Here is a 63,330-nt window from a genome sequence, read left to right on the forward strand (position 1 = left end):
CGTTAGTGTAGTGCGACCTCTGCACAGTGTTCAGCTAAAGCTACCTGTAGAAGGTTGGTGGTGTCCTCATACTACAGGCAGGCAGTTGATTTTGCTAGCTGCAGTATCAGTATATATATATCCTAGCTTAGTGCAGCTACAGGCCATTAGTATGTCTGGAAGGCCAACAAGGAGAGGCAGACAGTCACAAGCCAATAAAAGAGGGAAAGCAGGCTCTGTGTCTAGAGGCAACAGTGCTGGTCGTGGAGATGGTGCATCCTCATCAGCACGTGGTTGTGGGACACGCTTGGCCTTTTTTTCGGCAGCTGGCCGCGTTGAGCCGCAACACGCAGAAGACTTGGTCGAGTGGATGACCAAGCTGTCCTCATCCTCCACATCCTCTCTCACCCATGCTCAGGGTACTTTGTCTGGCAAAGCAGCTGCCAATGTGGCCTCTTCCCTCGGCTCAATGGCATCAGTGACTCCTTCCCTAGCCCCACCATGTCCTCCTGAGGAGTCCCTCGAACTGTTTGACCACAGTGTTGGGTACATGCTCCAGGAGGATGCCCAGCGTTTAGAAGGCTCTGATGATGATATTGAGCTAGATGAAGGCAGTAACGTGAGCATGGACAGAGGGGGTGCCCAAGAAGGACAGCAATCTGGCAGTCATGCTCCCCCTGCTGCAGCATACTACCAGGTTTGCTCCAGTGATGAGGAGAGAGGGGATGATGAGGTCACTGACTCCACGTGGGTGCCTGATAGGAGAGAGGAGGAGGCACATCACCAACGAGGCAGGATGCCCTCCAGGGGCCAGCCTAAGGGCAGCACACTGACTGCATCACACCGCAAAGCTCCGCATGTGCAGGGCGCTGCTGTCTCTGCACAGTATTCTAAAAGTTCTTTGGTGTTCGCCTTTTTTGAGATGAGTGCATCAGATCGCACCACTGCTATTTGCAACATATGTCTCAAGCATATCTCGCGTGGCCAAAACATCTCCCGCTTGGGCACCACATGCTTGACCAGACATATGTTGACCTGCCATGCAGTTCGTTGGCAAGCGTATCTAATAGACCCACACCAAAGAACAAAGAGGACCTCTCCTTGCTCCTCATCAGCTGAGATCTCCAACCCCACTATACCTTCAGTCCTCTCTGAGACCTGCACTGAGAGGAATGAAGGTGTAGAATTAGGTGTGTCACAGCCAAGTACTTGTGGGCAATCTGCTTTCGGTACACCGACGTCAGATTGTGCCAGGCAAATTTCCCTGCCCCAGCTGCTGCACCGCCGAAAGAAGTTCGCTCCCAGCCATCCCCATGCCCAGCGGTTGAATGCTAGCTTGGCAAAATTGCTAGCACTTCAACTGCTACCTTTTCAGTTGGTAGACTCTGCCCCCTTCCGTGAGTTTGTGGAATGTGCGGTTCCTCAGTGGCAGGTACCCAAACGCCACTTTTTCTCATGGAAGGCAATTCCGGCTCTCTACCGGCATGTGGAAGGCAATGTCTTGGCCTCGCTGGACAGGGCGGTCAGCGGTAAGGTGCATATTACCACTGACTCATGGTCCAGCAGGCATGGACAGGGACGTTACCTAAGTTTCACGGCGCATTGGGTGACTCTGCTGGCAGCTGGGAAGGATGCAGGACAAGGTGCAGTAGTGTTGGAGGTTGTTCCGCCACCACGCCTCCAAAATGCCACTACTAATGATTGTGAAACACCTCTCTCCTCCACCCCCTCCTCTTCTTCTTCCTCCATGGCCTCTTCCTGTGCTTTGTCCTCGGAACCAGCGGTGCTCCGTAGGCATTCAAGGGGCTACGCAAGTACGCAGGCCAAAAGATGCCATGCGGTGCTTGAGCTGGTGTGCTTGGGGGACAGGAGCCACACTGGGGCAGAGGTTCTGTCAGCTCTGCAGGGGCAGGGTCAGAGGTGGTTGACGCCACGCCAACTTAAGGCAGGAATGGTGGTTTGCGACAATGGCGCCAACCTCCTCTCTGCCCTCCGACAGGGACAACTGACCCATGTGCCATGTTTGGGTCACGTCCTTAACTTGGTGGTGCAGCGGTTCTTGGGCAGGTACCCGGGCTTACAGGATGTCCCCAGGCAGGCCAGGAAAGTCTGCGTGCATTTCTGCCGGTCATATAATGCCAGTGCTCGGCTGGCACACCTCCAAAAGGAATTTAACCTGCCCAAGAACTGCCTAATCTGTGACATGCCCACCAGGTGGAACTCAACGTTGGCCATGTTGCAGCGGCTGCACGCAGAGGGCCATCAATGAGTACCTGTGCGACTATGGCACCAGGACAGGGTCAGGGGAGCTTGTTTTTTTTCCCCACGCCATGATGGGCCATGATCAGGGATGCATGCACTGTCCTGTCACCATTTGAGGAGGCCATAAGGATGGTGAGCAGTGACAGTGCATGCATCAGTGACACTGTCCCCCTTATCCACCTGTTGGAGCACACGCTGCGTGGAATAAGGGACAGGGCACTTGAGGCAGAACAGAGGCAGGAAGAGGAGGACTTCCAAAGCTCTCAAGGCCCCCTTTATTCAGACAGGGTTCCTGCGTGCCCGCCGATCACACAGCAGAAGGACGAGGAGGAGGATTGTGTCAGTATGGAGGTGGAGCCTGGCACTCAGCATCAGCAGCAGTCTTTAAGGGATCAGTCCCAAGAAACACATGGACTTGTACGTGGCTAGGAGGAGGTGGCTGCTGACCATGTCGTCCTTAGTGACCCAGTGGACTCCGGACCGAATGCCTCAGCAAACCTACGCTGCATGGCCTCCCTGATCCTGCAAAGCCTGCGTAAGGATCCTCGTATTCTTGGTATCAAGGAGAAGGACCAATACTGGCTGGCAACCCTTCTTGATCCACGTTACAAGGGTAAGGTTGCGGACCTTATCTTGCCGTCGCAGAGGGAGCAGAGGAGGCCTTGCAGAAAGGTCTGTGCAACGCGTTCCCAGAGACTGGGAGGTTACAAACTCCTGTTTCTGGACAACGTGTTGCTGAGGCTTCGGTCAGTCAAAGAAGGAGCGGTGGAGAAGGTGGCCGTCTGACCGATGCGTTCAGACAATTTTTTAGTCCTCAGCCCCAAGGTATGATCGGTTCTAGCAACCATTGCCAGCGTCTGTTTTACATGGTGCAGGAATACCTAGGGGCAAGATCTGACTTGGACACCTTTCCCACCGAAAATCCTCTGGGTTACTGGGTCTTGAGGATGGATCACTGACGGGAGCTTGCACAGTATGCAATTGAGCTACTGGCCTGTCCTGCATCCAGCGTTCTTTCGGAACGCACATTCAGTGCTGCTGGAGGCTTTGTAACCAATCACAGGGTGCGTCTGGCCACCGACTCGGTCGATCGACCGACCTTCATAAAAATGAATCAGTCTTGGATCACCACCAGCTACCAAGCACCTGATGCTGATGTAACCAAATAATTTTTTTTTAAATGTCAGATCCCTTCAAAGACTGCCTATGCTGATGCTGAGTGACTATCCTGTTATGCTGAGTAATTATCCTCTTCCTCCTCAATGATCATGCTGATAGCTTGTAAGAACATTTTTGGTTCTGGGCGCCGCCACCAGTGCCTAAGGCCTAATTTTTAAGCCTCTGTTTAACAGGGGCATATAATTACAATTTTTGATGCAATTCTTTGCAGCAGGGCTAGTTCCTGCGCTCCAACTAGAGTATCTGTGAGGGGTTGCAGTGTTGTGGCACCAGCACCAGTGACTAAGGCCCAATTTTTCAGCCCCTGTTTAACAGGGGTGTGTAATTACAATTTTTGATGCAATACTTTGCAGCATTGCTCATTCCTGCATTCCAACTAGAGTATCTGTGAGGGGTTGCAGTGTTGTGGCACCAGCACCAGTGCCTAAGGCCCAATTTTTCAGCCCCTGTTTAACAGGGGTGTGTAATTACAATTTTTGATGCAATACTTTGCAGCAGGGCTCGTTCCTGCGTTCTAACTAGAGTATCTGTGAGGGGTTGCAGTGTTGTGGCAACAGCACCAGTGCCTAAGGCCCAATTTTTCAGCCCCTGTTTAACAGGGGCGTGTAATTACAATTTTTGATGCAATACTTTGCAGCAGGGCTCCTTCCTGCGTTCCAACTAGAGTATCTGTGAGGGGTTGCAGTGTTGTGGCAACAGCACCAGTGCCTAAGGCCCAATTTTTCAGCCCCTGTTTAACAGGCGTGTAATTACAATTTTTGATGAAATACTTTGCAGCAGGGCTCGTTCCTGCGTTCCAATTAGAGTATCTGTGAGGGGTTGCAGTGTTGTGCCACCAGCACCACCACCAAAGGCCCAATTTTTCAGCCCCTGTTCAACAGGGGCATGTAATTACAATTCTTGATATAATATTTGACAGCAGGGCCCGTTCCAGCGCCCACCAAGAGTAACTGTGAGGACTTAGTGTTGTGCCACCAGCACCACCACCACCAAAGGCCCAATTTTTCTGGCCCTGTTCAACAGGGGCATGTAATTACAATTCTTAATTGAAAATTTCACAGCAGGGCCCGTTTCTGCGCCCACCAAGACTAACTGTGAGGACTTAGTGTTGTGGCACCAGCACCACCACCACCACCAAAGGCCCAATTTTTCAGCCCCTGTTCAACAGGGGCATGTAATTACAATTCTTGATATAATATTTCACAGCAGGGCCCGTTCCAGCGCCCACCAAGACTAACTGTGAGGACTTACAGTGTTGTGGCACCAGCACCACCATCACCAAAAGCCCAATTTTTCTGGCCCTGTTCAACAGGGGCATGCAATTACAATTCTTGATCGAATATTTCACAGCAGGGCCCGTTCCAGCATCCACCAAGACTAACTGTGAGGACTTACAGTGTTGTGGCACCAGCACCACCATCACCAAAAGCCCAATTTTTCTGGCCCTGTCCAACAGGGGCATGTAATTACAATTCTTGATCTAATATTTCACAGCAGGGCCCTGTGAGGGCTTTCAGTGTTGAGGCCACAACAACACCTAAGGCCCAAATTTCTGCTGAGTATATAGGGCAGGCCCCTACTTTCAAACATCCAAATTACAAAGGTGTTGGATTGTTTTCATTTAGCCTGCAAAGTTCTGTCAAACCCCAGAGGCACCCCTGGGTCCTAAATGGATGTTTTTCTTCCTTCAGCCTTTTTTTTTTCATCTGGGGTTGTGGTAAATCCTTTGTCCCCTCCTTTGTAGGATTACCTCTTAGACATCTTTCCCCCTTCAGTCTGGCTGACTTCATAGGATTGTACCCTTGAGTTGTCTACTGGTTTTAGGGGTCACTTCTCAATCATGGATTGTTATGCTGTGACGATTTTCACATTATCTGGATATATTGTTTAGTAAGACTGTTTGTTTTTTTTTTTTTTTACTAGATCAAGGTTTCTCAACCAGGGTTCCTCCAGAGGTTGCTTGGGGTTTCTTGAGCAATTTCTGCCTCAGATAAGTTCTCATTGACATCATTGAGCTTTTTGGCTATCTGTAAGGGGGCAATTCTTCCCAATGACCACAGGTGTAAGGAGCATTCTTTCCAATGACTATCACACTAATGTATCATGAGTTATACTGAGTTTTCCCCAAAATAAGCCTGGGCCTTATATTCATTTTGGCAACAAAAGACCCAGTAGGGCTTATTTTCAGGGTAGGGCTTGTCATGTGCTGTCCTCTCTACCCATCTCCCTCCCTGTCAGGAATCCCCAGTGGCCAGTTGAACCAAGTTAAAAGTGCCTGTAAAATCCTAAAATGCACTGCATTACAACACTAGACAATGTAAACTGTGCATGTCCCTACAATCCACCTGTGACAAACACCATACCCTCCTACAGCGCCACTCTGCACTTCCGTGACCCACCTGATTGGTCTTCCTCGGTCCGAGCACTGCACAGGGGAGGGTGGTCCGAGATCCCCCACTGACAGCTGGGAGAAGAGGAAAGCAGTGGGGATCAGTTGAGCGCCGCTCGGTGCTTCCATGGTATGCCTGATCGGTCTTCCCCGCTCTGAGCACTGCAGAGGGAGGCTGAGATCCCCCCTGACAGCTGGCAGAATAGGAGGAGAGCAGCGGGGGATCAGCTGAGCACCGAGCAGCGCCGCAACAAAGGTATTCACCACAAACAGATCACAGAAACATACACAGTCTAGACCACACATAACTGTAATACAGTGCATTTTAGGAATTCACAACCCTTCCAAACTAGGGCTTATTTTCGGGGTAGGGCTTATATTGCAGCCCTCCCCAAAAATCACAGTAGGGCTTATTTTCGGGGTAGGTCTTTTTTTCAGGGAAACACAGTAGATATAGTAATTATTAGCAGGGGTTCCCTGAGACTGCAAAGTTATTTCAAGGGTTCCTCTTTGTTGAAAAGGTTGAGAAAAGGTGGACTAGACAGTCTTTTCTCTGGACTTGGTTTTGTCTGAGGCCCAGTGTTTTTTTTTTTCTTTTCTGTTGGCCACACCATGTGGTAAGTCTGTTGGTTCAGGTTCAGTGTTCCTTTGGGTGGGGTTAGTGCTCTCTGGTGGTGATCTTCTCTGTCTTGGTCTTGTGCACCAGGTTAATCATCTGTGGCCTTCCCTCTGTCGTCAACAGCACCAACCCCCCCTCCCCCGTCTTTCAGAGGGCTACGTTTCATCTGGTCCAATTCCTTGGTTCTTCAGGCGGTCCTGAGTTGCAGACTAGTCCCACTACCATAGCTCCCAACTCTCCCTGATTTGGAGAGACTGTCCCTTATTTGGAACAAAGTCCCTCTTTCCTCCTCATTTGTCCCTCATTTTGGTTCAAACTATATAATTGTATATAAAATGCACTTTTTATCCTTCACAAAGTGTTTCCTATTGCTAAACCTTTCATCCAATTTCTACATTTCTGCATTTGTAGTGTTTCAAAGCCCAGTATAAAGGATTAGTAGTGGTAAAAAAAAAAGCACTTGCGGGTTTACCTAATCATTTATTTTTGTACAATTCTCCTTTAAGGGGGTGTGGTAGGGGGTGTGTCCTATGCCTGCATACTTTTGCTAATAGGTGTCCCTCGATCCCATCCCAAGTTGGGAGGTATGCCACTACCCCTGTGGGCCTGTCAATGGTTGTTACAGACAAGAATTTTGTACGTGTAGTAAGATCTCTCTTGGAAGATTGGAAGTACATTGAGGAACATAGGTCCTACCCCTCTGTTTTTGCTCTTGCCCTTGGTAGTACTTTTCCAATAAATCCTGCAGTCTGGATTGTATGGTCATCTCGCTTTGAGCATCATCAAAGGCCAAGTTTAAACATCTTCATAAGTCCTCAATAAATATAAGAAGGTCCTCTTTCATATCTTTCCTTTCTACCAAAGGGGGAGCATCATCCTTCCACTTCCCTTGCAACAATGTTCTGTTTACATTTTTGTCCCTTGCCTCTTGTTCCTTTCATAACCTGGCTGTGTTTAGATCACTTTAAATATAACAAGCCTTTCAGCCCTGTAAGGTGGAAATGATCGCCACTACTCCGGCAAGCCCAGGTGAATAAACGGTAAAGAGAGGTCTCAGCCTACATGTCTCCACCAAACCACACTTGCTGATGCATTTCACCCCAAGGCTTCGTCATAGGGCTAAATGCATCAGCACATGTGGTCTGGTGGAGACATGTAGGCTGAGGTCATTTATTCACCTGGGCTGGTAGGGAGTAGCGGTGATCCTTTCCTCTTTACATTTACTAACCACCACACTGATATTAGGACAAGCTTGCACCCCATGTTCTGGGACACAGGGATATGCTTTCACTTCTACTTTGAGCGGTGCCAAAAGCAATTAAATAGAGCCTCTACCATGACAGAGCTAGGGATGCTCTAAGAAGACCACTGTTATTTGCCAGATTTACCAGGAGATCTGTGGGACCGACTTTAATAATGATAAGATCTGTCCTCTCATGTGCTTAGTACTGGGAGGTGCTTCTGAAAGAATGTCATCAGTATTCTGCATCTGCAGACAATCGGAAGCATTTCTTTCATTTTCTTTCTATCCTCTCCCAGTCATTCCACAGACTGTATGGCGGAACACTGTAACACAGATGTAGCAGTAGAGAACCGATCTGAGTAAGAAATGTGTGCACACTAGGCTATAACAAAAATGGCAGGATGTAGTACGATTGTGTCATCGATCATCATCTTAGTCCAAGAAGCAGATACTTCACCTGCATGAGGCCTGTCTGAAGATGTCAAGAAATGAAGTATTTCTGGGGAATATTTCAATCTCTTTGTGGTAATACATGCCTGTAAATATTACACTTTAGATAGCACATGAACATAACATTAAGGCATGGACTTTACATGGGCATAGTTAAAGCAGTTGTAAACTGCTGCAGTGGGAAAAAAAAAACTTTCCCCTGTAAGGCAATGGCAAAATTTGCTAGTTTGCATCACATACTAGCACATTATGAGGCACTCGCCTTAGAACGAAGCCCTCCAGTGGTGCGCTCACAGGGCCTCCATCGTCCCCTGGTCTTCCTTTCGGGTTCGCGGACTCTGGCTTTTTTGAGTGGCCAGAGCCATGATGACGTCACTCCCATGCATGCGCACAGGAACACTCGGTTCCGGCACAGTGCTCTGAAGGTCCAGCACGGTATGCTTGACCTTTAGAGCACATGCGCCAGTGATGTCACCGACTGCATCCAGTGTTTTTACTCAATTTAGGAGATTTAATTTCTTACAGGTAAGCCTGTCTTACCTATAGGTAAAAATCACAAAGTGGATTTTAAGCATAAACCTGTGTGAGGGCCGTGTTTGTGAGGTGTTCCATTCATGTCAATTGGGAAGTAGCGGCTGCACAGACAAAACTAATGCCCTCAATCTGAGATCTGTGTGGTTGCATGTCCCTAAACTCACACTGCATTTGGGGGCACGCACCAGCATCCACACAGATGTCAAATGGGGACTGGCTGTGTTAGTGAATGAATGGGCTGCCTGCACATGGATGCTTGGATCACCTGTACATCCAGTGCAGGCAAACAGCCCCCCCCCCCCCCCACCACCACCACCACCAGTGTATGCTTAAAGGCTAAGTTCACCTTTGTTCACTTTCTTTTTTTTTCAAAATTCCAGCTCCTCTATGTACCAATATAGCATTAATGTACTTATTTTGCAAAAATAAATTGCTTTCGATTAATTCTACACCGGATCTCACCCATTCCACCCTCACTACCCACTCCTTCATCTTTGGGGCTTCCTGGGTTCTCCATAGTCTTGGGATCAAGCTTTTAGCTGCATTTAGGAGATATGGGACTAAGGTGGGAGACCGCTTTTCTCGTGTTGTGAAATAAACATTCCCAGGTGTCCTTCTGAATCCGCTCTCCCGTTATTTGATAGATTGCTCCTATAATTCCCTCCCAATAGGGTTGTATTTTTATGCATTCCCACCAAAGATGCGCAAAGGTCCCTGGGATGTCGCAGCCTCTCCAACAAGTTGGAGGGCTCTCTGCCCCATACCCATGCGCTCTTTGGGGGGTCACCACCTTGCCAATAATTTATAGCACATTTCCATTGTCCTACCATCCCTTGAGGAGAAGCAAGCTATTCTTAAGATTTTTTTCCTGTGTTCCTCATCTCTAAGGAGTCCTATTTCCTCTTCCCATTTCCCCAGATAAGGTGGGTGTTCATGTTCTTCTTCCTTAATCAGAATTTTGTATATTTTAGATGTGCTTTGATTTAAGCTTAAGGGGGGCAGAATAATTTCTCAATTAACCTCATGTGTCCTTTTCCCCGCAGTGGTTGTGGTAGTGATTGTGTAAAATGCTGTAATTGTATATACCTCCATTTATCTAATGGTTTATTTCCCCATTCATGTGTAATTTCTGCACACATGTACAATCTATTTCTTTTCATCACATCTTGCAATTGTTCCTCTTTTTTTGCCCATCTGGTAAAATATATGTGTTCTTCTTTCCCTGGCTTAAAGTAATTTGTACCTAATATACACATTAATGGTGAATTATAATCCCAATGGTATAATCTACCTAATCCATCCCATATCTTAAAAGTGTTTCTAGTTAGTGGATTTGTGCTAGAACCTAAATCTCGGTGTTGTGATAGTATCCAAACCATCTTCCCTATATCTGCTTTACTTTGTGATATCTCTATGTTTACCCAATTTTTCCCTTCTTTATTGTGAATCCAATCTGCGATCCGGGAGATAGAGATCGCCTTGTAATATTTTTTAAAGTCCGGTGCTGCTAATCCCCCCATCTTTTTTTCTTTTGCCAGTGTTGCATATGCGATCCTAGGACATTTATGTGCCCGTATATATTTTAGTGCCATTGATTTTAAAATAATCTTGAGAAAGTGTTATTGGGATCATTTGAAAAATGTATATCAGCTTTAGTAATATATTCATCTTTAATGCATTTATTCTCCCTATCCACGAAAGGGGTTTATGTCTCAAGATGTTCAGTTGTTCCTTAATCTTATTAAGCATTGGAATATAATTAGCATATACATTATAACAGTCCCCAGAGATGCAGTCAGCTTTATTCCCAAGTAACCCAGTTCCTCCTTGCACCATACAAAGGGGAATTTAGGTTGGATTGCCTGCTGTTCCTCCCTCTGTGTAGTTATATTCAAAATCTTTAACATGTTTATGTTAAAATTTGTCAGTTTTCCATATCGATTCAACTCCTCTAATAATAATTATTGGGGTTGTTGTCCTGGGATTAGAGGTATATAAAAAAGCAAATCGTTCGCATAAGCGGCTACTCTATACTCCCTTTCCCCTACTCTCACCCCTTTAATGTCCGGGTTTTTGCGGATAGCGGCTAATAGAGGTTCCAATGCTATTACAAACAGCATTGGGGAGAGGGGGTACCCCTGCCTTGTCCCATTAAATAATTCAAGGGGAGGAGACAGGTTCCCATTTATTATAATTTTAGCCGTTGGGTGGTGTAGAAGGCCGATATCCATCGCATCATCCTCTCACCCACACCCAGATATCTCAATGTTCCAAGCAGAAAACCCCAGTCCACCCTGTCAAAAGCATTTTCGGCATTTATTGACAGTAGTGCAACTGGGGTCTCCCTCCCTCTTACTTCATGTATCAAGAACAGACTTTAGGCAGTTGTCCCACCCCTCTCTCCCTGTCCCAAACCCTACCTGATCATTATGGATCCAGCTTGGTAACAACGGTTTTAATCTTTCTGCTATTATTTTGGCAAAGATGTTAATATCTGTGTTTAACAAAGATATTGGCCTATAACTCGCTGGGGATGCTGGGTCCTTCCCTTTTTTTAAGATAAGGGTTATGTGGGCCAATAATGACTCCTACCCGGAGGGTCTCTCCTTCTGCCAATGAATTCAGGTTATCGCATAGCTTAGGAACCAAAAGCTTTAGAAAATTTTTATAATACAAAATAGAGTACCCGTCGGGGGCCCGGGCTCTTTCCCAGAGCCATATTCTTTATTGCTCTTCCCACCTCTTCTTGCATAATAGGAGCTTCAAGTTGTTCCAGCTCCTTCTTAGATAGCATGGGAAGGTCTAGGCCCCGCAGGTATTCCTGAGCTTCAATCTCTCGTTTCCCTTTATTTTGCCCTCTCTGGCTCACATTATACAAAGAACTGTAATTTGAGTGAAATATATTCGCTATTTCAGCGGATGAATACACCATCTCTCTCTTATCGTTTTTATTTTAGGGATAAAGAACACATTTTTTTTTCCTTTAATATTCTAGCCAACCATTTCCAAGATTTATTTCCCCATTGATACCTTTCCTTATTTACTGAATGGAAAGCACGCTTGATCTCTCGTTCTAACAATTCCTCTAACCCCTCCCTTTTTCCTGTTAATTCTTGCCTCTCTGAGATACCTTTGGGTCTCGTCATTTGTTCTAATTCCTGTATCTCTCTATATAAGAGGGTCATCTTCTTTCCCCTCTCTTTCTTTTTCCCTGCTCTTATCCCTATTAATATTCCCCTTATAAAAGCCTTATGTGATTCTCACAGAATTGATCTGGGGACTTCTAGTGTATCATTAAGAGCAAAAAAGGCCTCCAGCTCCTGCTCAATCTTCTTAATTATTTCAGGGTCCCAAATAAGGGAATTGTTTAACTTCCCGTTCTTTCCTACCAGGAGATCGCCTGATATTTCAGAGCAGCCTATCCCACACCCACATAACTGTCCCTGAGCCACCCCCATCAAATCATTCTTTGCAGCTATTAAATTTTGTACCACCACCCCCTCCCTTTAGAATGTAAGCTCTATGAGCAGGGCCCTCCTGTACCTTTTGTATTGAACTGTACTGTAATTGTGTTGTCCCCCTTATACATTGTAAAGCGCTGCATAAACTGTTGGCGCTATATAAATCTAGTATAATAATAATAATATTTCTAATCAAATCACTACTGGGGCATGGTCAGAAAGAGTGATTGCTTTAATGTCAGCACCTTTAAGAAATGGTACCAATTGGTGTTCTATTAGCACATAGTCGATCCTGTAAAATGACCCAAGAACTGGGGAGTAAAAAGTGTAATCCTGTCTCCCTGGGTGTCTAATCCTCCATGCATCTACAGGCTGGAGATCCAGTAGCAGTTTTTTTATTACTTTTTGTCTTTGAGCTGTATAACGAGAAAAACTCCCTGAAGTATCTACCCGTGGGTCTATGCTCAGATTTAAATTACCTGCTATTATAAGTTTACCCTCTTTGAAATCCCCAAGTTTTTTCAGTATTTTCCTTAAAAATGTATCTGGGTCCTTATTTGGGGAATAAATATTTGCGAAGGTACATTCCATGTTGAACAATTTCCCTTATATAAAAAGGAACCTTCCCTCTGGGTCTGCCAGACGCTCCCTTACTGCAAATACCATAGTTTTATCAAAGCCTATGGCCACACCCCGTGAGTGACTGGATGTTGAGTCTCCATAGAACCACGTAGGGAACAAATGTGAGGATAACCTACACCCTGAGGCATGTGAAATGTGCGTTTCCCCGGAAACAAACCACATTCGCCCCTAAAAAATGCAACTCTTTATTTACTTTATATCTTTTTTTGTGGGGTGTTTAGTCCCCTCTCATTATAAGTAACTAAATTTATCAAAGTCATGGTTCAGCACAGGGAGCGTCTATTTGACCGTAAGGGGTAAAAAAAAGGAAGAGACAAAGAACACACAGGGAGAGAGAGAGGAGGAGAGGGAGAGGAAGAGGAGAGAGAGCGGGAAAAAAAAACCCCCCAAACCCCCACCCCCCAATTCCCATCCCCCCTCCCTCTGGAACAGTAAGCCTTCTGTTCAATATATGGGCCCGGCGAACACCATCCAGATGTCGCCTCATCTCCATATCTTCCAGGGGGCCGTTACTTCTGACACCCCCAGATCACCTGCTGGTACCCCTGACCCCCCCTCGGATCCCCCCCTACACACCCACCATCCCCACTCATTGTTTTCAATTTCCATTCTAATATTTCTATTTCTTTCTTCTTTTTTCTTCTAAGGAAAGCTTTCACTATGAGGGGACCCCCTCTTCCTCCCCCCTCTCCCTTCACTATAAGTCCATCTCATGTTGCTTTGGGGAGATAATGTTCCTTCCCCCTCCTCCCATCCTGGTAGGGGGGGTGAGATGTCCAGCTTAGGACAGAAATCCGCCAAATCTTCCGGAAATCTCAGAACTGCAGTTCAGCGATCTTTCTTCCCTCTAAGACAGGCTGGGAATCCCCATTGATATGATACATCCAATGTCCTCATTTGTTCAGTCAATGGTTTAAGAAGTCTCCTTCTCGTTAAAGTCTCTATGGCAGTGGTTCTCAACCTGGGGGTCAGGACCCCCTAGGGGGTCGAATGACGATTTGCCAGGGGTCACCGAATCCTGGGCTGTTCCTGAATCCCGCACCCCTCTCCCAGCCTTTTCGTGGCTGCCCAGCAGGGCTGTTCCTGGAGCCCGCGGTCACCCACTCAGCCTTTTCGCAGTTGCCCATTCAGTTCACGGCATGGCTGGGGGGCAGAGACTAGAGGTCAGCTGACTGGTGAGGAATGTGAAGTGGGAGGGGCTGGAGGAGACCCTATCTCCCGATTTCAGCATAGGTGTCACTGCTGCAAGACACCACAAAGTCGGAGACACAGTGAAGCCGGAGACACAGTGAGTAACACTACCTGTGATTATAGTTGCAATTAAAAGTCCCCACTACAGTTCTCAGATCAGCAGATGACCTTGATCATGAGCACCTAAGTTGGCTGATCAGAACTCCTCCCAGCGCTGCCACTGATCCCACCCACCACCAGCACTGCCACTCATCCCATTCCCCGCACTCACCCACCAAGGAGTAAGAGAATGGATAAAAATAGAGAATACATGGAAGGGAGAGGAAAAGAGGGGGAGGAACAAAGAAAAAGGGAGAGAAAGAGAAAGAACAAGAAACACGGCTAGAGAGAGGGATGGGGGAAAAAAAACAAGAAATTAGAATTGAGAGAGATAAAAGGGAAAGGAGAACAAAGAGAGAGTGCTACATCCTAAAATGTACCATAAGGGGTTTTAATACTGTACGAATGGAAGGGATTCAGGGAGCGCTAAATGTCCATGGGTTAGGGAAGCAATCTACTTGTCTTGCCTTGGGTGCTGACAACCCATGCTACAAAAATAATTTTACTGTTAGGGGTCCCCACAACTTAGGAAATTTTATCAAGGGGTCACGGCACTAGAGGGGTTGAGAACCACTGCTCTATGGATAAATCTGAAAAATCTGTAACTCAGCTCCTTCATAAAAGATTCCTGCTGATTTCCACAATTTTAGATTTTCCATGATTTTAGATTTTTCTTCAGCATAATGAAACCTAACTATCATATCTCTTGGATTTTCAGTCCATACAGTGTAATACCTTGTGATCCTATGCACTCTGTAAATTTTCAGTATCTCTGTCATTTCTCTCTTCAATAGGGGATTAAACAGTTCCTGCATCACTTTTGTTAATTCATCGCTACTATGCTTTTCTGGCAGGCCTCTTATACGCAGATTTTTACGTCGACTTCGATTCTCTTGATCCTCCATTTTGTATAGGAGAGCTCTTTTTGCTCTCTACAAAGATTTCATCTGTTCAGTTATTTCCTCCAATCTCTGATCATGGTTATCCAGCCTTTCCGCCATCTCTTCTACCCTACTTAGAACTTGCCCAATATCTGACCTTATTGCGACAATGTCTACTTTTAACGCTATCTCTATTTTTACCAACATCTCGGCCAGCATCTCTTTAATTTGAGGGGCCACCTCCTGAGCTTCCTTTGGTTGCAAATCTTATTCCATTAGTGATTCACCTCCTCCTCTCTTCTTCTGCTCCCCATTTTGAGTTTTAAGGCCTCCCTGGGCATTATTCCCATTGCTTCTTGGTCGGGTAGAGGCTGAATCACTAAGTCTTCCTACCTTATTCTCCTCCTTGTTTAGCGTTTGTTTAGCATGTTTAGCATTTGTTTAGCGTTTGACTCGCCTTGTAAGTAGTGGGGAAAAAAAAAGTTCATTCAGAACTAGGCACAGGTGAGTAGCTGAGAATTGAGTATGCAATTCCTGGTTACACATACGATCTCCTAATGCCCATCAACATTGCAAGAGAAAAAAATAGGATCAATTCAGGTTTTAATAGAAAACATTCACTAGGGTCTTGTTTTGGCAAACATTTTCCTACCATTGTCCATTTAGCATTCTTCTGGCTTCCATTTAAATGGATCAGCAGCAGTCGCTTCTCTTGGAAAAAACTAAGTCTCGCCTCAGTAATCCCCTCTTTGACCTTAGTAAAAGGTCCCTGCGGTTCAGTCCACTGAGGGCAGCGCCAGTAGCTCCCACCAAGAGCTCTCTCATCCGCCGGTCCCAGGAAACACCTGCAGCGCTCACCAGCTCACAGCCACAGAGTCAATATGCCGCTCCGCCATTCAGAGAGACGCCCCCTCAGATATACGGACAGAGGAGCAGGAAGTGAAATGGTGTTTGAGGCAGGGGAAGAGAAGGGGGGCCCCGAGCGGACCTCACTACACCATGCCAGGGATTGAACTCCAGAGACCGACTTGTGGAGCTATAAAGCGGTCATGCCGGAACAGGGGGGCTTGAGCAACAAGCGTGAGCGACACTAGCCGACACTGCAGCTTCAGCGTCTCGGCATGTCAGCGCCAGGAGAGGAGGGGATCACAGGCGGGGCCGGGATCTCCGACGTAATCCTACGTGTCAGCTCTCCACCCCCACACCATCCTCCCTCCTCTTCATAGATATTTAAACACACTGCTCGATTACTTCTGCCTTACTTCCTGAACAGACTTTAGGTCATGATACAGGAAGGAGTTGACCAGCTGACCTTATTAGCACACAACCTGCGTCATTTACCCTCAGCTGGTCAGTGTCATTACTGGTAGCAGTAAGCAATACCTGCACCCTATAGAGCAGGGGTATTGAATTAAAATCCATGGGAGGTCCAGTCAGTAAAATCTTATTACTGCAGAAGTCCGAATAGCATGTTTGATTAATAATAGCACCTCCACGCTTCAGCAAATGCAGCGTGTTTTTGCAAGTGCCAAACTGCATGTTGCTGCAGCACCATGTGGCGCAATTTAAAGTAGGGTCAGAGACTTCTTTTTTCTGCATGTAATGCAGGCCATTAAAATGAATGGGCTGCCTACATGCACAACGCAGGTTGCAAGGATGTAAACATAACTCCAGATCCTTCATATCACAGTATCATTATTACATCAGTATTCTCAGTCCCCCTGCATATAACCCTCCCTACATATCCCTGCCCTCAGTCCCCCTTTATATCATCACATTCCTGTCCTGGCACCCCTTCATCCTTCATATCATCCCTGTATTCCTTTTACATTCCACTCCTCTTTTATACAGTATAACCCCCCCTCACAACTCTGTGCTTAGCCCCCCCCCCCTTCATATAACCCCCGACTCCTTTATATTCCTCTCCTCTGACCCCCCTTTTATATCACCCCCGACTTCCTCCCCATACAGCACAGCAGTGGTTCAGTCCTCTCCCCTGTCTTAACTTACACAAGGGTGAGCACATCAGGTCTAGAGCTGACGTCAGGAGGCAGGACAGTTATAAATGGAGCACAGGAGCTGCACAACTTTTTCTGTTAATCAGCTTGTGATTGGTTGCTAAGAACGCCTAGCAACCAATCACCCGCTGCTTAACTTGAAAAGTTACCTTTGCAGCGCCGCCCTCGTCTAGAACCGTCTTGCCTCCCGATGGCGATAGCAGCGTGTAGGAATGTCAGTGATGATGACGGCTGAGGGGGACAGCCGGCTCCTAAATGGTAGGATCACGGCGGGCCGGATGGAAGAGTGTCTGGGTCCGGATATGGCCCGCATTCCGCCATTTAGTGATGCCCACTATAGAGATTGCACAGGCAGTCCAACTCCTCCAGGATGGCACATCAATACACGTCATTGCCAGAAGGTTTGCTGTGTCTCCCAGCACAGTCTCAAGAGCATGGAGAGATTCCGGGAGACAGGCAGTTACTCTAGGAGAGCTGGACAGGGCCATAGAAGGTCCTTAACCCAACGGCAGGACTGGTATCCACTCCTTTGTGCGAGGAGAAACAGGATGAGCACTGCCAGAGCCCTACAAAAGTAAAAGATAGGTTCCTCAGGTTGGGACTTTAAAACGGACCACAAACACTTTTGTAGAAAAAGTATATAAAATGTATTGCACATTAATGCCAAATCACAACATAGAAATGAGAATAAAAGCAACAAACACATATATTGGGAACAGAAATGGAAACCGCTGCGGAGAAAGCCCAGAACTTGTCGGACAGACAGAACGTCCGAAAAAACAAAATGCATATCTTCTTCAGGGGAAAAGGGCTTGCGGGTTCCAAATCTGTAGCTTATATACCAAAATGTTAATGCTCTACCCATACAGAAAGAAATCATAACTCAAAAATAAAAAGAGAGCTATGTCCGTCAGAGCAGCGCACAGGCATCAGACCAGGGAGATGATGACAGCCAATGATCCATATAGGACGAAGTAGTCCCACTACACAGTTTATGGTATATCTCTAGATTGACCGTGAATTTAGAGGAGAAATATAATACTTCTTCCCTCTAAACACGCATCCGGTTGATAGGGAGTGGAGTCTGGGTCTTGGATCCAACCGTCCAGTAACCCGATAGCTGGACGGGCCTTATTGATCTTATGGCAGGGATGGAGTAGTGTGGCTGTTTGTGTCTGCCAGGTGGAACGTCCTTAAGTGGGTCCTGCGCTCACTGCCTGACACCATGGAACTCAATTGGCATTTGCCATTGAACACCAGAATTGGCAGGTCTGCCACTGGCGCCGTGCTTTTCACAGACAAGAGCAGGTTCACCGTGAAGAACATTATGCTGCCTGTACCATTATTCAGCATGACCGGTTTGGTGGGTCAGTGATGTTCTGGGGAGGCATACCCCTGGAGGGATGCACAGACCTCTACAGGCTAGACCAGGGGTCTCCAAACTTTATAAACAAAGGGCCAGTTTACTGTTCTTCAGGCTTTAGGGGGGCCAGACTGTGGCCATTGGGAGTAGAAGGGAAGGTCCTGATGTCAGTGTGAAAAAATAATTCCCCATTGTTTGTTTCAGTGGGAGGAATTGTGCTGGATCATTGGTGCCACTGGGAGGAATTGTGCCCCATCATCTATGACATTGGGAGAAATTGTGCCCCATTGTTGGTGTAATTGAGAGGAATTGTGTCCCTTCATTGGTGCTTTTGGGGGGGGGGGGGATTATGTCCCATTGTTGGTATCAGTGAATGGAAACAGTGCCCCAAAGGCCAGAAAAAAAATCAGAGGGCCACAGTTTGGAGACCAATGGGCTAAACAATGGCACCCTGACTGCCAATAGGTATGGGGACCCATTGTCAGACCCTACGCTGGTGCAGTAGGTCCTGGGTTCCTCCTGGTGCACAATGCCTGGCTTCATGTGTATGTGTAGGAGTATGCAGCCAGTTTCTGGAGGATGAAAAAAATTGACAGTTACTTACCGATAACTGTTTTTCTAGGATATCTTCCAGGACGGCATAACCTGAGAGATGACTGGTCCACCTGACAGGAAACACAATCAACATACAAGGTTAAAAGGCCCCTCCCTTCCCCCTGCACCTCAGTTCTTGATTGTGTTTCCCGGCAGCGAAACGTTTGTTGTTTTTTCTCAGACCTGAGTTCTCCCAAAGTAATAGGTTATCCGGGTGACAGAGAGAAACTCTTCCCGTAGTACTTATATTAAAACATGGGTGGGAAGTAGGCCTGCCGTCCTGGAAGATATCCTAGAAAAACAGTTATCGGTAAGTAACTGTCAATTTTCTCTAGTCATCTTCCAGGACGGCATAACCTGAGAGGATGGACAAGGAGTTCAAGGCCTACCTCAGGGCGGGACCACCGCTTGTAGCACCTTCCTTCCAAATGTCAGATCCTGGGGCGACAGCAGTTCCACTCTATAGTGTTTCAAAAAGGTATCCTGCTTCGCCCAAGTGGCTGTGCGACAGACCTGTTCTATCGAGGCCCCAGCTCTCTCTGCCCAAGAGGCCGCCAAGGATCTTGTTGAATGGGCCTTAAGGTTTCCTGGTACTGGGGAACCGGTCTGCTCATAGGCCAATGTTATTGTCTGCCTAATCCACCTAGCCACAGTAGATTTAGACGCCTGCCCTCCCTTTCTAGGGCCGCTAAATAAAACTAAAAGATGATTCAACTTTCTGTAGTCCTTTACTCTATCTAGATATGTCAATATACATTTCCTGACATCTAATAAATTAAATTTCCTCTCCTTCTCATTTTTAGGATTATCACAGAAGGAGGGTAAAGTGATCTCCTGAGATCTATTAAACTTAGATGCGACCTTGGGAAGATATAGTGGGTCCTGTCTAAGAACCACTCTATCCTCCAGAATCAACAGAAAAGGCTCCTTAACTGACAGGGCCTGTAGGTCGCTCACCCTTCTGGCCGTGGTTATGGCCAACAGAAACGCTAACTTAAGAGTCAAAAACTTAACTGAAATCTCTTGCGCTGGTTCGAAGGGCGCTTTCGTCAGCGCCTCCAAAACCAGAGATAAATTCCATGGAGGAAATACATTCATTCTGACAGGGGTTACCCTCTCCCTTGCCAGAAGAAATCTCTTAATCAGAGGTTCTAGTGCGAGCCTCTGATCCAAAAATACAGATAACGCTGCTATCTGTATTCTCAAGGTGTTCGGGGAAATCCCCTGATCCACCCCTGCTTGCAAAAATTCCAGTACCACTGGTACTGAAGAGTAAGACACCTCCTTATCACGGCACCACTGTGAGAAGCAATTCCACACCTTGGAGTAGATCCTCCTGGTGACCAGCTTCCTGCTGCCCAAGAGGGTCTCAATTACCCTATCAGAGCACCCCTTACCCCTAAGGATCTCCTCCTCAAGAACCATGCCGTCAGTTTGAGGAATCCCGGGTCGGGGTGGAGGACTGGCCCCTGTAGGAGAAGATCTCGTCTGATTGGAAGACGGAGCGGAGGAGAAATTGACCACTTTTTCAGAGTGGCAAACCAGGTCCTTTTTGGCCACCATGGGGCTATAAGGATCAGTCCGCAATCTGAGCGGGCCAATTTTTTGTAAGACCCGTGGTATTAAGACTAGTGGGGGAAAAGCGTATGCTAGATGGAAGTCCCAGTCCTGAGACAGAGCGTCCACTCCCTGGGATCCCCCTTCTCTGTTGAGAGAGAAAAAGCGATCCACGTTTTTGTTCCCTCTGTGGGCAAAAAGATCTATCCCCTTGAAGGATGGGTTGCCGGCTTAAGAAGTCTGCTACCACATTGGCGGTTCCTCTTATGTGAACCGCCGATATGGACTGAAGATTCTCTTCGGCCCAGTTTAGGATGTTCAGGACTAGACTCAGTAGTTTCCTGGATCTGGTGCCCCCCTGACGATTCAGGTAAGAGACCGTTGTCACATTGTCTGACAGGACTTGGATCTCCAAGCCCTGAATCCTGTCTCCAAAGGATACTAATGCCTGGCCCACCGCCAAGAGTTCTCTGTGGTTGGAGGATGCCCCTGCCTGAGAAGGCGTCCAGGCCCCCTGTGCCTGGATGTCCCCCAGGTGAGCGCCCCAACCCCAAGCGCTTGCATCGGTAGTGATTCTTGTGGGATTCCACTGGTCCCAGGGTAAGCACACCCTGAGCTTGTCCTGATCCAGCCACCAATCTAGGGAGGTCCTTACTCTTGTTGGAATAGACACCCTTGCATCCAATGACTCTCTCCTTTTGTCCCAGGAGGACAAAAGGAAGAACTGCAGCTCCCTGGAGTGGAGCTGAGCCCAAGGAACCGCTGGAATACACGAGGTCATTAGACCTAGGACCCTCATGATATGCCTGCGAGAGCACTCCCTGGTTTCTTTTAAAGAGGATACTGCTGTAACCACCTTTAATCGTTTTTCCTCTGGAAGAAACAGTTTCTGAACCTCTGTATCCACCAGATATCCCAGGAACACTTTTATTTGGGACGGTGCCAGAGAAGATTTCTCTCTGTTTACTATCCAGCCCAAGGACTCCAGAGTGAAAATCACTCTGCCTACGTCTATCTCCACCTGCTCTAGGGATTGCCCGTATACCAAAAGGTCGTCTAGGTAGGGTATAAGGGACACCCCCTGTAGGTGTAGGTAAGCTACAACCTCTGCCAGGACCTTTGTGAAGATCCTTGGGCTTGCAGCTAATCCAAAGGGAAGAGCTCGGAATTGCCAATGCTGAATCCCTTCGCTCGTAAGGACTGCGAATCTCAGCAGGGACTGGTGTTCCCTGGTGATCGGGATATGAAGGTAAGCATCCCTTAGATCTATCGTGGCTAAGAACGCACATCTTAATAGGTGCCTGCGCACCGTGTATATACTCTCCATCCGGAAGCTCTTTTGTCGCAAAAACCTGTTCAACTTCCTGAGATTTAATATCAGGCGAAATTTCCCTGACGGTTTTTGAACGACAAATACATGGGAATAAAACCCTTGGTAAAGCTCTTCCGGTGGAACGGGGATGATCACCTCCTGGAACACCAATCCCTGCAAGCTGTCCAACAGCCCTGCGGCTTTTGAAGTTTCCTTGGGGAGACGGGTGAGAAAAAAGTTTTGAGGGGGAGGGGACAGAAACTCCAAACGATATCCCTCTGTTACAATCTGCAAGATATAGGGGCTTTCGGAGATTCTCTTCCACTGAGGGACAAAGTGGGACAATCTCCCCCCTACCCTGATGCTGGCGTCACTTAGACTGCTTGGTGGCGTCTTTAGGTCCAGAAAAGAGCAGACTACCTTTTTGTGCGCTCTTTCCCTTTCCCCACCTCCTATTCGCATCCTTTTTTCCTTTGAATTGACCCTGGTTAACGGAGGGACGAAAAAACTTCCTGCCCCTTGCTCCTTTAGCTTTGACCGGGAACTTTTTTCCCTTTTCTGCTGACCTTGACAGCACCTGATCCAGGCCAGGTCCAAAGAGTTGTGAACCTTCAAAGGGCAAACCACATAGCGTTGATCTAGACATATGGTCCCCTTCCCATGATTTGACCCAGACTGCCCTTCTTGCAGAGTTAAGGAGGGCCGCAGATTTGGCTGTGTTCCTGACAGACTCCACAGCCGCATCTGCCAAATATGCCACAGCCTTACCTATTATTTCTAAGGAGTCTGTGATTTCTTTGGAATCACTGCCTTTAGAAACATGGTTAGAAAGTCTGCCTAACCATGCGTCCACGTTTCTTGCCACGCATGCTGATGCCAAAGCAGGAGCCATGGCAGCCGCATTGGAATCCCATGCTCTGCGCAAAAGCGCCTCCGCCCTTCTGTCCATTTGGTCTTTTAGGTTCCCCGAATCCTCAAAAGACAAGTCAGATTTTTTAGAAACCTGCGACAGGGCTGGGTCCAACTTAGGGGTTTTAAAGAATTTCTGCTCTTCTTCCTCCCCAAAAGGAAACCTTCTCTTCCAAGTTTTGAGTCTAAGAACCTTTCTTTCCGGGTCTTTCCACTCTCTCAAAATCACCTCCTTTAGAGCCTGATGAACTGGGAACACCCTGGACTGAGGCTTTCCCAAACCCCTGTACATCTTGTCCCGGGCCGACGCCTGAACCAGAGGTTCTGGGATATCCTCAGAGGCATAGATCGCCCTAAGTAACTGCCCCATGTCTTCCACGGGAAAGAGGTGGCTACTAGCTCTAGGACTGTCACTATCCTGGCTGTCAGCGTCTGTGTCTACACCTTCCTCTAATGAGTCCTCCTCTGACTCCTCTGGGTCCTCAAACTCCTCAACTCCTGAAGTGACAGAGGAAGGGGGTCCTTGCAAGGTTTTCTGACCCTTGTCTGAAAAACCTCCCTGAGAGGAAGTGCCTTCTCTAGAGGACAGGATTTCTCTATCCTCCGCTTTAGGTGCTATAGCAGTCTTAATAGACTGGAGGGTAGAAAGCATCTCCGACTGTACCGCAAGGAAGTCCCTCATAACCTGTGAGGTTTCCTTACTAGACAGTTTTTGTATGCACCTATAGCAAAAAGGTTTCCCATGGTCCTGTGGGAGCTTATCATTACAATTCCCACATCTTTTTGACCTGGGAGGGGGGGGATTTTTGCCCTTCATCTTGTGAGCCCCTTGAGCAGAGCTGCCAGGATCTAGGGAGACAAAAAAGACAAAGTCCAAACTTTAACCAGTTTCCTAAGACTTTCTGTCTGTGTCTCTCTCTCTCTCTCTCACTCCCCCCCCATGGTGTAGGTAAGACCCCTCTTACTTCACCACAAAAAAAACGGAAGAGGACTCACCACCACTGGCCTCTTCCTGGGCTAAGGTTGCAGCTGTTACCTCCTCTCCATCCATATCTGCTGCTTTGTGAGGTTTTCCGACCTCAAGAGAGGAGTATCGTGAGGCCTCCTGCTTTTCCCTGGAGCGCTGAGTGTCTTCTCCTATACACCGATGATCGGCGCCATTTTGTTGGAGAGCCACTGTCTGAGGGAGGATTTTGGCCTCTAGTGTCTGAATCCGCCATTTTGGCATAGACCGGAAGTCGGAAGTTACAGCGCCCGGAACCGGAAATGCCGCCATCTTACTCCACCCTGGGAAGCCTGCTCCAAACACAGGAGCTTCAGCATTCCCTATGAAGTCCAGGACCTCCACCAGCCCTACAAGGCACCAAGGTACCGACCTGGCTGGCGTCCTCTACCCCCTCTGTGGCCTAGACACCAGCCTGAGCTCCAGTTCCTTCATCACCTCCGTACCTGACTGGGTGGAAGGAAAAAGCATGAGGTATGTGCTCACAGGAGTTCCGGGCTACCCCTCTGTACCCGGGAGACTCCTTGCCGGGGAAGACTCTCTCCCCCGGCCATTGGGGGGACCCCCTGAGAAGGACAGGGCCATGGCTGGACCCGCCACCCTCCCCGGCTTTGGCGTCCAGCCCTCAGGGGGGGGACCATCCGCTCCTAGCTTCAGGTCTGAGAAAAAACAACAAACGTTTCGCTGCCGGGAAACACAATCAAGAACTGAGGTGCAGGGGGAAGGGAGGGGCCTTTTAACCTTGTATGTTGATTGTGTTTCCTGTCAGGTGGACCAGTCATCTCTCAGGTTATGCTGTCCTGGAAGATGACTAGAGAAAAATTGATACCACTTTATGGCCACCACGTTTGTCTGACCTAAAACACCTCTGTGACATTATGTTTTTCGGTCCAACCAACGCCACCAGGTTGCACCTCAGTCTGTTCAGGAACTCAGTGATGCCCTGGTCCAGATCTGGGAGGAAATACCCCAGGACAGCATCTGTCGTCTTATTAGGAGCATGTCCCAACGTTGTCTGGCATGCATACAAGCACGTGGGGGCCATACAAATTACTGAGTACCATTTTGCATTGGTGCAATGAAATTTCAACAAAATAGACTAGTCTGCTGCATTATTTTTTCACTTTGATTTTCGGGGTGGCTTTGAATTCAGCCCTTTGTAGGTTGATAATTTTTATTACCCAGTCTATATCAGTATACAGTGTATCCGGAAAGTATTCACAGCACCTTACCTTTTCCACATTTTGTTTTGTTACAGCCTTATTGCAAAATGGGTTAACCCTTTCACAACTAAGCCCATTTCTGGCATTTGTTGCTTGAGATAAGTTAGTTATTCAAGTTAAAATCCGTATTTTTTGCTAGAAAATTACTTAGAACCCCCAAACATATTTTTTTAGCATAAACCCTAGAGAATAAAATGGTGAGCGCTGTAATATTTTATGTCACACTGTATTTGCGCAGCGGGCTTTCAAAAGCAATTTTTGGGGGAAAAAAAATACACTTTACATTAAAAAGTTAGCCCAATTTTTTTTGTATATTGTGAAAGATGTTATGCCAAGTAAACCAGAAGTGACGTTTCCGTGTTTACACATAGGAGACCGGAACCAAGCCGTTTCCGGTTTTGATTCAGTCTCTCTCTAGCCAACGGAAGTGCCGGATCACGCATCGGGTCTCCGGGTGGGATGGGAGGCCCAGGAACAGCGGCGGAAGCCGAAAAAATAAATCACATGTACATAAGTATTCCCAGCCTTTGCCATGACACTCAAAATTGAGCTCAGGTGCATTCTGTTTGCACTGAACATCCTTGAGATGTTTCTACAACTTCATTTGGAGTCCACCTGTGCTAAATTCAGTTGATTGGACATGATTTGGAAAGGCACACACCTGTCTATATAAGGTCCCACAGTTAACAGTGCATGTTAGAGCACAAACCAAACCATGACGTCCAAGGAATTGTCTTTAGACCTCCTAGACAGGATTGTATCGAGGCACAGATCTGGGGGAGGGTAGAGAAAAATTTCTGAAGCATTGAAGGTCCCAATGAGCACAGTGGTCTCCATCGTCCATATATAGAAGGAGTTTGCAACCAACAGAACTCTTCCTAGAGCAGGCTGCCCAACCAAACTGAGCGATCAGGGGAGAAGGGCCTTAGTCAGGGAGGTGACCAAGAACCCAAAAGGTCCCTGACAGAGCTGCAGCATTTCTCTGTGGAAAGAGGAGATCCGTCCAGAAGAACCACCATCTCTGCAGCACTCCACCAGTCAGGCCTGTATGGTAAAGTGGTCAGCTGGAAGCCACTCCTTAGCCCACCTGGAGTTTGCCAAAAGGCACCTAAAGGACTCTTTGACCATGCGTAACAAAATCCTCTGGTCTGATAAAACAAAGATTGAACTCTTTGGCCTGTATGGCAAGTGTCAAGGAGTAAGGAAAGCAGGCACAGCGGTTCACCTGGCTAATACCATCCCTACAGTGAAGCATGGTGGTGGTGGCAGCAGCATGCTGTGGGGATGGTTTTCGGCGGCAGGAACTGGGAGTTTAGTCAGGATTGAGGGAAAGATGAATGCAGCAATGTACAGACATCCTTGATGAAAACCTGCTCCAGAGTGCTCTAGACCTGACTGGGATGAAGGTTCATCTTCCCCCCAGGACAACGACCCTAAGCATACAGCCAAGATAACAAAGGAGTGGCTACAGGACAACTCTGTGAATGTCCTCAAGTGGCCCAACCAGAGCCCAGACTTGACCCCAATTAAACATCTCTGGAGAGATCTGAAAATGGCTGTGCACCGACACTCCTCATCCAAACTGATGGAGCTTGAGAGGTCCTGCAAAGAAGAATGGGAGAAACTGCACAAAAACAGGTGTGTCAAGCTTGTAGCATCATACTCAAAAAGAATTGAGGCTGTAATTGGTGCCAAAAGGTGCTTCAACAAAGTATTGAGCAAAGGCTGTGAATACTTCTGTAAATGTTATTTTTTAATTTTTTTTGTATTTTTAATAAATTTGTAAAGATTTCAAACAAACTTTTCACATTGTCATTATGGGGTATTGTTTGTAGAATTTTGAGGAAAATAATGAATTGAATCCATTTTGGAATAAGGCTGTAACATAACAAAATGTGGAAAAAGTGAAGTGCTGTGAATACTTTCCGGATGCACTGTAGATATCCAGCATGATATTTTTCCTCATTGAGATCTGATGTGTTTTCAAAGTGTTCCTTTACTTTTTTGAGCGGTGTATTAAGATAAAAAAGCTTCTGCCTGTACAACCACATTAAGAAGAGCTAATGCCATAAATGGCGTACATGATAAAAATATATTGGTGAAGAAAAAAAAAAAAAAAAACACAAGGCTCATACAGCACACGTAATAAAGTTGTCCTTTATTCAAAATAACTTATTACACATCGCCATCTGGGCTCTCAGATTGATAATAAACACTTGTATAGGACCAGCATGTACCTATTAGTTGGTCCATTTGTTAAACATGTTCTTAACCAACATGGCATAATCTAAAGAATCCCTGTCAACTGTGGAATTAGAAGTCCCAACACACCTATGTCAGCTTGCTTGGACTTGTAGTTTCACAATTATCAGGGAGATCCAGGTTGTCCCTTTCTGGTATAATGAATTGTCCACCATCCAGGCTTGCTCCCACTTTTAATGACAGGTGTCCATAAGGAGAGATGAAGCTTTAGTAAATGTGATTTAGCTCAGTTGGTTAGAGCGATGAGAGCTTCTACTACATTTCCCATGTGTTCCCTCAGACTTCGTTCAGCTGCTGATCGAGGAATTTCCATTTCATTCATCTGAAAGAAGAAGTTAAAGCTTAAATCATCACTGCAATATAATGCAAGTTGTAGCTAAACACAGTTAGGCCTTATTAACAGAATTATCCTCTAAAGAATGATCTGCACTGGAATGATCTTCAGAGTGCATTGCACAAGCAGTGAGGTGTTATATCGCCTCCTCACCACCCGTTTATACACGAGGTTGCTGGGTGCTCCCATTCAGTTGAGTGGACTATGTACAGCGAGCGATACTGCCCACCAAACGTGGCAGAAGGGATTTTTTTTTGCTTTGCATCGCGGCATATGTACACCCCCCTTCTGATGCCTTTGCATCTCATGGGGGGAGTGGCTGGAGGTATAGTATAAAACCAGATGGTTTTACCACCCCCCTGAACTCTCAATTAAACAGCATGTTGCATTTGGCAGGCATTACCACTGTCGAACATGACCAACACAAGTCTATGGGGCCACACTGTAATCAGCCTACAACCACGCGAAATGCATATGACTGCTGCGCAGTAGTTTGGCTCTTACAGGGTTAAAACAGGAGGTCAACACATATCACTCTTCAGAGCTTACTGCACATGTGAACAAGCCGTTAAACTATTCACCTGCAAGTCACACAAATGCAGTTTGCTCTGCACTCCTGTGACCTGTATTCAGCTGACAGTGGGCTAAAAAGTCCGCTGTCAGCTGACGCCACCCAGCTGGACTCTGGAGGGATCCCAACTTTAATGTCAGGATCCACCCAGATGCCTGACTGGCAGCTAGCTTAGCCTCTCAGCACACTACTGAGAACCTGAGCCAACCGTTCCCACCCTTTCTACAGCCCGGCGCTCCAGTCAGAGGAGACTGTCAGTCACGGTTCTCTGTAGACCGAGAACTGAGTGATCAGCGGTCTTTGGTTGCTCAATTGTAGTGGTGGCAGGGAGATAGATGCAGCATCAGATCGATGTTGCATCCACCTAGATAAAGCATAAATGTTTTTTTCAAAACCTGCACTTCTCTTATAAATATAGAAGATTTTGCTTTTTAAAACCAAAATGTCGAGGCAAGTGATCACCAGCAGGACTCTTCTTTTCCCCATTTCAAGAGTGATTTCAGGTGACTGGGTGTAAATCTACTTCATAAACAACCCCCCGCTCCAGGGTTTTCTTGAGAGCGAACATAAGAATTACAAGTTTCACTTTCAGAATTGTTAAATCTGGTTTTGTGGTGTCAACTCCACAGGAACCATGAATTGTACTGAATGGACTCCCGTCGGTCAAGTAATGTAAGCAGCAGTGTGACTGAAGGTCATGTTCTTTACATTGCTAAAAACTCAAATAGGAGAAAATGTTATTTTCTTGGAAATTACCGTTAAAGTAAAACTAAATTCAAAATGTTTTTATTTTGGATAGAGTAAGGGAAGGTTTAAATCCTGCAATTTTTTTATTAGGGGGGGGGGGGGGTAATTCCTGGTACTTAGCATTGTCACCAGAACTAGGGTCCTGGTGAGGAAGATTATTCCTGTTCTGGTGACAACTCAAAATTTGGGATTTTCACTCAGAGAGGGTGAATCCCCCATACAGACACATACAGCAATAAAAACCTGACAGATATTCTAATCCCGCTCTATTCTGTCCAACTAAGAAAAAAAAATTCTTCAACTTTCCATCTATTAAATCTTCTGCCCTTGCTGTTTTAACTTTGGATAGTAAAATAATTTTTTTTTTCTGTCAGTAAATACCTTTTACAGCCCACTGCCTGTTTCTTGTCTGGTAAAAAGCTTAGGCTTATGATATCACGCACAGCTCTCGTGAGAGAGTTTGCCAGGAAGGGTGGGGATGAGTCATAAGAGGGCCACTCAAAAATGGACTAGTCAACACCAAAACTTTCAGGAAGGAATGTGCTGGCAATTCCCTTTTGTTTGCTTCAAGCTGTCATCAGGGATATACAATTAAAGCCCCCACTATTGGAGAATTTGTGAGAACAAGGAGAAACTGCTCCTCACTGCCAGACTTTGATCATGAATGTGACACTGTCACAGACAGATTGAGACAAGGCTATAATGATTTCTTGGGAGGTAGGAGGTAGGCAGAGAGGAGAGATCGTGAAGATCTTATTGGCATTAGAGCAGGAGGCAAAACAGCTAAGCACACCCAATATAACAGAGCGGCTCATTTTGTTAAGACCTATTCAATGCAATATCAGGACATCATAAAAATTGTTAAACAATGCCTTCCCATTTTATATGCCAATAAAATTCTGTACGATTTTCAACAGGGATGCAACTTCGAGTAGGAGGCCTCCTACTTTGGGATCTATCCTCTCCCCCAGCCTCTTTTGTCCCCATACCTCACAATCTTCCAACACTTGGTTGATTGTCACAGGATCGTATCCATGTGGCTCCAACACATGCAAACAGTGTTGTAGACACAAAAAGCAAAGCAGTGGCTTTTTCCACAGGAAAGGTATATTCCCTTAAACTGTAATTCTAAGCATGTGATTTACAGTTGCGTGAAAAAGTATTTGCCCCCTTTCTGATTTTTTTAGCATATTTTTTACACTTAAATGACTCAGATCAAACAAATATTATTACACAAAGATAACCCAAGTAAATACAAAATGCAGTTTTTAAATGATAGTTTCATTTATTTAAGCAAAAAAGCAGTCCAAACCTGCCTGGCTTTATGTAAAAAAATAGTTGCCCCCTAAACCTAATAACTGGTTGTGCCACCCTTGGCGGCAACAACTGCAATCAAGCATTTGCGATAACTGGCAATGAGTCTCTCACATTGCTGTGGAGCAATTTTGGCCCACTCTTCTTTGCAGAATTGTTTTAATTCAGCCACATTGGAGGGTTTTCCAGCATGAACGACCTGTGTAAGGTCATGATACAGCATCTCAATTGGATTCAAGTCCAGGCTTTGACTAGGCCACTCCAAAACTGAAATTTTGCTTTGTTTGAACCATTTGCAGGTGGACTTGCTGTTGTGTTTCAGATCATTGTTGTCCTGCTGCATAACCCAAGTGCACTTGAGCTTGAGGTCACGAACTGATGGCCGGATATTCTCCTTTAGGATTTTCTGGTAGAGCTCAGAATTCATGGTTCCATCATTTATGGTAAGTCGTCCAGGTCCTGAAGCTGCAAAGCAGCCCCAGACCATCATGTTACCACCACCACGTCTGACTGTTGGTATATTCTTGTTATGAAAATGCTGTATTAGTTTTATGCCAGATTTAATGGAACGCACATCTTCCAAAAAGTTAAAATTTTTGTCTCCTCAGTCCACAGAATATTTGCCTAAAAGTCTTGGGGATAATCAACATGTTTTTTTGGTAAATGTGAGATGAGGCTTTGTGTTCTTTTTGGTCAGCAGTGGCTTTGGCCTAGGAACTCTCCCATGGATGCCATTTTTGCCCAGTCTCTTTCCTTTTGTTGAATCATGAACATCGATCTTACCTGAGGCAAGCAAGGCCTGCAGTTCTTTAGAAGTTGTTCTGGGTTCTTTTATAACCTCCTGGATGAGTCGTCGTTGTGCTCTTGGAGTCTGGTTGGCCAGCCACTCCTGGGAAGGTTCACCACTGTTTCAAGTTATCTCCATTTGTGGATAATGACTCTCCCCGTGGTTCACTGGAGTTTCAAAGCCTTAGAAATGGCTTTGTAATCCTTTCCAGACTGATACATGTCAATGACTTTGTTTCTCATCTGTTCTTGAATTTTTTTAGGTCACGGGATAATGTGTTGCTTTTCGAGATCCTTTAGCGTGCTTCACTTTGTCAGACAGCTTCTATTTAAGTGATTTTTTGATTCAACAGATCTGGCAGTAATCAGGCCTGGGTGTGGCAAGTGAAATTTAACTCAGCTTTCCAAAAAATTGCAGTTAATCACAGTTCATTCATGATTCAGCATGGGAGGGGGCTATTACTTTTTCACATGGGGCGAGGCAGGTTTGAATAGCTTTTTTCCCCTAAAGCCTCGTACACACGCTTTGATTTTCGGACGACAGAACATCTGATTTTTGTGGCATGCTAGTCTCATGTCGAAAGTGAAGAGGTAAAAATTTTATAGTCTGCACATCCAGCTTTTGTCTGACGAAAAAGTGAAATCGGCTGTCAAAAGCACCGTACTAACGATAAGATTTGCGGACGGCAAGTCGTCGTAACACAATTGACGTCCGAAAATCAAAAGCGTGTGTACGGGCCTTTAATAACTGAAATAATTTAAAAACTATATCTTGGATTTACCCGGGTTATCGTTGTGTAATATTAAAATTTGTTTGATGATCTGAATCATTTAAGTGTGAGAAATATGCAAAAATACAAAAAATCAGGAAGGGGCAAATACTTTTTCACAGCACTGTATATCATTGAATGTAAGGCTTGTTTGATGCAATATATAGGGTGTACTATCCGTCCATTAAGAGTTAGGATATCAGAACATTATAACGATACACTGAACCCAAACGCCAAGAACATATCTAATGTATCCAAGCACTTTAGAACAGTAATGCAGGGAATCTTGATTACTTTTCTTTCTTTGGTTTAGAACAGGTCAATAGACCTCCAAGAGGGGGTGATACACAACACACCCTGCTCCAAAGAGAAGTTTGGTGTATTTTTACCCATAACACCAAAATTCCAGAAGGAATGAAGAATAGAATGGATGTGAACCTGTTTTTGAAATGATTAAATTCCTTTTGGTGTCCATAGGGTTATTATTTCAGTTTTGTGTTCTCTCCTTCTGCTCGCTTTTTTCCCTATGAGGAAGGCTTCGGCTGAAACACGTTAGCATTATGCTGGATCGTTCATTGCTGTTGTGCTGATAAAGTCCTGTAAAGAGGAAGCTATTGGGTTTCTGGCTCATCTTTTCTACATTGGCTTTATATCCCTACATCAGATAGAAAATAACTCATACGGGACTAAGCAAATCACTGTGGGGCTCTCATTCTTCCAATATTGTGTTTTGTTTTTTTTTTTAAGATTCAAATTTAGCTCAGTTATAGATTTTGAATTTCACAATCATGATATGGTGTGAGTGTACACAAAAAAAGACAATCAGCAATAGACATGATGTGTGCCTCACATGGCCGTGTAGCTGCATACACCGGATTCCAGAAGCAAGAATCAGCCGATTCTAATGACAGGCTGACAGCGACCACCACTCTTCACATGAAGCCGTATACTATGGGGTTAATCTGCGGTTAGGGACAGAAGTCTGAGCCTGGACGCAGTCAGCTGTGTCCAGGCTCAGACATCATAGCAGCCGCCGCTATTCGAATGCACCTGTAATTCCAGCCGCAAGAGTGCTGATTCTTGCAACTACAATCCAGTGCATGCGGTAAATGGCTGTGTGAAGGAGGCCTTACATTAAAAGTATATAAAGCTCAAAAGAAAGAAAGAAAGAAAAAAAACCTATGAAAATCAGAGACCTGGGCCCCTTTCACACGGGCTGAAAAACTGGCAGGCGGACCTGATCGGACCTTGCACTATGGAGCGGCAGACATCAGCGGTGACATATCCACTGACATCCGCCGCTATCCAATCATGCCCGCAAAATTCAGACGGATGGTGGCCCTATTTTCCATCTGCCTGGCAGATCAGATGAAAACGGTCTGGCTGTCCATTTTCACCCGATTTCCCAATAGAGGAGAGCAGGACTGTGTCAGTCTCCACTTTGCACAGTGAGCGGGACTGACCTGTCATCTGCCTACTCAGAGGAGCGATCCCCCGCTGAGCAAGCAGCTTCCGCAAAACAGAGGCGCCTGTGTGAAAGGGGCCTTAGAAGAATCTCCCTTGTGAGATTTGTCAAGCCCCGATTTTATGCAAGGTCAGTTGAATGATGTTTTACAGATCAAAATGAATTCACTCACAATAAGCTCCACGTCTTCCCTCTTGATTGTGACCTTGGCAAGTTCCTTTTCTCTAAAAAAAAATAAAAAATGAATATTCACTTTTTAATAGTTTATAGATCTAAAAAGATGAGGGTAGGTTACGTCAATTTGTACCTATTTAAATGTTATAGCTGTAGCATGCTAATATTTCTAATACTTCAGTATTATGTAAATCATTCCATTCACAAAACATTTCAGAATCGTCAACTTACAGCATTTAGAAACTGTGAAGCAAAGTGGCAACATACAGTCAGCCAGTTAAGGGCCATGGTGGTTGGGTGAGAAGGGGTGAAGGGCCGATGACTGTAAGCAAATCCTTTTCCTATTCACATTCTAAACTACTGGAAAGGCAGAGAAATGAATGCAGAGTTAGGAAGCCATTAGGGTCCATTTATAAATAGAATAATGCCTGTAATGTGTCGAATAGGTGCATTTCCTATGATCATCAGCTCCATCTAGTGCAAATAATGCAGTATAGCCACTAGATGGAACTGATAACAGGAAATACACATATTAGATACATTACAGAGATTGTTTCTGATGGATGTGTGAATGCTGAGACATTTCGCAAGGCGACTGCTTTATAAAAAGACCCCTTAAAGTGATTGTAAAGTCTTTTTTTTTTTTTTTTAAATAAACATGTCTATACTTACCTGCTCTGTGTAGTGAATTTGCACAAAGTGGCCCCAATCCTCCTCTTCTCGGGTCCCTCTTCGCTGCTCCTGGCCCCTCTCTCCTGTTGAGTGCCCCCCACAGCAAGCAGCTTGCTATGGGACACCCGAGCCACAGCTCCGTGTGTCCATTCAGACACAGAGCCACAGTTCGGCCCCGCCCCCTCATTGTCTAACAGACTTTGACAGCAGCGGGAGCCAAAGGTGCCACTGCTGCGTCTCAGCCAATCAGGTGAGAGAGACCCGAACAGCTGAGTCTCTCATGCAATATCGACTTTACAATCACGTTAAAGTGTATGTAGAGCCAAAACCTTTTTTTTGCAGAAAGGAAGTGTTAAAACAGCTGCCAGTTTATTTTTTTTGCTGTGTAGCAATGGGAAAAATTTCTCTTCACGTCCCAGAGAGGCAACAGGAAATATGCACAAGTGGGGGGGAATTGCCCTTCGGTGTCCCTGGAACTGGTATCCCTATTGGAAGATTTCCCTTCACCTCTTGTTCTAGAAACAACTCTAAAATCTAGCATTTGCTTCCTTTGGGGACAATGGGCACCAATACAAACAGAGGAGTCAATCACCCCAACTGCTAACACCACTCCACTCTATTTAAAACTATAAGATGTCCTTTAACCACTTGCCGACCGCCGCACGACTATATACGTCGGCAGAATGGCACGGGCAGGCAAAAGGACTTACATGTACGTCCTTGCCTGCCCGCGGGTGGGGGGTCTGATCGGACCCCCCCCCGGTGCCAGCGGCGGTCGGCAAATCTCCCCCGGCGATCGGAGGTGAGGGGGAGGCCATCCATTCGTGGCCCCCCCCTCGCGATCGCTCTCAGCCAATGGGATCATTTCCCTGCCTCTGTATTGTACACAGAGGCAGAGGAAATGATGTCATCTCTCCTCGGCTCGGTATTTTCCGTTCCGGGCCGAGGAGAGAAGACTGCAATGTGAGTGCACAACACACACACACACAGTAGAACATGCCAGGCACACAAAACACCCCGATCCCCCCCCCGATCGCCCCCCGATCCCCCCCCAATCACCCCCCCCCCCTGTCACAAACTGACACCAGCAGGTTTTTTTTTTTTTTTTTTTTTTCTGATTACTGTATTGGTGTCAGTTTGTGACATTTACAGTGTTAGGACAGTTAGTATTACCCCCCTTTAGGTCTAGGGTACCCCCCTAACCCCCCCTAATAAAGTTTTAACCCCTTGATCACCCCCTGTCACCAGTGTCGCCAAGCGATCATTTTTCTGATCGCTGTATTAGTGTCGCTGGTGACGCTAGTTAGTGAGGTAAATATTTAGGTTCGCCGTCAGCGTTTTATAGCGACAGGGACCCCCATATACTACCTAATAAATGTTTTAACCCCTTGATTGCCCCCTAGTTAACCCTTTCACCACTGATCACTGTATAACCGTTACGGGTGACGCTGGTTAGTTTGTTTATTTTTTATAGTGTCAGGGCACCCGCCGTTTATTACCAAATAAAGGTTTAGCCCCCTGATCGCCCGGCGGTGATATGCGTCGCCCCAGGCAGCGTCAGATTAGCGCCAGTAACGCTAACACCCACGCACGCAGCATACGCCTCCCTTAGTGGTATAGTATCTGATCGCATCAATATCTGATCTGATCAGATCTATACTAGCGTCCCCAGCAGTTTAGGGTTCCCAAAAACACAGTGTTAGCGGGATCAGCCCAGATACCTGCTAGCACCTGCGTTTTGCCCCTCCGCCCGGCTCGGCCCAGCCCACCCAAGTGCAGTATCGATCGATCACGGTCACTTACAAAACACTAAACGCATAACTGCAGCGTTCGCAGAGTCAGGCCTGATCCCTGCGATCGCTAACAGTTTTTTTGGTAGCGTTTTGGTGAAATGGCAAGCACCAGCCCCAGGCAGCGTCAGGTTAGTGCCAGTAGCGCTAACACCCACGCACGCACCGTACACCTCCCTTAGTGGTATAGTATCTGAACGCATCAATATCTGATCCGATCAGATCTATACTAGCGTCCCCAACAGTTTAGGATTCCCAAAAACGCAGTGTTAGCGGGATCAGCCCAGATACCTGCTAGCACCTGCGTTTTGCCCCTCCGCCCGGCCCAGCCCAGCCCACCCAAGTGCAGTATCGATCGATCACTGTCACTTACAAAACACTAAACGCATAACTGCAGCGTTCGCAGAGTCAGGCCTGATCCCTGCGATCGCTAACAGTTTTTTTGGTAGCGTTTTGGTGAACTGGCAAGCACCAGCCCCAGGCAGCGTCAGGTTAGTGCCAGTAGCGCTAACACCCACGCACGCACCGTACACCTCCCTTAGTGGTATAGTATCTGAACTGATCAATATCTGATCCGATCAGATCTATACTGGCATCCCCAGCAGTTTAGGGTTCCCAAAAACGCAGTGTTAGTGGGATCAGCCCAGATACCTGCTAGCACCTGCGTTTTGCCCCTCCGCCCGGCCCAGCCCAGCCCACCCAAGTGCAGTATCGATCGATCACTGTCACTTACAAAACACTAAACGCATAACTGCAGCATTCGCAGAGTCAGGCCTGATCCCTGCGATCATTAACAGTTTTTTTGGTAGCGTTTTGGTGAACTGGCAAGCGCCAGCGGCCTAGTACACCCCGGTCATAGTCAAACCAGCACTGCAGTAACACTTGGTGACGTGGCGAGTCCCATAAGTGCAGTTCAAGCTGGTGAGGTGGCAAGCACAAGTAGTGTCCCGCTGCCACAAAGAAGACAAACACAGGCCCGTCGTGCCCATAATGCCCTTCCTGCTGCATTCGCCAATCCTAATTGGGAACCCACCGCTTCTGCAGCGCCCGTACTTCCCCCATTCACATCCCCAACCAAATGCAGTCGGCTGCATGAGAGGCATTTTCTTTATGTCCTCCCGAGTACCCCTACCCAACGAACCCCCCCAAAAAAGATGTCGTGTCTGCAGTAAGCGCGGATATAGGCGTGACACCCGCTATTATTGTCCCTCCTGTCCTGACAATCCTGGTCTTTGCATTGGTGAATGTTTTGAATGCTACCATTCACTAGCTGAGTATTAGCGTAGGGTACAGCATTGCACAGACTAGGACACACTTTCACAGGGTCTTCCAAGATGCCATCGCATTTTGAGAGACCCGAACCTGGAACCGGTTACAGTTATAAAAGTTACAGTTACAAAAAAAGTGTAAAAAAAAAAAAAAAAAACACAAACAAAAATATAAAATAAAAAGTAATAGTTGTAGTTTTATTGTTCTCTCTCTATTCTCTCTCTCTCTATTGTTCTGCTCTTTTTTACTGTATTCTATTCTGCAATGTTTTATTGTTATTGTGTTTTATCATGTTTGCTTTTCAGGTATGCAATTTTTTATACTTTACCATTTACTGTGCTTTATTGTTAGCCATATTTTTGTCTTCAGGTACAGCATTCACGACTTTGAGTGGTTATACCAAAATGATGCTTGCAGGTTTAGGTATCATCTTGGTATCATTCTTTTCAGCCAGCGGTCGGCTTTCATGTAAAAGCAATCCTAGCGGCTAATTAGCCTCTAGACTGCTTTTACAAGCAGTGGGAGAGAATGCCCCCCCCCCCCCCCCATCGTCTTCCGTGTTTTTCTCTGGCTCTCCTGTCTCAACAGGGAACCTGAGAATGCAGCCGGTGATTCAGCCAGCTGACCATAGAGCTGATCAGAGACCAGAGTGGCTCCAAACATCTCTATGGCCTAAGAAACCGGAAGCTACGAGCATTTTATGACTTAGATTTCGCCGGATGTAAATAGCGCCATTGGGAAATTGGGGAAGCATTTTATCACACCGATCTTGGTGTGGTCAGATGCTTTGAGGGCAGAGGAGAAATCTAGGGTCTAATAGACCCCAATTTTTTCAAAAAAGAGTACCTGTCACTACCTATTGCTATCATAGGGGATATTTACATTCCCTGAGATAACAGTAAAAATGATTAAAAAAAAAAAAAATGAAAGGAACAGTTTTAAAATAAGATAAAAAAGCAAAAAAATAATAAAGAAAAAAAAAAAAAAAAAAAAAAAAAAAAAAGCACCCCTGTCCCCCCTGCTCTCGCGCTAAGGCGAACGCAAGCGTCGGTCTGGCGTCAAATGTAAACAGCAATTGCACCATGCATGTGAGGTATCACCGCGACGGTTAGATCGAGGGCAGTAATTTTAGCAGTAGACCTCCTCTGTAAATCTAAAGTGGTAACCTGTAAAGGCTTTTAAAGGCTTTTAAAAATGTATTTATTTTGTTGCCACTGCACGTTTGTGCGCAATTGTAAAGCATGTCATGTTTGGTATCCATGTACTCGGCCTAAGATCATCTTTTTTATTTCATCAAACATTTGGGCAATATAGTGTGTTTTAGTGCATTAAAATGTAAAAAAGTGTGTTTTTTCCCCAAAAAATGCGTTTGAAAAATCGCTGCGCAAATACTGTGTGAAAAAAAAAAATTAAACACCCACCATTTTAATCTGTAGGGCATTTGCTTTAAAAAAATATATAATGTGTGGGGGTTCAAAGTAATTTTCTTGCAAAAAAAAATAATTTTTTCATGTAATCAAAAAGTGTCAGAAAGGGCATTGTCTTCAAGTGGTTAGAAGAGTGGGTGATGTGTGACATAAGCTTCTAAATGTTGTGCATAAAATGCCAGGACAGTTCAAACCCCCCCCAAATGACCCCATTTTGGAAAGTAGACACCCCAAGCTATTTGCTGAGAGGCATGTCGAGTCCATGGAATATTTTATATTGTGACACAAGTTGCGGGAAAGAGACAAATTTTTTTTTTTTTTTTTTTTTTTTTTGCACAAAGTTGTCACTAAATTATATATTGCTCAAACATGCCATGGGAATATGTGAAATTACACCCCAAAATACATTCTGCTGCTTCTCCTGAGTACGGGGATACCACATGTGTGAGACTTTTTGGGAGCCTAGCCGCGTATGGGACCCCGAAAACCAAGCACCGCCTTCAGGCTTTCTAAGGGCGTAAATTTTTGATTTCACTCTTCACTGCCTATCACAGTCTCGGAGGCCATGGAATGCCCAGGTGGCACAAACCCCCCCCAAATGACCCCATTTTGGAAAGTAGACACCCAAAGCTATTTGCTGAGCGGTATAGTGAGTATTTTGCAGACCTCACTTTTTGTCACAAAGTTTTGAAAATTAAAAAAAGAAAAAAAAAATTTTTTTTTTGTCTTTCTTCATTTTCAAAAACAAATGAGAGCTGCAAAATACTCACCATGCCTCTCAGCAAATAGCTTGGGGTGTCTACTTTCCAAAATGGGGTCATTTGGGGGGGGTTTGTGCCACCTGGGCATTCCATGACCTCCGAAACTGTGATAGGCAGTGAAGAGTGAAATAAAAAATGTACACCCTTAGAAATCCTGAAGGCGGTGATTGGTTTTCGGGGTCCCGTACGCGGCTAGGCTCCTAAAAAGTCCCACACATGTGGTATCCCCATACTCAGGAGAAGCAGCAGAATGTATTTTGGGGTGCAATTCCACATATGCCCATGACCTGTGTGAGCAATATATCATTTAGTGACAACTTTGTGCAAAAAAAAATAAATAAATAAATTGTCACTTTCCCGCAACTTGTGTCAAAATATAAAATATTCCATGGACTCAACATGCCTCTCAGCAAATAGCTTGGGGTGTCTACTTTCCAAAATGGGGTCATTTGGGGGGGGGTTTGTGCCATCTGGGCATTTTATGGCCTTCAAAACTGTGATAGGTAGTGAGGAGTAAAATCAAAAATGTACGCCCTTAGAAATCCTGAAGGCGGTGATTGGTTTTCGGGGCCCCGTATGCGGCTAGGCTCCCAAAAAGTCCCACACATGTGGTATCCCCATACTCAGGAGAAGCAGCTAAATGTATTTTGGGGTGCAATTCCACATATGCCCATGGCCTGTGTGAGCAATATATCATTTAGTGACAACTTTTTGTAATTTTTTTTTTTTTTTTTTGTCATTATTCAATCACTTGGGACAAAAAAAATGAATATTCAATGGGCTCAACATGCCTATCAGCAATTTCCTTGGGGTGTCTACTTTCCAAAATGGGGTCATTTGTGGGGGTTTTGTACTGCCCTGCCATTTTAGCACCTCAAGAAACGACATAGGCAGTCATAAACTAAAAGCTGTGTAAATTCCAGAAAATGTACCCTAGATTGTAGGCGCTATAACTTTTGCGCAAACCAATAAATATACACTTATTGACATTTTTTTTACCAAAGACATGTGGCCAAATACATTTTGGCCTAAATGTATGACTAAAATTGAGTTTATTGGATTTTTTTTAGAACAAAAAGTAGAAAATATCATTTTTTTTCAAAATTTTCGGTCTTTTTCCGTGTATAGCGCAAAAAATAAAAATGGCAGAGGTGATCAAATACCATCAAAAGAAAGCTCTATTTGTGGGAAGAAAAGGACGCAAATTTCGTTTGGTTACAGCATTGCATGACCGCGCAATTAGCAGTTAAAGCGACGCAGTGCCAATTTGTAAAAAGTGCTCTGGTCAGGAAGGGGGTAAATCCTTCCGGGGCTGAAGTGGTTAAATGGCGATAAAACAGAAAATGGCATTTTTACCTTCTTTGATGCCATTTGATCTTGGGTTTATATTTTTACCCTCAAGGAACACATGGCACTAACAGTTGGGGAAAGGTACAGTTACATGCTGAATTAAAAGAATAATTCCAGGTATGATTATTCTTTACAAATACTATATTACCAAAAGTATTGTGACGTCTGCCTTTACACCAACATGAAATTTAATGGAATCCCAATATTAGTCTGTAGGGTTCAATATTGTCTTGGCCCACCCTTTGCAGCTATAACAGCTTCAACTCTTCTGGAAAGGCTGTCCACAAGGTTTAGGAGTCTATGGGAATGTTTGACCATTCTTCCAGAAGCGCATTTGTGAGGTCAGGACTTTGTGCAGGCCAGTCAAGTTCAAGTTTGTGCATTGATCCAAATCATTGGGTGGCGGGGGGGGGGGGGATTATGGTGTGGGGTTGTTTTTCAGGGGTTGGGCTTGGCCCCTCCATTTCAGTGAAAGGAACTCTTGAGGCATCAGCATATCAAGACATTTTGGACAATTTTATGCTCCCAACTTTGTGGGAACAGTTTGGGGATGGCCCTTTCCTGTTCCAACACGACTGCACACCAGTGCACAAAGCAAGGTCCATAAATACATGGATGAGAGAGTTTGGGGTGGAGGAACCTGACTGGCCTGCACAGAGTCCTGACCTCAACCCGCTAGAACACCTTTGGGATGAATTAGTATGGAGACTGCAAGCCAGACCTTCTCATCCAACATCAGTGCCTGACCTCACAAATGTGCTTCTAGAAGAATGGTCAAACATTCCCATAGACACACTCCTAAACCTTGTGGACAGAAGAGTTGAAGCTGTTATAGCTGCAAAGAGTGGGCCAACTCAATATTGACCCCTACTAAGACTGGGATGTCATTAAAGGGTTGTAAAGTCAGATTTTTTTTTTTTTTGTCTAAACCACTTACCAACCGGCCCATAGCCGAATGACGGCTGCAGGGCGGTTGGATAACTCTGGGAGGACGTACTATGACGTCCTCCCAGAATCCCCCTCTCGCGCGCCCCCTGGGGCGCGCACCCGAACACACCCGTGACCGCCGGGTCCAGGGGACCCGGCGCATCACGGATCCCGGTAAATGGCCGCTGATCGCGGTCGTTTACCATGTGATCGAGCCGTCAAATGACGGCGCGATCACATGTAAACAGACCGGCGTCATCTGATGACGCCGGTTCCTCTCCTCCCCTCCTGTGTACCGATCGGTACACAGTGAGCGGGGAGGGGGATGGATGGATGGATGTCTGCAGCGCTGTGGGCTGTATGTGTAGTGCCCACAGCGCTGCACAGAGACATCCATCCATCCATGCTCAGCCATCCCTCACTACTAATGCTGTGCAATACTCTGCCATGCCCCCGCCATACTCTGCCATGCCCCCGCCATACTCTGCCATGCCCCCGCCATACTCTGCCATGCCCCCGCCATACTCTGCCATGCCTCCGCCATACTCTGCCATGCCCCCGCCATACTCTGCCATGCCCCCGCCATACTCTGCCATGCCCCCGCCATACTCTGCCATGCCCCCGCCATACTCTGCCATGCCCCCGCCATACTCTGCCATGCCCCCGCCATACTCCGCCATGCCCCCGCCATACCCCGCCATGCTCAGCTGTACTCGGCCTCTGTATGTGGCCAGGCTGTGGAAGTCTCACACATGTGGTATCGCCGTACTCAGGAGGAGCAGGAGAATCTATTTTGGGGTGTCATTTTTGGAATGTACATGTTATGTGGTAGAAATATTGTATAAATGGACAACTTTGTGTTAAAAAAAAAAAAAAAAAAAAAAGCGTTTTAACCACTTCCCGCCCGCCGGCCGTCATACAACGTCCTTGACTTTGTGCGGAGATATCTGAATGATGGTTGCAGCTACAGGCATCATTCAGATATCAGCTTTTTCAGCCGGCGATTCCCTACACCATGAGAACGATCATAGCAGCTGTTCCACTGCTTGATCGTTCTTACGGGAGGCGAGAGGGGACGTCCCCCCTTCCCGCCGCCAGGCGGTGCTTCTACCGACTCACCGCTACGATCGAAGCCAGGATCTTTTTTTTTTTTTTTTTAATTTCAGGCTTCCTAGCCTAGAGGTGAGATGTGGGGTCTTATTGACCCCATATCTCACTGTAAAGAGGACCTGTCATGCCATATTCCTATTACAAGGATGTTTATATTCCTTGTAATAGGAATAAAAGTGGTCAAAATTTTTTTTTTTTGGGAAAAAAGCATCAAACTAAAATAAAGTAAAATGAACAATAAAAAAAAAAAAAAAAATTTTTAAAGCGCCCCTGTCCCTGTGTGCTTGCATGCAGAAGCGAACGCATACGTAAGTCCCGCCCACATATGAAAACGGTGTTCAAACCACACATGTGAGGTATCGCTGCGATTGGTAGAGCGAGAGCAATAATTTTGGCCCTAGACCTCCTCTGTAACTCAAAACATGTAACCAGTAAAAAATTTTAAAGCGTCGCCTATGGGGATTTTTGAGTAGCAAAGTTTGGCGCCATTCCACAAGCGCGTGCAATTTTGAAGGGTGACATGTTGGGTATCTATTTACTCGGCGTAACTTCATCTTTCACATTATGCAAAAACATTGGGCTAACTTTACTGTTTTGGTTTTTGTAAAGCACAAAACTGTTTTTTTTCCAAAAAAAACGCGTTAAAAAAATTGCTGCGCAAATACCGTGCGAGATAAAAAGTTGCAACGACCGCCATTGTATTCTCTAGGGTCTTTGCTAAAAAAACATATATAATGTTTTGGGGTTCTAAGTAATTTTCTAGCTAATAAATGATGATTTTTGCATGTAGGAGAGAAATGTCAGAATTGGCCTGGGTGCTCCAGAACGCCTGAAGGTGCTCCCCTGCATGTTGGGCCTCTGTATGTGGCCACGCTGTGTAAAAGTCTCACACATTTGGTATCACCATACTCGGGAGTAATAGCAGAATGTGTTTTGGGGTGTAATTTGTGGTATGCATATGCAGTCTGTGAGAAATACCCTGCTAATATGACAATTTTGTGGAAAAAAAAAAAAAAAAAGTAAAAAAAAAAACCTTGATTTTGCGAAGAATTGTGGGAAAAAATGACAACTTCAAAAAACTCACCATGCATCTTTCTAAATACCTTGGAATGTCTTCTTTCCAAAAAGGGGTCATTTGGGGGGTATTTGTACTTTTCTGGCATGTTAGGGTCTCAAGAAATGAGATAGGCCGTCAGTACTTCAGGTGTGATCAATTTTCAGATATTCGCACCATAGCTTTTGGACTCTAACTTTCAAAAAGACCAAATAATATCCACCGATTTGGGTTATTTTTACCAAAGATATGTAGCGGTATACATTTTGGCCAAAATATATGAAGAAAAATTACTAATTTGCAAAATATTATAACAGAAATGAAGAAAAATGTATTTTTTTACAGATTTTTCGGTCTTTTTTCTTTTACGGCGCAAAAAATAAAGAACCCAGCAGTGATTAAATACCACCAAAAGAAAGCTCTATTTGTGTGAAAAAAAGGACAACAATTTCATATAGATACAGTGTTGCATGACTGAGTAATTGTCATTCAAAATGTGAGAGCACCAAAAGCTGAAAATTGGTCTGGTTAGGAAGGGGGTTTAAGTGCCCAGTTGTCAAGTGGTTAAAGTGTAAGTTCACCTTTACAAAGAATGCCTCCTCTACGTACCTTTACGAGGTACATTTATGAGATTAAGCCACAGGGATTTCAAATTCCCCGACTGGTGAAGCAGCGACCCGATGTCTCCTAGTGAGTGATCGCCTGTCTCGGGTACAGCGGGACCGTGGGGGGTGGGGAGGGGGTCCAGTGTAAAGTCACCTTACAGATTTTCTGTAAAAGTGAACTTACCCTTTAATGCATTCTATGCATTAAGACAAAAAGTCTTCTGTGTGCAGTCGCCCCCCTCATACTTACCCGAGCCATTATCTTTGTCCCACGATGTTGAGTGTCTCGGATGCCTGGGACTCTCCCTCCTGATTGTCTGAGACACAGTAGCGGCGCCATTGGCACCCGCTTCTGTCAAAGTCAGTCATCCAATCAGGAGAGAGGGGGGTGAGGCCAGACCACAGCTCCATGTCTGAATGGACACAGGGGGCTGTGACTCGGCTCGGGTGCCGCATAGCAAGCTTTTTGCTGTGGGGGCACTCGACACGAGGGAGGGGCCAGGAGCAATGAAGAGGGACCCGAGAAGAGGAGGATCTGGGCTGTTATTTTTATAGAGAAAAAAAAAAACGAAAACAAAAAAACGAAAACAAACAAGACTTTACAATCACTTTAAAATTCATGTGCGTGTAAAGGCAGGCGTCCCAGTACTTTTGGTAATATAGGGTAGTTGCATGGGTCCAGCGTGGATCAATGTAACTATTTACAATTCATACCTGGCCAATGCCCCTTAAAGCCGAAAAACACTGTAGTGGATGCCACTACTCCAGTGATCTCCACTTGCTTCCAGGTTGTTGTCCCGAGTGGCTTGCCTTCTGAACACAGGTGGTCGGCCACTTAGCAAAGACCATTCAGAGAATGTTATGCACTTTCTGAATGAATTCAAAGTGTTCTTTGATTGGATGAATTAGAGAGGTGGGGCACTGATGTCACAATTTTTTGTATCTACACACTTACATCAATTCTCTTAGGGTCCTTTCACACGGGGCGGATCCGTGATGATCCGCCCCGTGAACATCCGCTTGCTCAGCGGGTATCGCTCCTCCGATCCCCGCTGAGCAGTCAGACGACAGGTTCGTCGCTGCTCACTGTGCAGCGACGGACCTGTCAGAGTGCCGCTGTCCCCTATGGGGGATCGGATGATGACGGACCGTAGAGTCCGTCGTCATCCGATCCGAAAACGGATGGAAAAGTAGGTTTTTCCTCCGTTACACTTTTTCGGATCGGAGCGGGTTGGATGTCAGCGGACATGTCACTGCTGACATCCGACGCTCCATAGAGATCTATGGAGGGTCCGTTCAGGTCCGCCTAAAAAACTGACAGGCAAACTTGAACGGATCGTCAGTGTGAAAGAGGCCTTGTTTTTCAGGAACAGGTCCTGGTATGACTAATGTGACTTCTCATTCAAATTTGTTGCCAGATTGCTTCTTTTTAACCTATAAACTCTTTACAAAAACCCAAGTATAACTTTCCATAAATGTCCTAGAATAATGATGTAGTCAACAAACGATACCTAGTTGGGCTTTGATGATGGCTCCTAATTGCAAAGGCAGGTCATAGATGATGCGCTTTTCTATCCTGCAAACACAGGTTGCAGGAAAGAAAGTGGCTCAATTCCCCCATCAACACAGTCAGTGCTGGTAGAACACAGTGATTATTGCTAACGGCTATAGCCACTGACAATAATCGCATGCTGAAAATACAGACATGCTGGTTGTACCCAAGTCGCTCAATGGATCGACTTGGGTACAATTAGCCTGCCCATAGATGGATTGAATCTCAGACAGTCCCTGCTGAACCGGCCAAGATTGTAACCATCAACGGCTGTCTTAGACCCCTTTCACACTGGGACGTTTTTCAGGCACTTTAGCGTTAAAAAGAGCGCCTGTAAGAAGCCTCATCTGCAATCCCAATGTGAAAGCCCGAGCCCTTTCACACTGCCAGCGCCTGAAATACACTGCTAAAGCGCCGCTTAAGACCCCTTTCACAATGGGGCGTTTTTTTAGGCGTTTTTCGGGAGCTGGCAGTGTGAAAGGGCTCGGGCCATCGCCGCACCCAGCCCAGTGGCAAAAAAAGCACTGCAAAGAAGCTGCTTGCAGGACTTTTGACGCCCTGCCAAGGCAGCAGCCCCAGTGTGAAAGCGATGAGGCTTATTTCAGGCGCTTTACAGGCACTTTTTTTAACGCTGAAGCGCCTGAAAAACACCCCAGTGTGAAAGGGGTCTTAGAGAACAAGATACTATGAGAAAAAGAGATGAAGCAGGACAAACTGACCTTTCTTGCTTGGCTTTCTGTTCTCTTGATCGTCTGTCTCCAATTACTGACATAGCCTGAAAAAGGGTAAAAAAAAAATAAATAAAAATGCTTTGAATTCATGTGCAGTCAAAAGTTTTGCGATTTTGACAGTTTCAATGGCAATCTTTAAAGAAAAAAAAATGACCATAGAAGATAACAGAGTCACCACAATAAAAGGCACACTCCACCTTTTGGACCATGTATGATGTTAATCATATTTAGGGGTATAACATACAATATGGTCACATTCCCCAACCAACCCCCCTCCCTCCACTAACCGTAATCAAGGGGCTTCTCTCTGAAGCATCATGTATTATTTTGATTTTAGTGTGGCTGTGTATGGCATCAATTCATTTCACAGATTTACTTTTACCACCTCCAAAACAGAAGGACCGCACCACCGTACAGACCCAGGGCTGCTGGTAAACAACTTAAAAAGTGCACCTGAGTTGCACTGATAGCCTTTGCAATGCCCTACAAGTATCAAGACATTCTTTAATTTGTTTTTGCTGCAGAACAGGTAGGGTGACAAATATAATGGAGATGCGTGGAAACTACCTATTCATTTCCGTTGTATATAAGACCCCCCCCCACCCCCACGCTGGTGCCAACATGTGGCATACCTCAATGGCATCTAACTGGTTAAAGTGTAGTTAAACTCAAGAACAAGATTTCATAGTATTGCAGCTTCCCGGTCTTTAGAAGGGTTGGCTGCATTAGTGTTTTTTTTCACACTTTTTCCTTAATTTTAACCTGGTAATCCTGCCATTAACTCACTTCCTGTCCTAAGGTGACAACCGTACTGAGCAATGTTGTCACCCTAAGACAGGGAGTATGTTAGGACTACATAACACCTCCCTCTCTTCTCCACAACAGGCGGGAGGGGGTTTTGTAGTCCATAGAGATAACAGGGAACAATGCTAACTGATAACAGTCCAGAGAGTACAGGCAGTTATCAGCAAGATTTCTGACAGGATGAGCAGCTATTCTTTTTGCACTTGAACAGATATAATAAAATGTGAATAATGGAATATTTTTTTTGTTTACAAACTATTTTTATTGGGTACAAAAAAGCAAATAATAATAATGGGATAAAAACCTTCAGCCTTTACAACCACTTTAAGGGCTGATTTAGATCCCTGCGGAGCCTTTTTAGGCACAGTACAACTGAACGCATGTTTTGATCAAAACACATGTTCTTACAGAGTTCAATGATAGCGCACCTTCAAAACACATGTAAACCACACAGATGTGAACCAGCCCTTAACCACTTGACCTCCGGAAGATTTACCCCCCTTCACGACCAAGCCATTTTTTGCGATACAGCACTGCATTACTTTAATTGCACGGTCATGTGACGCTGTACCCAAATCAAATTCATGTCCTTTTTTTCCCCCACAAATAGAGCTTTCTTTTGGTGGCATTTGATCACCTCTGTGGTTTTTATTTTCTGAACTATAAACACAAAAGGACCAACAATTTTGAAAAAAAAGCTGTTAGACTTACCGGTAACTCCTTTTCTGAGAGTCTTCCAGGACAGCCCATGAGACCTTGGGCTCCTCCTACCAGGACAGGAAACACGTCACCCCCACCAGATAAAAGGGCGGTCCTCCAGGCCCATGTCAGTATTCTCAAGAACCGTAGGACCCTGCAAAACATATGCATAATACACATAACTTCAGACAATACCGGGTGGGAATCCGGCTGTCCTGGAAGACTCTCAGAAAAGGAGTTACCGGTAAGTCTAACTCAGCTTTTCTCCAAGCGTCTTCCAGGACAGCCCATGAGACGATGAGCCAGAACTTACCAGTCTAGGGAGGGACAACTGCCTGAAGGACCTTACGACCAAATGCCTGCTCCTGAGCTGATAGGAGATCCAGGCGATAATGTTTAATGAAGGTCGAGTAACTGGACCAAGTGGCAGCCCTGCAAATTTGTTCCGGTGAGGCACCAGCCCTCTCAGCCTAAGACGTAGACAAGGCTCTAGTTGAGTGCGCAGTAACAAAAGGTGTAGGGACCTCCCTAATTTTGTAAGCTTCCAAGATGGCTTGCTTTATCCATCTAGCCAATGTGGCTTTAGATGCACTATTCCCCTTGTGAACTCCAGAAAAGAGGACAAACAAGGCATCAGTTTTCCTAAAGGTTTTCGTGACCTCAAGATAGACCAAGAGAATCCTTCTTACATCTAGAAAACTAAATTTTCTTTCTAAGTCGCCCTGTGGCGAACTACAAAAGGTTGGCAATACAATGTTTTGAGATCGGTGGAATGTACTTGCCACCTTGGGCAAAAAACCTGGATCGGTTCGTAACACAAAACTCGATCCTCAAAAATCGTGAGGAAGGGCTCCCTAACTGATAGGGCCTGCAACTCACTTACCCTACGAGCTGAGGTAACAGCTATAAGGAACACAGTTTTTAATGTAAGTAATTTAACTGACATACTTTCCAGAGGTTCAAACGGAAATTCTACCAGAGTTTGAAGTACTAGGGACAGATCCCACGTTGGACAACTTCTCACTACTACTGGTCTGGCCCTAGAGATAGATTTGAAAAATCTGGCTATAGTGGGATTTTCCAGGAGAGAAAACTGGAGGAACACACTAATAGCTGCCGCCTGTACCTTTAAGGTACTAACAGAAAGACCTTTGTTGACACCCTCTTGGAAAAATTCCAAAATAGACGGAATATCAAGAGTTAATCTATCATTTTCAGATAACCATGAGTTAAACCTTTTCCAAACTTTGGAATATATGGCTCTAGTAACTGGCTTCCTGCAATTAACGAGCGTCCTGACTACTTTGTCAGAGAACCCTTGGGCGCTCAGTATCTTTTCTTCAGATACCAGGCCGTCAAGTTTAAGGAAACCACCTGAGGGTGTGATACTGGACCCTGCAATAATAGGTCTTCCCTTTTCGGAAGACTCCACGGAGGCTCTGAAACCAGAGACTGTAGCAGGGAAAACCATGGCCTCTTGGGCCAAAACGGGGCAATTAGAATCAGATCTGTCTCTTCCAGCCGAAACTTCCGGAAGACTTCTGGAATCAGCCTGATTGGCGGAAAGGCGTAACATAGGCCTGGAGGCCACGGGTTCGCCAGAGCATCGATCCCCAAGGCTTGGTCTGCCGGGTTCATGGAAAAGAATATCTCTGTCTTGCGGTTGTTTCGGTTTGCGAACAAATCCGCTACCGGATAACCCCATCTCTTGGTGAGGTCTGCAAAGACTTCGGGATGAAGGGACCAGTTGTCTCGGTCTATCCTGTGACGGCTGAGATAATCTGCCAGGCAATTGTTTTTCCCCTTCAGGTGTACAGCAGAAATGGAGGCTAGATTCCCCTCTGCCCATGAAAGGATCTCCTGGGCAATGGACTGAAGCCTCCAGCTTCTCGTGCCTCCCTGCTTGTTGATATACGCGACTGTCGCTATATTGTCTGACAGGATTTGGAGGTTGTGACCCCGGATCTCCATCTGAAAAGACTGGAGGGCTCTCTGGACTGCAAGCAGCTCTCTTTGATTGGATGAGGCCCTTGCCTCCTCTGGGGACCACTCTCCTTGTGCTACTGCATTGCTGAGGTGGGCCCCCCATCCCCAGGAACTCGCATCCGTGGTAATCCTTCGGGAAATGGGAAAGGACCATGGGAGACCTCCTGCTAGGTGCTGACCAACTCTCAACCACCACAGGCTTCTTTTTATCCTGTCGGGAAGCCAGATCCTTGACTCCAGGGACCTTACGTCCCCGTCCCAGTTTCTTAAAAGAAACCTTTGTAACGGACGCTGACGGAGTCTCGCCCATGGTACTGCGGGAAAACATGAGGTCATAAGACCCACTGCCCTCGACACCTGTCTCAGAGAGACCGACTGGTTGGTCTGCAATGTTGACATAGTCTGGAACACTTTGGTAATCTTCTCCTGAGGAAGAAAAACTCTTTGGTTCACGGAGCAAAAATCGTAACCCAGATAAGTTACTTTCTGGGCCGGAATCAAGGACGATTTTTCTTTGTTTATTAGCCAGCCTAGGGGCTGTAAGAAGTCCTGTACAGCCTGGAGATCTTCCAACAGCCTTTGGTATGATTTTGCCACTATCAGGAGGTCGTCTAAGTAAGGGATAACCGTTATTGCCTTTAATCTTAGAGGAGCCAGCACTTCCCCCAACACCTTCGTAAAGATGCGTGGGGCTGAGGAAAGACCGAAGGGGAGGGCCTGAAATTGAAAATGTCGGGTCCCCATACCCGTCTTCACTGCCAATCTCAAAAACTTTTGGAAGGCTGGATGGATAGGGATGTGAAGATAAGCATCCCTTAAGTCCAACGTGGCCATAAAGCAGTTTGGGTATAGTAGGTTTTTGATTGTAAAAACCGTCTCCATACGGAAATGCTTGTATCTGATGGACTTGTTTAAGGTCCGGAGATTCAGGATAAGTCGAAACTTTCCTGCTGGCTTTCTGACCACAAATACATGGGAATAGAATCCCTTGCCCCGCTCCGATCGAGGAACAGGAATCAGGACTTTTTGATCTAATAAGTCTCCGATCTGGAGACCCAGAGCCCTTGCTTTCTCCCGATCTTGTGGAGGAAATGTGACCAACAAACGTTCTGGCGGTTGGTGAACAAACTCCAGCCTGTACCCGTTGGTCACTAGGTCCAGGACGAAGGGGCTCAGAGTGACTGCTGCCCACTGTGGGATGAAGGCCCTCAATCTCCCTCCCACCGGGGAACACAAGTCACTGCGGCTTGGCGGGCTGTTGAGGAGGGTTAAATAGCACTCCCCCTTTGCCTCTGCCTTTGTGCCCAGTCCAATGCTTTTTCGGCCTGCTGTCCTTTTCTCTAGGACTCTGTTGCCTGTTTTGGCCACGAAAAAATTTTCTGGCTGTCTGAATTCTCTTTTTTTCTGGAAACGCCTTTTTCTTATCAGCCGTGCGTTCCAGTGCCTCCTGTAGACCTGGGCCAAATAAATGATCGCCAGTTAAAGGAAGGCCACAAAGGCGCAACTTGGAGGCCGAGTCCCCTGACCAGGTCTTAAGCCAAAGGCTTCTCCTGGCCGAGTTCACTAGAGCCGAAGTCCTGGCTGACATTCTTACCGACTCAGCGGAAGAATCTGCCAAATAACCCACTGCCTGAAATAGGAGAGGAAAAGACTTTAAAATTTGCTCTCTGGAGGTACCTGCTGACAGATGTGACTGAATCTGAGTCAACCAAACCTCCAGATTTCTGGCCACACAAGTGGAAGCCAAAGCTGGTTTCAGGTTTCCAACTGCTGAGTCCCAGGCTCTGTGGAGCAGGATATCCCCCCTCTTGTCCATCGGATCCTTAAGCGTACCCATATCATCAAACGCCAGGTCCGAGTTTTTTGAAACTTTTGAAAGAGGTGCGTCTAACTTGGGATTCTTATTCCATGGCTGCGCAGTGTCCTCATCAAAAGGAAACCTCCTTTTTAGGTTACTGGAGAAGAATGGTTTTCTCTCAGGATTATCCCATTCCAGTTTAATAGTATCAACCAAAGAACTATGAACTGGAAACACTCTTGATTTTCTCTTATGTAATCCTTTATACATAAGATCATGTTTGGATAACTGAACCTCTTCCTCTTTTAATTCAAGGGTAGTATAGATAGCCTTTAATAAGTCATCTACATCCTCCAGAGATAACTTAAATCTTGAGCCTCGAGTGGATTCTCCATCTCTGGGCTCTGTATCTGACCCTGATTCTTCCAGAGAAGAACGGGTAGATCTGACCTCAGCCTCAGAGTCTTCACTCTCTGCCTGCTGCGGAGTGCTTACTGACGCCTTCAGTGAAGACGGACTCTCTGCTGGAGTCTGGAGCTTGTCAATAAGCGTTCTAAAGGAACTGAAGGTGGACGCAAGCTCATCCCTAACAGAAGTAAGCATCTTCTGGCAAGAGGCAACCGGGTCATCCTTTACTAGGCCTTCTATACAGGTGCGACAAACTGCTTTGCTCCATGAGGAGCTCAATTTGTTTGCGCAAACCGCACATTTCCTTTTAAGTGGCTGCGCTTGGGCCTTGTCCTGAGTCTTGGTCTGCAAGACAAAATAAATGACCCACAATGTAATTAAAGCCACACAATCACTCCGTAACACCACGTGCAGGAGGGAGGAAATGTGTCCCCTTACACCCACTACTACAGAGGGGGGAGGGGGAGGGAACACTCACAGGGATAGTAAGGTGGTGACAGAACACCCCAGGCTTACCTGTGAGGTGCTGGTGTTGGGAACTGCATCCGCTGCCTGTGCAGGTACTGCAGGAGGATCCATTCTGCCCCTCTTGGTCATCCACAGCCTGGCTGCTTAACACCAAGAAACACCAGCAGCCAGCGTTCTCTGTTCGCGCCGTTCATGAAGACTGGAACCTCGTCTCCGGCGCCCGATGATGATGTCATATGCCCCGGAAGTAACCCTCTCCAGGCACTTCCTGTGGGCCATCTTGGAGCGCAATAGCTCCGCCCCCTCGAACGCTGCGGCTTCCTCCATTCCTTGCTCAGATCAGCCAGGCTGTCGGCAGGGAAGGACAACCGAAGCTCAGCTGAGCTAGAGTGCAATGCACTGCGCTAGGGGCACGACCTCACACCGGTCCTGGCCCTCTCCAGGCACTGAGGACAGAGAACAGCAACACAGCCAACCTCCCCAGCGGTGTGCTGCTTCTGGCAGAGGAAGAGGTAAGTCATATGCCCCAGAAAAAAGGCCATACAAAGCCCCTGCTTATAAGGCCTATGGGAGCAGGTTCCATGAACATGTTACCCCCCGTCCGGAGGAAACACAAATAACTGACATGGGCCTGGAGGACCGCCCTTTTATCTGGTGGGGGTGACGTGTTTCCTGTCCTGGTAGGAGGAGCCCAAGGTCTCATGGGCTGTCCTGGAAGACGCTTGGAGAAAAAATAATTTTTTTTACATTCTGCTATAAAACATATCCAATAAAATAAAATACATAAAGACAATTTCTTCATAAATTTAGGGCAATATGTATTCTACTACATGTTTTTGGTATAAAAAAAAATCCCAATAAGCGTATATTGATTGGTCTGTGCAAAAGTTATATAGTGTCTACAAACTATGGGATATATACTGGAACATTTATTTTATATTAGTAATGGCAGTGATCAGCGACTTCTAGTGGGACTGCGATATTGTGGCGGCCAGTCAGGCACTAACTGACCCTTTTTTTTTTTCCCTATAAAAATGTTATTGAAATTTTTAAACATGTAATACATAGGACATCTTTGAAGAGATATCTATGAAGCAAGACTGGAATTAAACAAAAAAGAATACACATTCGTACACTAATAATAATAGAACCCTTAGGCCCCTTTCACACTGGGGCGGTAGGGGGCGTCGGCGGTAAAACAGCGCTATTTTTAGCGCTGTTTTACCGCGGTATTCAGCCAATAGCGGTGCGGTTTTAACCCCCCGCTGGCAATAACGCCTGCAAACCGCCCCAGTGTGAAAGGGGCCTTAATCATATATCCAATATTAAATGCCTCTTAAGTGCCTGACATATACAGTCATATATTCTACTTGAGGATGCGAATGCATATCCATTGCTGGGATTGGTATCTCTCTTATCTGTGGCCTCGTCAGAGTAACCCAGGAGACTGAATCTTCCTGATTCTAAACGGACCCTTTTGACACTGTGGGATTCCGTAACACGAATACTGTCATCAGTGCTAAAAATATGCACTGTCACTGTACTGATTGGAAAGGGATAACAAGGGCGATCAAAGGGTTAAATGTGTTCCTAACCAGTGTTTTTTGTGCACTGTGTGGTGCTTTCGCTAAGGGATAGGCTGGATTTTCTTTCCCTGCTTTGCAGGGAAAGAAAATCCAGCACATCCCTGCTGACAGGACAGAGCTCTGTAGGTATTGTTTACATAGGCAGAGCTCTGTTCTGTTGTTCTCCTTGATGATCAGTGGGTGCCAGCGGACAACCATAGGCCAGCACCTGACTAATCACAGTCAAAGTGGTGCACGCCCCCATACCGGGGAGAGCAGAATCATGTATATACACACACACGATTCTCCGCAGCCAGCCAGCACTGTCGCGGTATATGTACAGTGCGCAGTCAGCAAATGGTTATGGAATACGTTCACCTTTCTCAACATATTAAACCTATATTTAGGGTGTAACATGTTAAGCACCCCCCCCCCCCCCCCCACACACACACAATTTGCCACCTCCTTATGACAGCAGATCTTCTCCCTGCAGTCGCTGTCACAATTTGAAACCAGCATGGTTTGGTGAGGCATCGCCCACACAGTGTTGTCATTCGATCACAAAGTGAATTGCGGCTGACGGCATGTACTGGGAGGACGCTGGTGACCATCCTTGCTGTCCATTATGCTTCTGGGTATCAGAGGTACAGGCTGAGAGTCTGCAGGAGCCCGACATTGAGAGTCTGCAGGAGCCCGACATTGAGAGTCTGCAGGAGCCCGACATTGAGAGTCTGCAGGAGCCCGACATTGAGAGTCTGCAGGAGCCCGACATTGAGAGTCTGCAGGAGCCCGACATTGAGAGTCTGCAGGAGCCCGACATTGAGAGTCTGCAGGAGCCCGACATTGAGAGTCTGCAGGAGCCCGACATTGCTGATGGCGGTGCAATGCTGTAGTTTAAGGCTGCATTCACACCTGAGCGTTTCAAAGTCACGCGTTTTTACTGCGATTTTGTACAGGTCACTGATGTAAAAAGCAGAAAAACACCTGTAATCTGCCCCAAATAAGCTCATGTTCTTTTTTGAGTTTAAGGCGTTTTTTTTAGGCGTTTTGCTTCAGGTGACAAAATGCTCAGATGTGAACAGGTGCCATTGAAATGAATGGGATTATGCTTGTTGGGCGTTTTATGAGCTGAAAACAATCAGGTGTGAATGCAGCTTAAAGGCTCCCAATAAAAAGGGGGGGGGGGAATAAATAAATGCACTTTTTTTACCTACAAAAATAATTTTTTTTAAAAAAGCACTTTTTTTTTTTTTTTTTAAGGTGAACTTATCCTTTAACCACTTGCCTACCAGCCGCCGTCATACTGCAGCAGGTCGGCACGTTCCCGCGAATCGCTGTAGCTGTATGTTGGCTCCTTTAAGAGCCATAGCAGGCGCACACGCTGCACGGCAGGCGACACGATGCGCGTGCCCGCGATGTCCGCCAGCCACGCGAGAACACGGGCAGGAGAGCCAGAACAGGGTGGTGTGTGTGTGTGTGTCTGTAAACACACAAATTCCCTTTCTGTCAGGAGAGGAGAGACAGATCGTGTGTTCCTACTAAGTAGGAATAGCGATCTGGCTCCTCTTCCTCTAGAAAGTCACATCCTCATACAGTTAGAAACACATAGCAGGGAACACATTTAACCCCTTGATCGCTCCCTAATGTTAACCCCTTCCCTACCAGTGACATTTAAATAGTAATTAGTGCATTTTTATAGCACTGATTGCGGTATAAAATGTCAATGGTCCCAAAAATGTGCCAAAAAAGTGTCCGATCTGTCCGCCGCAAAATCACAGATCACCGCCATTACTAAAAAAAAAATTTTAAAATAAAAATGCCATAAATATATTCCTCTATTTTGTAGACACTATAACTTTTGCACAAACCAATCAATATACGCTTATTGTGATTTTTTTAACCAAAAATATGTAGAAGAATATATATTGGACTAAACTAAGGAAGAAGTTTGTGGTTTTTTTTTTATATTTTTTTTGGGGGGGGTATTTATTATAGCAAAAAGTATAAAAAAAAAAAAAAACAAAAAACAAATGGTGCTTTTTTTTTTTTGTTTATAGTGAGAAAAAAAGATAAACAAAAAAAAAACAACGCACATGTGATCAAATACAACCAAAAGAAAGCTCTATTTGTGGGAAAAAAAGGAAGTCAGTTTTGTTTGGGCACAGCATCACACGACGGCGCAATTGTCAGTTAAAGCGACGCAGTGCCGAATCGCAAAAAAAAAAAAAAAAAAGGGCCAGGTCATTACGGGGGGAAATTCTTCCGGTCCTTAAGTGGTTAAGGCCCCTTTCATACCGGATTCGTTTTTCCTTCGTTTTTCCTTCTGTTTTTACCTAACGCCAAAAAAGCAAAAGAAAAACGTACGACCCTTAAATCCTATGCAGCTCTTCACACCGGTCAGTTGTATTTTCAAGACATTTTTTTATATATATATATATATATATATATATATATATATATATATATATATACACACACACACACACATTACAGCTTTGAAGTGGTTCACCGGGGTTATGGCTAAAGCTATCAGCCATAACCCCGGCATTTTTTTTTTACCCCCCACCGGTTTAAACCAGTGCGTGTCGTCATTTAAAGCGGAAGTCCACCCACACCGCCAAAAAAAAAAAAAAAAAAAATTAAAAGCCAGCAGCTACAAATACTGCAGCTGCTGACTTTTAATACATGGCCACTTACCTGTCCCAGAGTCCAGCAATGTCGGCAGCTGACGCCGAGAACCCGCTCGGTTCTCGGCAGCTGCCGCCGCCATTCTAGGTAAGGGAATCAGGAAGTGAAGCGTTGCGGCTTCACTTCGCGGTTCCCTACTGCGCATGCGCGAGTTGCGCTGCGCGTCCCAAGTGGTCCCCGCTCTCTCCTGGGAGCTGTGTGTTCCCAGCAGACAGCGCGGAGGGACGGGAAGAGGCGTAGACTCCCATGGAAGTCTTTGCCGGAAGTGGGTGCAAATACCTGTCTTAGACAGGTATCTGCACCCCCCTCCCCTCTGAAAGGTGCCAAATGTGACACCGGAGGGGAGGGTTCCGAAAAGCGGAAGTTCCATTTTTGTGTGAAACTCCGCTTTAATGTGAACGGTCAAATCGTACCCTATTGTCAGAAATGGAAACGTTCAAATCGGTGCGACGCCAACTTTGCGGTGTCGCGCCATTTTGAAAAAAAAGTAGACCCCGCACTATTTTTGGCGATTTCCGGTGCGACTTGCCTAGACATCTGAGCATGGAAGCTGAGCCTGAAGTCGCGCTGACCCACGGCTTTCAAATCGTGCGATTTCAAGTGAAGTCATGCGATTTCAAAGCCATATTCGGTGTGAACCCAGACGCAACCATTCAATATGTATCCAATCACGCGGACCCCCTTGTATTATATAGCCGATGGCAGATCTGAAGGAGATCGGACAACCAGACTGTAAACATATTAATGGCCAAATATACACCTCTATATGAATAGATATATTTATACAATATACACCTTTGCCAAATATTAGAATCACGTGAATCATATTCAAAAAAATTATTAAAATTCAATAGAAATGATGAGAGGAATAATATGGCAGCCGGATCCCCATCTCCAGTCATCACAGGGGGGCCCCACAGTACACCGAGCCATGTGTGCCCGATCCCCCCGGCCGTCCTCTCACCGTCTCCAGGTTGGAGCTCTGGATCTCCTTCTCCTCCGCATAGTCGGTCACTCTCTCCAGGTCGGCCGCCCCGCTGTCATGTTTCCGAGGCTTGTCAGCCGGCCGCTCGCTGCAGTTCTCCTCATTCTCCAGCTCCAACTCCACATCCCCCTCTGCCGCCATGTTTTCCTCTCACAAACCGGAAGAAAGGGGACAGACCCCGAGCGTGGACCTCTACCTCCGGTGCAGCCCGTGACATCACATCCTGCGATAGGCCTCGGCGGCCATTTTGGAGTGGGGCATGAAGATTCGGACGTGCTATTTAGTCGGCTTAGTTTACCCCCTTTGACAAAGTATAAGCCATACCAGTGAATAAAATATTATATTTCACACCTATTATAAAGTACAAGTCATGAGAGTGAATCAAATGTCAAAAAAGCAAATCTCTGAAGTCCCTTCATTTGGAAGCAATTCCCTCAGGTCCCCCTTTTCTCCTCACTTGTCCCTCTCTCTGATGTGTATAAAGTAGAGTTGCACGATTCTGGCTAAAATGAGAATAGCAATTTTTGCTTAGAAGATAGATCACGATTCTCACGGCGTAACATTATCTTTCACATTAAACGAAATAATTGAGCTAACTTTACCGTTTCGTTTTTTTTTTATTCATTGAAGTGTATTTTTCCCCCAAAAAATGTGTTTGAAAGACCACTGTGCAAATACAGTGTGACATAAAATATTGCAACAATCGCCATTGTATTCCCTAGGGTCTCTGCTAAATATATATATATATATATATATATATATATATATATATATATATATATATATATATATATATATATATATAATGTTTGGGGGTTCCAAGTAATTTTCTAGCAAAAAATCTGATTTTAAGTGTAAGGAAACAAATGTCAGAAAAAGGTTTAGACTTTAAATGGTTAAACTTCCTGCATATTCACACAGAAGTTTTATCCCTTTGATCCAATGCCGCGTACACACGACCGTTTTTTCCGTCGGAATAAACTCTGAAGGTTTTTCCGACGGAGTTCCGCTGAAACTGTCTTGCCTACACACGATCACACCAAAGTCCGACTGGCTAGAACGCGGTGACGTACAACACGTACGACGGGACTAGAAAAAGGAAGTTCAATAGCGAGTAGCCAATAGCTTCCGTCTCGTACTTGCTTCAGAGAATGCGTCGTTTTTGGTCCGTTGGAACAGCATACAGATGAATTTTCGAAAAAAAAAAAAAAAGTCCAATGAGGCCCACACACGATCGGAATGTCCGATGAAAAGATTCCGTTGGACTTTTCCTGCCGGAAAGTCCGACCCTGTGTACACGGCATAAGACTAATGGCGCGTACACACGATCTGGATTTTGGTTGGAAAATGATATGATGGCTTTTCCGACGGGATTCGGCTCAAGTTTAGCTTGAACTTTCGACTATCAAGAACGCGGTGACGTACAACACTACGACGAGCTGAGAAAGTGAAGTTCAATGTTTCCAAGCATGCGTCGAATTGTTTCCGAGCACGCGTAGGAATTTTGTGCGTCGGAATTGCTATAGATGATCGCATTTTCGGATAGAAACTTTTTCCGACCGAAAAATTGAGAACATGCTCTCAATCTTTTGCTGGCTGGATTTCAGCTTCCGATGGAGCATACACACGGTCACATTTTCTGACCAAAAGCTCTCATCTGTCTTTTGCTGGCTGAATTTCCGATCGTGTGTACGCGGCATAGGAGTTACAATATTGTTAAAAACTTAGCAGACTGCCCGGTTTAGCAGACTGCCAGAGTGAGCAGAGAACTCTCTATACTTGTTACATGAAAGAATCGGGAAACTCTGCAATACAGATCATCAGGGGTCTTGAATCGAGATCGCGATCTTTTAACAATCAATTGTGCAGTTTTAGTATATAGTGTATATAAAGTGTAAACAGTGCTGAGAAAGCTCTTGTCAGTTTACAGTATAAATAACATTAGGGCTGGTTCACATCACAAAAACGCACTCCAGATCCGTTTTGAATGTGTTTTTGCATGCACATTTTTAACACGTTTTGGCGCATTCCAGTGTAATATTGATGCGTTTCTGGATGCATTCTTTTTTTCTTATTTTTTCCTGTTTTTTTTTTTTTTTTCCACTGAACTGGGGTCCAGTTAGGGTTGCCACCTCATCCCTTTAAACCTGAAAACATATGAATTACACAAGTTCTGAGGCTAATTAAATGCAAATAAGGCACCAAGTGAGATTAATTACCACCTTAATCAGCCACAGAACCTGTGTAATTAATATGTGTTCGGGTTTAAAGGGATGAGGAGGAAACCATAGGTTCAGTGCGTTTTTGATGCTTTCCAGTACATTTTGGTGTGTATTTGATGCATTTTACTGCATTCCAGTACATTCCGGTGCAGGAAAAATGCAGCATGTTCTATTTTTTTTTCTGGAACTTGTAAGCCCTGGAACTGACTGCACTGGTGTGAACTATGCCATTGGAAACCATATAACCTACTTTCACTTTTTTTTTGATGCAGAAAAAACCCGCACTGGACTGCATGTGGTGTGAACTGGCCCGATCTTTTTTACATTTTGGATATTCTAAAGCAAAAAAAAAACAGCAGTGCTAACATAAGGACAAAAACAATATTAAGTCAAACGTGAGTCCACAACAGTCCATATGTGAATAAGGCTCAGTTCACATATATGTGAATTGGATGCGTTTTGAACCATATCTGCCAAACAAAGACTTGGGGGGCACACCCTAAAAAATGCATTCCACTAAAGATGGTACTGCACCATCTTTAATGGAATGCATTTTTTAGGGTGTGCCCCCCAAGCCTTTGTCTGTTATATGGGTCCTGACCAGATCCCTTGGGCTGGAGCACCCCATCCCCTCATGATTACCTCTAATTAGTGTCCACCTGAGTTATAGGAGTCCTTTTAGTTTTCCCATAAAGAGGAGTGTATTTCTCCCTTGGATGAGAAGCAGGACCTTTTATTCTATGAATAGTGTAGGACCCACTGATAATGGGGTACTTTGACGCAGTAGTGGGCTTAAGCACTGTATGGCCATATGGTGTGACCAAATTCCCATATTTTTGCTCAATATGTTCAGGTGCTTTAAAATAAATAACCTTGCAGGATTTAAATTTTTGCATTTTTGCATGTGTGCGCTGTAATCTTCTGTTCTGTTTGAACCACATCTGATTCTCATACAATGTGAACCGAATGCCTTTCAATGGAGCCAGTTCATATATGTCTGGCAGGGGCGTACCTAGTGCATTTGGTACCCGGGGTGGATCCTATATCTGGCACCCCCCCACCTTAAAATGTAAAAACACCCCACTGTGCCCCCTGCATACCTCTGCTTCCTTCAATATCTCTGTGTCACTACTGTGTACATTACACAGCACCACACCTCTGGACCCCTTTACATTACACAGCACCTTGCACCTAAGGACCTCTTTAAACTACACTGCACCATGTTTTATTCCTCCAGACCTGCTGTGTATAATGCCAGCTCCAAAGCTTTATCTATCTCTAATTTAGAGTTAAAAAACAAAAGTTCCACCTACATCTTGTGCAGCGGCTGAATTGTTTATTAACAAAGTCAAGGAGGATATCAATCTTTTCTTGCATAATCAATCCAGGAGGTCCATAAACTAAACAATTTAAGTCGGGAGGAAGCTACAGTTCTTGCTGCTTTGTCTACACGGAAGGAAATCACTATCAAGCCTGCCCATAAGGGGGTCTCGATAGTGATAATGGATACAGACCAATATGAGAGGGAGATTTACAGACAATTGGCAGATACCAATGTATACATACGTTTGGAGACTAATCCCACATTTCAAGTTTTAAATAGAATAAAAAACCATTGTAGGACAGGCAGTACGACAAAACATTATTGACATTAATACACAAACTTATTTGATTTCTGAACATCCTGTTACCCCGATCATTTATGTATTACCTAAAATACACAAAGATCCAAAGAATCCCCCTGGTCGTCACATTGTGTCCAGCACTGATTCAGTGACTATGCCATTAGGTAAATATCTGGACAAGTGTCTAACACTGTTAATTGTCCACACTCGTTCGTATATACGAGATACCCAGGATTTTTTAAATAATATTCAGAATCTGAAACTTCCACCTGGCACAGTGCTGGTGACATGTGACGTGGTCAATCTGTATACGGCCATTCCACACACTCTTGGTTTAGAAGCATGTCAATGATTATTAAACAATTCCAAAATATACAATCCTGCCCAGATTTCTTTCCTTTTGGAACTGTTAAAGTTCTAGAACCCAAAACAACCACTCACCGTGGGTGACTGCTTTCAAAATGGCAGGATTAAGGACATCTCCACGTTATAAGACGACAACAAACTCACCCATCTACCTCTTTGGTCCTACTTTCAAATCCGTCACCGACAAAGCGAAAAAAACATTCTTCACTAGATTGTTGACCTACCTAGAAACAGCATGTCACAAAGGCGACAACTTTATAAGGGCGATGTCAATCACATATGCCTGGCTACGAACATTCTAAAGTCACACCTGAGGATAGATTCAGGAGGGAATGGCCTAGAGCTCTGCAAATGGACATTACGGACAATCAATGGACAACAGTATGTATTCTCTCACACAAATGCTCCATTAGCACCAAGACACAGGAGACAGCGTACAGACTTCTGACTCATTGGTACGCCACTCCTGCGAAACTTAAAAGATGGTTCTCTAACATGTCAGACATTTGCTGGAGATGTGGAAGGGAGACTGGCAGCCTTTTACACATATGGTGGCAATGCCCGGTGTTTGATGCCTTTTGGAGCAAAGTTAGGGTAACTATAAGACAAATCATGGAGACTCACACTAGACGCAGCTTGCTGTCCTATTCACATCTTTAACTTCCCATATAGACGATACAAGAAATCCTTAACGAAACACCTGCTAAACACCGCTAAGGCCTTAATACTGCTCCTTTGGAAGAGCACCAAGCTCCGTCAATAAAAGATTGGCTTAAGAAAGTCTCAGAGATTTGTCGTATGGAAGACACACTGGCACAAACCTCAGATAATGTGAAAAGATACCATAAAACTTGGTCCCCATGGCTTACTTTCAAAGTCTCAGCTGACTATAAATGCCTAATGAGCTGTTAACATCCAATTGGATAACCCAGCAACAACATAAAAACGGGTCCACACAAAAAATGTACGAACAGGGAAAGAATCATACCCGAACACAACTTATTCTCTCCATCCTTCCTTCTTCTTACTTTTCCCTTTTCCTTTTCTGGTCCTCTATACCTGTTTACCATTGTGAAATCAAAGCTAAATGTCTTGGCATGTATCACTCAATGAAGGTAATAATTGTCTTAGGCATCT

General features: G+C 45.5%; 1 protein-coding gene across 1 annotated transcript; it reads right to left on the reverse strand.

Moving 5' to 3' along the window:
* Nucleotides 1-27,051: 27,051 nt before the first annotated feature.
* On the reverse strand, nucleotides 27,052-58,173 carry HYPK (huntingtin interacting protein K). The gene is made up of 4 exons (XM_073618518.1): nucleotides 57,960-58,173; nucleotides 46,568-46,623; nucleotides 33,330-33,381; nucleotides 27,052-27,492 (listed from the first exon to the last, which is right to left on the reverse strand). Exons 1-4 carry the CDS (start codon nucleotides 58,119-58,121, stop codon nucleotides 27,397-27,399), a joined length of 366 nt encoding a protein of 121 aa, XP_073474619.1. The 5' UTR covers nucleotides 58,122-58,173; the 3' UTR covers nucleotides 27,052-27,396.
* Between the last annotated feature and the right edge of the window lie 5,157 nt (nucleotides 58,174-63,330).

This window comes from Aquarana catesbeiana, linkage group LG03 (genome assembly GCF_042186555.1).
Source record: "Aquarana catesbeiana isolate 2022-GZ linkage group LG03, ASM4218655v1, whole genome shotgun sequence".
NCBI lineage: Eukaryota > Metazoa > Chordata > Amphibia > Anura > Ranidae > Aquarana > Aquarana catesbeiana.

Excerpts from the sequence above, each read along its gene's own strand:
- HYPK (XM_073618518.1), bottom strand. The coding sequence starts at position 58,121 with ATGGCGGCAGAGGGGGATGTGGAGTTGGAGCTGGAGAATGAGGAGAAC. Across the intron at positions 33,382-46,567 it reads CAGAAAGCCAAGCAAGAAAG|AGAAAAGGAACTTGCCAAGG; the intron begins GTCAGTTTGTCC and ends ATTTTTTTTTAG. Across the intron at positions 27,493-33,329 it reads GGGAAGACGTGGAGCTTATT|ATGAATGAAATGGAAATTCC; the intron begins GTGAGTGAATTC and ends TTCTTCTTTCAG.